We start from the raw sequence: 72,089 nt of genomic DNA on the forward strand, positions 1-72,089 counted from the left end.
AATCAATTGCTCAATCTTCTGAGCAAGCTCTCGATCTTGCATCTGTTCACCCTCTTCCTTAATTGTTAGTTTTTCTGTATCATCAACATGTATTGGCTTCGTTTCCTCTATCATCGCGCCTTTCCTTTCTTGTTCTTCTTGCTTTTGCTTCTCTTCTCTTTCTCTCCTCCTTAACTCTTGTTCTTCCTTCATATTCTTCTCTTTCTCCTGCAGCTTCAATTCTAATTCGTGCAACCTCTTCTTTTCTCTTTTCCTCCACTCTATTCTCTCCATCAGTTGCTCCCTCTTTGCTTCCACTACCAAAGATTCCTTTTCTATAATAGGATCTACCATCATTTTTCAGCTTTTCTCTTCCTCTGGATCATCAGCAATCTTCCTCTTTCCCTTGTCCTGCACTAGATTGTTGCCTTCTATTATTTTTGTTGTTGCTTCTGGAGTTGTTGATGTCTATAGAATAACCTTCCAAGTTCTTGCTATACTAACTGGCTCATTGAGTCTGGAGGCATTGTAGCAGTACCTCCAAGGATCCTCCTCTAGCCAATGAAATGTCTCATGGATCCACGGAAAGTAAACTCTCGTACAGTAGTCCTTGCAAATACCGTGGGGATCATATAGATTAAAGTCCTTGGTGCCAAACTCAAATTTCAATATGTCCTTAGCTTCAGCGTCTGCATCTTAGAAGCTTCTAATCTTTTATAATCTTATACGCAAAGGAAGAGCGGGCCATGGCACCTTCTTCTTCCTATGCAATCCTACTAACAATCCTATAGTGAGGTCGTATGAAACTTCTTGAATGATTAGTTTGTCAGTGGCATACCTTGGTAGGACATCATGAGGCTTCTCTCCACCTAACACTCTAATGAAGGTGCCACCTGGTGAGGCATACCAATCTACAATGTTTACTATCACCTCCATTGCTTCTCGGGACATGCAAGGTGGATCTTGCTCAAATATAAGCTTGTATAATGGGATGATAAAATGGTCAATTAGCCTTTCAATCACTCCTCGATAGTTACAGTCGAAAATCAACTTGCAATAGAAGTTCATGGAATTATATTATGCTTTCCATGTCTAGCTCATGCCAGGAAATGGTTTTTGTGCACATATTGCATCTAGTAAGTATGCGAACATGTAAAACCTTATTTTCTCATTCTTGGGCAGATTCTGAGCCTTAGCCACATGGGAATTCAGTTGATGAGCCAACATATCAGACTATTTGAATGGCCTCCCATCGTTCAGCAATTGGTCTAGTAAGACTGCTCACCCTTCAAGGAAGGTCCTATGCTCTCTTGACCATATATTCTACAGGAAAATATGATCAAGAACTGATAAGCCTTCCTGAGGGACTTCATCTTGTAAATATGGGTGGGTGTCTGTATAAACTTTGACAGCTCTTTCACCCAGTGCTTGAATATGTCTCATGTGTTCACATAGATATGGGTTGCATAGAAGAGTGATTCCATGCACTTCACTGACTCAGGCAAATGACTGAAAGTCCTATGCCCTGAAGATGGAAAGATTCCTCCCACTGACACTGCTCAATGTCATAGTCTGTTGATCTGTATGTGAGATAATCTAGTTGATGATGTTCGCACATGGGAAGGTGGGATACCTACATGCAACCTTGTATAACCATGACCGCTGGATGCTAGGATGAACTTGTTGTTCTTCTAAGTTTGCCTTCAAGTCCTCTGCAAAAGTGTCTTTGATTTGTTTCCATGTCGGTTTTGTTCCCTTCTCAATAAACAACTGAGTATCTGCATATACACGTAAATCAACTGATATATTCTCAATTGCTTCCCCAGTACTACTCTCAACGGTTTCCTTTGATGCAAATCTCTTGGATGCCATGTTAACTATGACTGCTAGAGAGATGCTCAAAAACTTTTGTACCTGTGGGACAGAGAGGGCACTCAGGACAAGAAAATGTTAGCTAGATTAAAAAAATCAATACAAGTTCAAGCAGAAATTCGGGCTCTTCATGGGAAGGATTACACATTTTTTACTGACAGGGGTGACTTATTGACTATGGGAACTGTGCACTGCGCAGTTCAAGAAGTCAATGTGGGAGCTTGATGACTAGAATTGTGCAATGCACAATTCAGTCTAGGCCAAGGCCCAGGAGAGACTGTGCATTGCACAGTTTCATTGGCCAAGCTGGGAGGACGGCTCCTAGAACTGCGTAGTGCACAGTTAGCACCATTCCAGGCTATGCTCTGCGTAATTCAAAAAGCCAAGCCAAAGGCTTGAGGCTCTAGATTGCACAGTGCAAGCTGTGTAAAGTGAGATCCAAGAAAAGGGACCCAGATCTTCCCAAGGGGAGTGTGAAAAATATGTGGATCTAAAATATGGTGTGAATTTTAGTGTAGATCTAACTAAGCGTTAATGCATGCATGTGAAACAAGTGCAGCAATTGATTAAACTTAAGGAAAACAAAGCATGTGAAGAGAGTTGCGCAACGAGAGTCATTGGTGCAAAAACATGAAAACTCATGTGACACTTGGGAAAGATAATATATAACTTGAAACAACACTTCTACAAGCTAAAATAAGTTAATACACCAATAGTTATGCAAAGAAACAAGTGAAACAACAATCACACAAGCTAAACAACAAAAAGCAATAGAAAAAAAGTGGCAAAAGATGACAAAAACAAAACTCACCCATAAAAGCAACGACGATCAAACTGAAGGCTCCTTGATCTCCTCAAGAATGCTAGATCTTCAAGATCGAGTGTCCACATGATCTCTATCAGCGTCAGTTAAATAGATTTTGTCAAGTTAGTGTTTATGACGTGCATGCCTAAAATCAAGGAGAAAGCAAAATTTGGTGGCAGTTTCTAAAGATAACGCAAGTGCCTCATTCAGGACACTAAAAATAGATCCCTATTTTTTAGGGATTCTTTTTTTTTTTTAGATTTTATGGGAAAATTGCCATGCATTTCTCGGAAAGATTGCATAGTTTTGGGAAGGACTGGGTAACTCTTTGGCTCATGCATTATGTAGTTTCTGAGCACAGTGAGGTCAGCACAGTTTTTGGGCTTAGTGTTGGGTTGCCCCTCCATAACTCCACTTTTCCAGCTCTCAAGGCTCATTGGTAGTTAGGACTATGCAATTCCCAATAGCAAGGTCAGTTACCCTAAAAAATTGTGTAGTTTTCGAAGGCAAGCTCAGAATTGTTAAGGGACCAAGTCAGGAGATCGGCTTATGGGTTAGAAAATAAACTAAGTGATCAAACACCAGCCAAGATGAAAAGGATAAGTCTCATTCGAACCATGGATACCTAGATTAGTGCAAGATGAGTTGTTGTGGTTTAAAACGAAGGCTCCAAAATCGAAGCACATGTAAAATTTTGGAGGGTGGTTGTAGCCGCTACAACATTGGTGATACACTGGTAGAATTACAACTCTTTCTATGGACCATGTCTCATGCAAAGCAGGTCTAACTCTTCTGAAAGTATTGTTCAGTTATTTGATTATCATAGCTTCTTCACTTAGCTTGAGTTAAAAATGTAGTCCCTACCATTCTCGTAATCAGAAGCACACATACCAAGCCAATTCAAACTGATTTGTTTTGATTGGGGATGAGAGGTATATAGATGCACAAGAAAAATAGATTGTCAAAGTTTTATTTTCATCTCTGGTGTTGCTCCGCTGCCAATTGGCCTGGACAGTACCCCGACGGAGTCACTTCAGGAACACAAGCATTGCTCCACTGCCAGTGAGCCTACACAATACCCCAACGAAGTTACTTGCTTCACCTTTCTATGCAGGAAGCCTTTCTCTTCTTTCACCTCCAATTTCATTTATTTCATTTTTTCATTTTTTGAGGAACTGTGCATAGGCACTTATTTATTTCATGAGGCGAAAGAGGGATCCCAACGTATTGAGAGAAGAAGAGGTTATCCCTTTAGAGAAGGATATTTATGTATACCTCTGACATACTTGTTAAGGTTTCCCCCCTCTCCTTACTCTACTTTACTGAGTTGACAAGGGTTAACCGAAAATAGAAAATTGATTAGAGTAAGCGGTACTAGTTAAGAGTGAAAGCATTGTGATTACACCACGATTCTATCTGAAAGGAACATATTTCCCATCAGGGTATCATCGACTAGAAGAAATGAAAGATTCGCATAAAGAGAGGGAATAGATAGATAACCAAGTGTTTATAGTTGTACAAGTTCCTCTTGGACTTCACCCTGCTTGTCTTAGAATCCAAACATGGTTTCATGTGAAAACTAACTTATGGGTGCAGAAGGAAACAAACAAAGGAAAGAAGCATGATAAAGAAAAAAAAATTAAGAAAATCAAGAAACAAACAAGAAAAGAAAAACTACTCCTACTTCTAACCTAAGCATAACATAGCGAAACTCACATAAAGTGATATTTCTAATGCAACCAGTGGTGCATCGGTTGGCCCATGTAGGCGAAAGAATGACCGACAAGAAAGATATACAAGTGAACCAACCAACAATAAAGATAAAACAATGCAAACTAGAATGTTTGAAGCTTGAATGCATCCACAGAAAAGTAAAAATGGAAAGCACATGAGAGGAGTGGAAGAGAAGAATGTACACACTTTCGAATTTGGGAAAATAGAAAACATGAAGAAAGAAGAGAACTTTCATTTTGCAACAATGCTTTCTATGCACGACTCCTCCAATGCTTGAGCAATAAGATCGAGTGATTCTGGTGGAGGATGTGAAAATGGTAAGATAGATTTATTTTCAACGTGAACAACAGAGTGATGAGGAACCTGGAAAGATTCAACACATTTCTGATCTGAACTGGAACTGAGCTCAAGGCTACGAGAACCTGACATAACCATCAGGTCAGGCTAAAGTGCCTTGAAAATTTGAGGAATTTCCAATTCATCAAAAGATGGATCATTAAAGACCAGTGGCTTAGAAAGATCAACAATGGAAAAATCATAATCGTTATTGAATGAACGAATGAAAAGATCACAATAACCACAATTAGAAACTTCAAGATGACGAACAGGGGCATCCTCATGATTTGAAGAATCATACAAAGGGGATAATGAAAAACAAGGAATTTCACCCTCTATGTTTCTGAAAAGGTAAGATGAGAGATTGGGCGGATTCGGGAAGAGAGATTTGTCCCTTCTGCATTCAAATGAAAAACTGACATACCACGTGTTTTATGAATGATTGAAAGTAGAAACATTTGAAATTTTCACAAGGTTGAGCAGAAATGACCGAATCGTAGAGGAATTCAGGATAAAGCGGAAGAGGTGCAGATAGAAGGAGTTCATCCTTCACCATAGATTCTTGTTTAGATTCCCAAACATACTCATCAAAAATGATATCGCAGGTTAGTTGTTCAACACCAGCTCCATCCAGAAATTGATCCTCGTGAACATCACATGTGAGATCCAAGACAAATGAACACCACAAACCAAAATACACAGGATCAAAGGTACCGAAGGAGGGAGCATGAGGAGATATCATTTCATAGCAACCATCAGAGTTACAGTCCAAATTTGTGTAGAAATTATTAGGAGGTTGGGCAGGAGGAGATGGTGATAGATCAAAAGGTGGATTCTCAACTTATTCCACCTCGAACTGCGGAGCTAGAGCTATTTGATGGGAAGGGGGCGTTAAGTCACTTGGGACAACAACCTTGTCCGTCTTAGATTTAGAAGCTCTAACACTGAGATATGTTGGGATATGTTCAAAATATTATAACTCATGTGGATTCCTGGAAACATGAACAAGATATTGAAATATTTCGTCCAAGTATTCCCAGTCAACTTCATCTTCAGGAAATTCAAAACAGTAGTGAAGAAATCGATCATGAAAACCTTGAAGAGATTTGTCAGGTGATTTTCAAAATTTTAAAATTTTTCTATTAAGGGCTTTACGGTCGTAAAGAACGAAAATACGGCATGATTCACTAAAAAATTGTTCGAAAGAGTGAACAAAGGTTTTGGGCAATGTGTGACACCATTGCTTTGCACGCGCTTCGAACATGAAAGTGGACAACCCATAGGAAATATCATCATACAGGACATCATGCCTATCACAAAAACCAACAAAAGCAATTGTGCGCCTAAGCAAGGTTAGTCCACCCTCGCCATTAAACTTAAATTTGGACAAGTCATTTAAAATTCTCTTCGACACTTTAAAATGTGCAGAGTTAGAAAAACATGTGGGGGTTTTTATTTGGGAAGAATTCATGAAATATGTGCAAAAATTCAAAGCATACGTCAAGGGCTCAGCTTATCATCCGGCCCTCCTTCTAGCGCTAGAAATTTTGAAGGTACTAGACCCACCAACATTCAAGGGATCACCCCGATATGAAGTCCCAAGTAGACCTCACATTGTTTGGAGTAGGAGTCCCAGAAATGGGTGGTAATGTAACCAGAGGAATGTATGATAACTTTGGGTGAGAGAAAGTGTGTGACCCTATGGAGAGTGAAGTGTGATGCATGAAGGTTCTAACACATGAAGGGGAAAAGGAAGTGCATTGTAGAGTTCCATAATTGTTTTGTTTTGACACCCTTTTTCCACCATTTTCCTCTTTTTCATAATCGTTATCAACTCAATAAAGGTATTAAATCATATATTTTGATAAGCTAATAACTTGTACATGTCTTATTTCTCATATGCAGTAATGTTCCTTATAATTATATTAAAGAGTGCATTAGCTACAAAACTAACATGATTCTGCAGCCATTTTGTAAATCTGCAGCTACCTCCATGGTTCGCGGGGTTCTAGTGCGCTAATGAAACAACTAATCATATGGGTAGTTGAGGATTGATCCCCTAATGGATCTCCTCTTATTCAATCGAGCCAATTCATCAAAAGGATCACACAGTAGCACGGTCAAAGATATAGGTCAACGCGTAGCAGCAAGGAATCCAAGCACAACACATTTTTTCGATTTGCTTTCCAAATAGCAAATCAACGAATAATGCTTATCCTATTTAAGTTTAATATTTGAATTAGGATTAAACACCATATCCATAGGCATGAAAGTCTCAACAAATTAAGCACGCATTTTATATAAATATGTATTCTCTATAAATGATAACAGGGAGGAAGTATTAAGTTAATTATTGAGGAAATTGTGAACCAGACCTTCGCTTTTGCATTAATTTGAATTTACTTTGTTGATTCGATGTGTATGTTATTGTGAATCATACCTACTAGATGCGGAGGCCCCTATAGACAATCAAGGTTTTAGTTTATTTTTATTTCGTTTCTTTGTGATTGCTTTCATTCAAATGCTTTATGTTATCACTGCATTCTAGTTTAATTACTTCATTGTTTTCGTTCTTTCATATAGACTCAGTTGTTTCGTTATCATTTCGCATTTCGTTTATAGTTACAGTCTTTCAAATAGTCTAGTCCTTCAATGCTTTTCTCTTCATTACATTCAATCTCTTCATGATTTTTTAGAGTTATAGTTTATATCACTTTGCAATTTGTAATTAGAAACTTCCTTCATGTTGTAGGGAAAAGTATCCGACTCGGATGACCCTAACCCACTCTAAGGGTGATAGTTCCTTAGCAACAACTGTAAAACAAACTACTGAAGGTTTACTTCTTTATGAAAGCAAAAGAGGATGGGGAAAGCACTAACCGTTGCCTTGCGCTTAATGTCGAATCCAAACTCTCCTCTTTGGCCGCTTGCTCCTAGCTCTTTGTCCTTCTGCTCGCCCAGCTGCAATGAGATCCTGCACAACGACAAAGAAGGAAACTACAAGAGGCATGCAATCATAACTGGTTCATGGATTAGTGTAAACCAAACATGCAATCATCACAATACATAATTGAAACAAGAGCACGTAGAAGAACCTCAATAGCTTTTATTAATGAAGAAATAAAGGTTCTGAGAGGATTACAACCATTGCAGGCTCCAACCCAGCAACACCTCCCAGCAGAAAGAATTGCTCTTCTTCACCTCTCTCAAACAATCACCCAATAACTCAAGAATGAAACCAACAGCATATCATTACTTTGCACAAAATTCCAGCCTCCTGAGCTCAATATATAGATGAATTGAGAAAGGATGAGTTAGCTTGCAACTGATGTGTAGCTGCCTTGTGTCCTCTCTCTCTTCAGTTAATCTTTAGTTGATCTTCAGTTCTTGAGTCCACTTGGTGAACCTTGCTTCCACTTGGAGAAACAAAGCCTCTGACTCATCACAAGGCGAAATACCTGATCCAAGTGTCATTTTTGGAAGATTCCAAAGCAATGACTCACTGTGCCACATGTCCAAACTCGCCCAACGCAGGTGGGCTTTGTTCTGCCTGCTTTGCAACGCAGGTACACCATGGAGCAGTTGTGTTTCAGCGCAGAAGCCTAGTGGAGCACCTGCTTTGATTTTAGGATTGCTTGTTTTTGAGTGTTTTCAGGTGGAGAACTGATCTGAGAGCTGTTGGTTTGCTGACCTTGTTCCTCTAGGGGTAGGAACATCATGTTTAGGGAACTTTGGATCCCTTGGATTATTGACAATTCATGCTTATTGCTGTAAGGCACAAAATTGTCTATAACAGATGCCCCCTAAAGTATGAGGTCGTTTATCGGGTGAAATGCTTTATTGAGAGGATCCGAAGTTCATTCAATCTGCTGAGAAGTGTCCTGTAATAAGATACAATACAATACATTATTTTTCATACATTTTTCATGATCTAGCTGAGGCGGGCATTCCCATGCTCAGCTTTATAAATACATTTTGGTACATAGAACAGACGATCGTCTGATGCTAGACTGATAATTCTCTGCCGAATTTATCCTCCTTTGAAAAGGATGATCATCTGTTGCAATGATGTACATATCAAATGTCTTTATGTCCTGAATATATATCGCAGCCCGGATGGATGAAACTAGATCCGGGGTCTTCAGTCTCTTCCGATCTTTACTCGATGTACAAGTCGATCCATGTGAGAATTTCTTGAAGTCGAACATGGAAAGACATCGCTTGATTACCGGTCAATGATGTAAACCGTTAACAAGCGCGAGAGGAATCACCGATAAGGATGATGACCCTCAAGGTACGGCAGTACAATCTACATGGTGGGAATAAAGGACTTGGTGTCGACCACCATGCAAAATCTTCTGGTCGAAGGTCATTGATGTATACCTGTCGCCGGAAGTGAGAAACTTGCCATTGAGGCATGCAAGCTTCAAAGTACTGATGGGGGTGTTCCTAGATCAACTCCTTGGATAATGAGCTGATGTCGACAAGGAGCGATCCGTCAAAGGAGGGCCTTAATGAATCCCACATCAGTGACACGGAACGGAGCTAGTGATTATGATGAGGTGAAAACAAACTGTGATGTATGATTCAGGGTGGCGGTCATGAAGTGGATGAAGGATAATGTATGGCAGTGGGTGGAACACGGTTGACTCTTTACAGAACCACATCTCTTGAACATATAACGACACTGATGTGATGGATTGGTAGCATTACCCCAATTGTGGATGGTGTGGCGAAGACCATGGTTATGAGACCGGTGAATGAAACAACCCAACCCGATGTGATACGGAGGACAAAGTGTCATGTTCAAGAGCGACTTGCTACCATTAATGCTGTGAGGTTCTCCCAATTTTTCCCCAGTCATTGCTGACCAGTACCTCTTTATTTTTGTCAAGCTTGAGGAGGATAACATATGCTTGTTCTATAACCTGCCCTTCGGGCAAGCCCATCGCTATGTTTTAACGAGCCTAGCGATAGGGAAACTCGTTCTCGTCTAAAGACAAGTTTGTCGCTATTTAATCATTTTAACGAGTCTAACGACAAAGAAAACTCGGTCCTTTTCATTTTTAGAGAGTCTGAAAAGGTACGAAAAGTTAACTCTAAAATTCCTTTTTCGTCTTCTAATCCCTTAAGTCTGAAAAAGTATAAAACAATACAGAAGGGATGAATTTTCGATTGCTTTAACGAGCCGAACAAAACAAGCGCTCGATCTTTTTGTGCAATAATCCCTCAGGTCCAAAAAGATTAAAATCTAGAGGAGGGATAGCTCTTCCGGTCGTTTAACGAGCTGGAAGGCCAAAACTCGGCAAACTTTTCATATTTTACGAGTCAGTGAAAAGAGCTCAAAGAAGACTCGTCTTTTGAGGAACGAGTGATGAACAGGGATAGCAGCAGATTCCAGGTACAGGTTGGAATTCTCCAATCACGGCAGTGTCACAAGGATGGCTAAGTGAAATCACTCTTCGCAGCTGTTCCTCAAAATGGGTAAACAAACATATGGAGGTGAACGATTGGCCAAATGAACGGATGGAGGTGGTGGCATATAAACACGACCAAGGGCTTTTAATATGGCAGTCAAAGGTGACATTTACCAAGGTTATTTACCGAGATGGGTTCGTTTTTTAACGAGCTTGAACACTGCTCAACCTTATGTTTATTTTTTAACGAGCATGAACATTGCTAAAACTACTCGATGATATGTTTGCATGCCCCCAGCATAATAACGCAAATCGAGGTGCATGCCCCCCAAGCTTCATTGCATTCAACTTTGTTGGTTGGAATGAAGGTTTACCATTGAGATCTGGAAAGGGGATCGTTTCATTTTTTAATGAGGTTGACATAGTAAAAGAACTATCCTCATTGCCCACTGTATTTACAGTACTCGATAGAAAATCGAAAACTGAAGGATGATAAAGGTTATTTTGAGTATCTTCCCCACAACCCGGGAGAAGGGAACGATGGTGGGAATCATTCCATGGTGCCCCGTCAATTACCATTGATTGGATTATTCCTTTGTCGGTTCCATGCACTCGCGACCAAGGACTTAAAGGGGTGCCATATTCTCTAGACCTATCTATCCAAACGCTTGATGAGCGTTGATTTGGGGTTGCCCCCCAGGCCAAGAAAATTGATTGCTACAATACTTCCATTGGGCTTGGGGACAAAACCTTTGCATGATCCATGCTGATATCGTTTTCTGACATCTTTTGTGCGGAATATATCATATTGTAGGTTCCTACTGTCGCCACTTCTCCCACAATGAATGTTGGCGGAAGGGTGAAAGTTCCCATTAATGTAGGATCTTTTAGTAGGCCTACTCCGATATTTAGAAACGAATGGTCGCTTCCATGGATCAGAGGAACGCTTCCTGTAACTTGTGAACCATTAGGGAGGAAATTTTGTTGGTCAATGATCGTAATCCCTCCTTGAACGGGGAATGCGATTTTCCTAAAATAGGTCGACACAACAGCTTCCATGGCATAAATCCATGGTCTTCCCAGTAGGATGTTATAGTCAAGATTGCCATCGATGACTTCAACATCTATTTCTACTGTTTTTCCCCCTAGTTCAACTTTCAAGTTACTAAGGATACCGTAAGGGGTATATGTCCTTCCGTCGAATGCTTTCAATGTTGTCAATGATCGCGACAAGGTTGGAGATCCTAAAGTTTTCCAGCAACTCATCGACATAATACACATCGATGCTCCCTCATCAATAATCGTTCTATGAACTGTTTTGTTGAGGGCTTTCACTTGGACGAGGAAAACTAATTGAGCCGGCAACTGAGGATCATACCCTTTGTGATCAAAGGATACCAAATTGGAATCTTTAGGATCCACCCCACCAATTGCTGATAACAATGCCTGCCTTTGGGATGGGCAATGCTGTAATACCTCAAGAGTCGACATAGCAGATGGCGATTGCGCCAAATCTTCCACTATATTATAATGTTGTGCCGCTCTGGCACGAGGATTAAATGTCGACTTGTGTATTACTCCCTTTGGCGGTTTTATTGTTAATTCATGTGTGATGGGGGGTACAACTTCTGCCGAAGTTGTTGTCGAACTGCTAGGTTGATCTTTACCTTTATCATTCGACACCTGTGGATTCCCGTAATCTTTGTTCCTTGTTGAAATCAAAGCATCATTATGTTGCTTCGATATCGATAACATAAGCACTTGTGACGGTGAAGCATTTCCACTACCAACCAGATTTTTTCCTCGATCGGGAAACGGATCAGTTAACACAGCTGGAGTTTGCGAACTCTTTAAGAATCTTTTTAGATCAGCTTTGTATGGACATTCTCTTGTCCAGTGATCCTCATCACATATCTGACACCCATAAGGTGGTTTCCTATCTCGAGGAGGGCTTGAAGAAGTTTTTCGAGGAGATGACTCTCCTTGTTTCTTCTTCTTCCCTTTGTTTTGATTTTTCTTGCTTCTTGGTTGATTGGTTTCTTTGCCCTTAGCTGTCGATACGGCATTTACTTCCGAAGCAAGAACTTCTTCATGCGCATTTTGATTCGAATCCTTACGGGCCTTCTTTTGATTGGTCCTTTTCGGGTTCGTGTTTTCCGTGCCAATCACGCCATCGCCGGCATGAGAGTCATTATTTGATTTAGGAGGAGGAGGGATTGAAAACTCTGGTCTAGGGGCGTCTGGTATTTTGTCGTAGAGCGTGCCGGACTGAGTATATACTAAGTCCAAATATTGTGCACGAGCTATAACTTGCTCTTCTGTTACGACTCCTCCCTTTGCCACATCTTCCGTTATGGCCGGAAGTAACGACTTTATAAACCACTCAGCTAAAAGCTGATCAGGAACGTACGTTTTAACCATTCTTCGTCGACGTCGCCACTCATGTATATGATCTGATATATGAGTTGCGGTTGTCTATTTGAAGTTATTCAATATCTCTGTTCCCGTTTCATACCTTATTGGTAATTGAAAGTGGGTCAAGAATGTCGTGGCAAGGGAGCCAAAATTGTCGAATGAAGCTCTAGGCAATTCTATATACCATTTTGCCGCTAGACCTGTCAATGTCCTCTGAAAGAGGCGAAGCCTTATCGAATCGTCATTTAAAGTGTTCGACGAACACCATAGATGAAATGTCATCACATGATTCGACGGGTCTTCACCTGGATTTCCATTGAATTTAGGAATGTCGGATGGAAGTTTGTGCGGAATCACTGGCCACCAAGGGGCGTAAGCAAATGGATCATTGGTTAACCGATGTAAATCAGGCAACTCTAAAGTCGCCACGAATGGTAACTGCTGATTCAAGTTAGGTGAAGCGTAACCAGGATACGATGGAATCGCCTGAACAGTTGGTCTTTGCATACCAGCATAATGGAGTTGATGTTGGTATGATTGATACGGTTGATGGACTTGACCATTATAAAGTGGTTGATTTTGACCATTTTGAATATATGGTTGTCCAGTGTTCGCAAATATTTGCTGTTCAGAACCTTGGTACACTTGTTGGAATTGCGGCTGTTGGTATTGCATTATCCACGGTTGCGACACCATGGGTTGTTGCGCTACACTAACCATTGGACCAAGATGTGGGGTAGTCGTACCCAACTGTACTTGTGTTGTCCCACCAGTAGGTGATTGTGGTTGGGTCGCAGGGTCAAGTGGCTGTTGCATGAGAACCTGAGCAATCTGAGGTTGACACACAATAGGCATTGTTTGAACTTGCGACACGGTCACAATAGCCGGTGTAGTTGGGATGTTTGTCACAGGTACACACTGTTGCATAGAATATACAACTCTCGGTGGCTGGGATAGCACAGGTACCCAACTACTCGTTGCAATTCCGCCATAACTTGAATAAGGTTGAGAGCTCCCGTATGTTTACTGCCCCCCATACGGTAGCAACCTAGAACTCAAGTCAACTACTTGCCTTGGAGGACTGGATGGCCTAATTAGATTCCCAAAAGGGTCAATTTGATGAGCCTCACCATGAGAGTTACCAGACATTACTCCGGAACAAACAGGAACAGACCATACTGTCGAGATAGTCTCTTGATGGACTCCTTCTAGCGACTGCGAGCTAGTTGGGACAGATGGTATGCCGGCGAACATTGTTGGATTTGCAGCAGGTAATTCTGCCGTCGCCGTGTCATTCGACACAGTCCTAGATGTCGACGGTTGTTCAGTCATTTTTAGTCTATCCAATTGATCACCTAGTGATTCTACAGGAACTTCCACTGGTGATGGACAAACTTCTGTTGTAGCAGGAAATAGAGTGACCCCTACTCCAAATTGAATTGGAGTGGATACTTGTGGTTCCTCTATAATTTCCTCTATCGCAATCAGACCAGGTGGAAAAGGAAGACCGTCAGGTCCGTAAAAGATTTCCGGTGCCGAAGAAGGGGTTGTATCGACCGCGACGGATGTTTGAGGAACAAAACTCTCTGGACCGGTTACAGATGGAACTGGTTCAGTCATACGAGTATTTGCCCCCAGACTAGGATCAGTATTACTGTCCCTCTGTGGCGATTGAACTTCTTCTATTGAGGCAGGGTTTCCAGAAATGTTTGGAGTGACCAGAATCTCAGATGTTGTTGGAACGCTTGTTCTAACTTTTAAAGGAGATTTTGAACTGGTTTGACGAGCTCGCTTTGTCCGGATTGTTTTCGATTCCGGAGACAAAGACGGTTGACTCGCAAGCCTCCGAGAACGACGGATATTCAATTGACTTTCTTCCACGATTGCGGATTACTCGATCAACTAAAATATAAAGGGGAAAATTTGTGTTTCCGATTTGAATGAATTTTATTAGATGCTTTTAAACATAACTTTGCTTTTTCATGTTTTAAGAGTCGAGAAAAAGCTAAAGATGACTCTAGTCGCCTTCGATGTATTAACGAGCCCGAAGTGACAAATGCTCGGTTGGACCTTTTCAGTTATAGAGTTTGAAAAGGGCCAAAAGAAACTGCTCTGGAGATCTAGGCAGAGGGTGTGCCAAACCTTTCGCGAAACCACAGAATACGTTTTACGGTACGGGTGGTCGATCTTCGTGAATGCTGTGTTCACTGCATCGCGATCAATAGGGCGGCTGACACGGCTTCCTATGGATAAAGGGTAATTGCCTATAGGGGTCTCCCAATATATACTCGACGGTACGTGGGAGCACAAGTCCGTATTAGTGCCACCGACTCTCAGGAGGAATCACCCACCTTCGTAGAGATCGACAGTCACTATGTTTAACGACGCCGGAACACGTCTCTACCTAGACCTCTAGATGTTTGCGTTATGTTTCAAATGCGTTGTTAGGTTCATTCAGTATATTTTAAGTTGATCTTTTTAAAGTTTGTCTTTCAAGGTTCACCACGAGATGTATATGACAAATTCCTAAATGCAGCCTAAGATGAGAAGCAAGCTTTTTCAAATCTTTTTGACTGATGAAAATCTTAACTACTGAGGGAGAAGAGAGGCAAATTCTTTTCACATAGTTCATACAGCACAATCTAATGCACTTTCTCCTAAATCATCATGCAAACTTTTTCAAATGCAAAATGCACAATGCATGTATTTTCTTTTCCCTTTCTTAATGTGGATGGATACAAAAAGAAAGTGGTTATATAACTTTGATTTCGATTTAAAGCAAAAGCAAACAAGCTTGTCCACAATCAAAAGACACCTTAAGATTCACTTGCTTAATCACTGGAAATACATGAAATCAAACCATACGAACGAAAGTAAAACGACTAACCAGCTATGGACAGCAAACAAGCTAACTCTTTAGACCAGCAAAACGCCTAACACAGGTTCAGATCTAAGAGGCCAAAAGCATGACTAGTTTACTCTTCGTTATGGGAAATTGTAAATGAGTAAGAAATACAAAGAACAAGTACAATTTCGTTATATAACAGAGGTGGAATGATGGCAAGTAATATTGGTTTCAGAACAGGTGCAAGACTGGTAACTGGCAGCCAAATCAATAGTGAAAACAGGCAAGAGAAAGGAGGAAACCCCAAATGCACTAGGCAAATTTGGGCCAACGCAGGCTCTGCACAGCCAAACTGGCTCTCAGCGCAGGTAGCCCCTTCGGGACCTGCGTTGCAAAGCAGGTAGCCTGTGTACTACCTGCTTTGGAAAATGAGAATTGCGTTTTCACAGTTTCCGGGTCATAATTTTCTCAAAAATGCACGGTTTTTGCTCAAATCAGAAGCAATCAGTCAAGCACACTCAAAGGGATGATTAAGAAGGTGCAAAGCTATCACTAAGAGCTTACAAGGATCCTTGTAGATCAGCTCTTCAAATCATGAATTTGCTCAGAAAATGAGCAAGAGTAGCTGCCCTCTACTTCGCTTTTGATATAGTCAAAAGCTTTTCGATTTGGTACTCTTTTGTTCAAGAAATGAATAGCAAAATACTACAAACACAATCAAACGGATACGATCCCCAGCGGAGTCGCCAGTTTGTTGTAGGGAAAAGTATCCGACTCGGATGACCCTAACCCACTCTAAGGGTGACAGTTCCTTAGCAACAACTGTAAAACAAACTACTGAAGGTTTACTTCTTTATGAAAGCAAAAGAGGATGGGGAAAGCACTAACCGTTGCCTTGCGCTTAATGTCGAATCCAAACTCTCCTCTTTGGCCGCTTGCTCCTAGCTCTTTGTCCTTCTGCTCGCCCAGCTGCAATGAGATCCTGCACAACGACAAAGAAGGAAACTACAAGAGGCATGCAATCATAACTGGTTCATGGATTAGTGTAAACCAAACATGCAATCATCACAATACATAATTGAAACAAGAGCACGTAGAAGAACCTCAATAGCTTTTATTAATGAAGAAATAAAGGTTCTGAGAGGATTACAACCATTGCAGGCTCCAACCCAGCAACACCTCCCAGCAGAAAGAATTGCTCTTCTTCACCTCTCTCAAACAATCACCCAATAACTCAAGAATGAAACCAACAACATATCATTACTTTGCACAAAATTCCAGCCTCCTGAGCTCAATATATAGATGAATTGAGAAAGGATGAGTCAGCTTGCAACTGATGTGTAGCTGCCTTGTGTCTTCTCTCTCTTCAGTTAATCTTTAGTTGATCTTCAGTTCTTGAGTCCACTTGGTGAACCTTGCTTCCACTTGGAGAAACAAAGCCTCTGACTCATCACAAGGCGAAATACCTGATCCAAGTGTCATTTTTGGAAGATTCCAAAGCAATGACTCACTGTGCCACATGTCCAAACTCGCCCAACGCAGGTGGGCTTTGTTCTGCCTGCTTTGCAACGCAGGTACACCATGGAGCAGTTGTGTTTCAGCGCAGAAGCCTAGTGGAGCACCTGCTTTGATTTCAGGATTGCTTGTTTTTGAGTGTTTTCAGGTGGAGAACTGATCTGAGAGCTGTTGATTTGCTGACCTTGTTCCTCTAGGGGTAGAAACATCATGTTTAGGGAACTTTGGATCCCTTGGATTATTGACAATTCATGCTTATTGCTGTAAGGCACAAAATTGTCTATAACACTTCATGTTCTTTAAACTCATAATTGTATATATTTCATCGACAAGCTTTTAGATTTTAATACTTTGCTTTCATAGCAGCAAAGTGTTTATATAGATTCATAAATTTAGGATGAATAACATAAGACATTTTTAATGATATTAATTAGATACGATTTGATAGATTGATCTAACGCTAGCTTAACTCCCATTCATTATAACAATAGCTTAACTTTCAAGTATTGATTTGTAATAACTCTAATGAAAATCTAGATAAACAACAAAAATCTCAAAACAAACATAACAATCATCTCACTAAATGAAAGAATAGGCTTCTAGCATATATAGTGCACCTACACTTCGCAAGTTTACCAACTCTAGTAGATAATTAATGCTTGCAATTTAAGAACATATCTCAAAACAAACATAACAATCATCTCACTAAATGAAAGAATAGGCTTCTAGCATATATAGTGCACCTACACTTCGCAAGTTTACCAACTCTAGTAGATAATTAATGCTTGCAATTTAAGAACATTAAATTGACCAAACATTTTGGTGTCGTTGTCAGGGAAGTGTAAATACAAGCCTTAAAAAACAAAATGGAATAAAAACATAACATGCATAGGGAAAGAGACTCTAGAGGTAGGTTTGTAGGTCGAGGAAGAAGTTTAATTCCTACATCATCACTCACTCCACCATGACCTCGTAGTTCCACACCACCCACACAAACTCGAATTCCATCCATAGCAGGCCAATATAGACTTCCTAAACTCTTAAGATCCGAAATCCAATCTAAAGGTTCACCAACCTCATCAACGGAGGCTGTGATAGAAGAAGATCCTACATCTACAACAACTGGAATATTTTTTCTATCTCCAACTGGAGAACAACTTCTAGCTCAAGAGTTAGAAGTTCCTTCTGAGGAAGAAGAAGAAAAAATTTACTTGAAACCAATGATAGAGGAACCAGAAGAACTAGAATAGAAACTAGATAACCATGTTGAAGAACTAGGTATCTCTTCTAAGGAATCCATCATGGTGGAAGAAGGAGAAGGATAAGTACAAAATGTCAATGGTGAACAACATAGGATTGGATGAGGAGGAGGAGGAAATGGAGGAGGTGGAAGAGAGGGTGGTAGAGGTAGAGGAAATAGAGGAGATCCAGAACCTTTTGGATTCCCTATCCTTGATGAGGATACAACATTAACAATGAAGAACATATCACCCTCTATTGTCCCCATTTTTCATGGAATAAGAAGTGAATACCCAAATACATTTTTCTTTGAATTTGAGGTATTATGTAGGTCATATGACTATCTGCATGATGCCCAAAAACTAAAATTGTTCCCTGCCACCTTAAAGGATGCAGCATTAAAATGGCTTATGAGTCTAGAAACAAATTCTATAAGGACATGGGCACAAATGAAAGATGCATTCTTAGAGAAATATAAGGATTATTGTATGCCTCGTAGTATCAAAGACGTAGTCTTCAAAATGGTACAAAAAGAAGATGAGAATCTTGAAGACTTTGTCGAGGGATTTGTTTATAATATCAAAAGGGAAAAAATGAACAATCTGGATGAGGAAACTTTGAAATCTCTCTTACTCAAATCCATTAAAGATGAATGGATAGATCTTATCAATCTAATGGAAAAAGGAGATATTTCTCAGTTACCCTTTGCAGATATATGTGATCTATGTGTACATATTTAAAGAGGTAAAGCAAGAACAAGAAAAAGTTCAAGGGATCCTCTTTTATCAAGAGTAAATAAATCTGCAGTCGGGACAGTAAGTAAGGCAGAATTAGGTAGTTTGCTTGATAACTTTAAAACAGATATTTTAGGGAGTTTGAATGAGAAAATTGACACCCTTAAAATACAAAACAAGCAGAAAGCTTAAAATGCTGCATTATCCATATTTTGTCCTAGGTGTAGAAAGAAACATGCTCTAAGAGAATGTCCTTTAGATTTAAAAAGCATAGAAACATTTGTTATATGTGCAAAAAATCACGATATGAAAGAATGTCCCTCTATACCAGGTCTTAAGGCTGTGTTTAGAGAAGAAGGAATGCCACAGAAGGTAGACCCCCTTTACTTTATTTCCAAAATACCATGGAAAAATCCTCAAACAAATCAAACTCAAGGTTTTAATCCTCATCAATTTACACAATCTTCACAAAATACTTGGAATCCACCTATGCCATGGAAGCCTTGGGCTCAACCACCACAATCTTGGAATCAAGGATGAAAAAATCCTTATGGAAGATATTCTCAATATCAACAATATCCGCCACCTTATCTAAATTTTCCATGACAATACTTCCCTCAAACCAACCGTTACCTCAAGCTCAAGATCAAAATGCAAATCCACAACTTTCTTTACCAATCGCACTAAAACCAAATCAATTACCCATTCAACCACTTCCAGATCCAAACAATAATACTTCACAACCTATTTACAACTTAGAATGACAAAATCCTCAAACTTATATGATAACTCCATTAGATATGAATAGTGTTCAATTAAGGTCTGGTAGAGTATTAGAAAGGAAGAAACCATCTGTTGTTATTCAGGAAGCAGAAAAGAATTCTCAAAAAGATAATAATAACTCTGAAGAAGAAATTTCCCTTCCTTGGAAAGAAAATATTGAAACAGAAAAGAGTCCCACACATTCTAATAATACTCCTATTATAGAACAACCTTCAGTATCTATCACAAGACCACCTTTTCCTGAAAGGTTCAAAATTGATAAAGGAGTAGAAAAGAAAATCATATTGCCTGATTATGATATGCTAGATGAATTGAAAAATGTTTGTATAAAAATTCCTTTATTACAAGCAATAAAAGAAATACCAATTTTTGCAAAAACAATTAAGGAATTGAGTACTTAAGGATTAGGAAGAAAAAGAAAGAAATAAAAAGAATTCAATTAGTCAGGAAAATTGCAAATATTATGATGGGGAAGACAACTATTCAGAAATATTTAGATCCAGGAAGCCCCATTGTAAGAACACACATCAATGGAATTGAAATACCAAACACTCTAATTTATCTAGGAGAAACCATAAACATAATGAGCAAACAAACTATGGATAAATTAAAGCTTCCTGAACTTCAATACACACCAACATTGTTACAATTAGTAGACAGATCTGTAATTAAACCCGATGGTGTGTTAGAAGATATATATCTATCCTTATATTCTTGGGAATATCCTGTTGATTTCATGGTTTTAACCCCCAATAATAATTTAGGAGGACATCCATTAATTTTAGGAAGACCATGGTTAGCTATAGCCGATGCCTTTATCAGTTGTAGATTAGGAGACATGTTTATCTCAGATGGAAGCTCAACAAAGAAATTTACATTGTACCCACTTGCAAAAACAATGATAGAAGTAGAAAATGAAGAATGGATCAATGAAGATAACGATATACAACCAGTTTTCACTATTACACAAATAAATGAGGAGGATCAAATTTTAAATTCAATAGAAAATCATGAACTCTCTTTATATTGTGATGCTAGTCAAAATTTTCAAGAACAATGTAATATCGAATATCTATCATCTAGACAAATGTCTTTACATTCTATGGAAAAGTTTGGAAATCCTCTAATAGAAATTTTTCCAGGAAAAACCTTGAACATCAATGAAAACCCGGAAGAATTACAGAAAAACAAACTTGTAGAAATATTACAAAAACACTCTTCTGCATATGCATGGGAATATACTGATATGAAAGGAATTGATCCTAAAACCTGCATGCATCATATCTATATTGAAGAAAATGCTAGACCAGTTCAACAACCACAAAGAAGAATGAATCCAAACTTAAAAGAAATTGTTAAAGAAGAATTGCATAAATTGTTAAATGTAAATTTCATCTATCCAATAAAATAAATTGTTAAAGAAGAATTGCAGAAATTGTTAAATGTAAATTTCATCTATCCAATATCAGACGGTCAATGGGTTTCACCCCTAGTAATGTTCCAAAGAAAAATGGAAAATGGAGAGTATGCATTGATTACAGGGAATTGAATAAAGCAACTTTGAAATATCACTTTCCACTTCCTTTCATAGATCAAGTTTTAGATACATTAGCAAGGAATAAATATTTCTCATTTTTGGATGGTTTTAGTGGGTATAATTAGATTCAAGTAGCACCTGAAGATCAAGACAAAACCACATTCACCTATCCATGGGGAACTTATGCTTACCGAGTACTTCCTTTTCGATTATGCAATGCTCCAGCAACATTCCAAAGGACAGTACTAGGAATTTTCTTTGATCTTATTCATGATTGTGTAAAAGTATATATGGATGACTTCACAGTTTATGGAAATTCTTTTGAAGAATCACTTGAAAATTTAGAAAAATTTCTCATAAGATGTAAAGAAGCAAATCTTTCATTAAGTCATGAAAAGCGTTTTATGATGTTTAATGAAGGAATTGTTTTAGGTCCACATATTTCAGGAAATGGAATTAAGGTAGAAGTTATTTCCAAAATATCAATCCTTAGTTGTCAACAAGATGTTAGGATTTTTCTTGGTTTTACTATATATTATAGAGGATTCATAGAAAACTTCACAAAGATTGCATCTCCACTCTTCAAATTACTCACCAAATATTGTGAATTTAGTTGGAACTCTCATTGTCAGAAGGCTTTTGAAACTTTGAAAAAGAAGATCTTTGAAGCACCTATCTTAAAAGGACCTAATTGGAAATTTCCTTTTCATATATCAATTGATGCTTCAGATACAGCCCTAGGAGTTGTGTTAGGACAAAAAGACCTTACTCCTTATGCCATTTACTATACCAGTAAAAAATTAACTCCTGCGGAGCTAAATTATACGGTAACCGAGAAGGAGTTTTTAGTTGTCATTCATGCCATTAATAAATTTAGACATTACATTACTGGCTATGAAACTTTCGTTCATACGGATCATTCTTCCATTAGATATTTAATGAATAAACCAATTACTAATGGTAGAGTAAAAAGATGGTTATTATTGTTACAAGAATTCAATGTCACCATTCTGGACCGACCTGGAAAACAAAACACAATTGTTGACTTTTTATCTAGAATTCAAAATCATAACAATGATATACCTGTAGAGGATAAGTTTCTTGATGAATATATTTTTGCAGTGTCTACTAAATCACCTTAGTTTGCAGATATTGCCAATTATTTAGTTCCAGGAAAGTTACCCTCTTATTTGTTTCCTAGAGAAAATAGAAGAATAATCCAATCAAGTGCATCTTATTCATGGATAAATGAAGAATTATACAAGACATGACCAGATCTCATCATCCGAAGATGTGTAAGAGAATATGAAATAACTAAAATACTTAAAGCATGTCATGATGAACCATGTGGGGGTCATTTTGCTGACAAAAGAACTGCTTATAAAATCCTTCTCTTTGGATATTATTGGCCTTTCCTTTTTAAGGATGCCAAGGAATATGTTAAGAGGTGTGATAGTTGTCAAAAAATGGGGAAACTTTTTCCTTCAGATGAAATGCCACTACAGCCTCAGGTACTCATTGAACCTTTTGAAAAATGGGCTTTGTATTTTGTTGGACCAATTAATCCATCTTCAAAACAAAAATATATATATATATTCTTGTATGCATTGATTATGTTACTAAATGGGTAGAAGCTAAAGCACTTTCTTTTGCTACTGAAAATGTTGTAGTTTCATTTTTTTTTTTAGTATATTTTTACTCATTTTGGTGTCCCAAGAGAAATTGTAACAGATCAAGGAAAGCAATTTACATCCAATGTAATGCAAAAGATAGTGGAAGAATATAAAATCAAGCATCGGAGGTCTACTCCATACCATCCACAAGTAAATGGATAAGTAGAGTCTGCCAACAAAGTGATTGAAGCAATCCTTACCAAGACAATTCACTTGCACAGAAGGGAATGGGCTGAAAAGATTCCAGAAGCTTTATGGGCCTACTGTACCACATGGAGAAACACTACAAGACATACTCCCTATGAACTTTTTTATGGGAAGCAAGTCCTATTTCCAATTGAGTTCCAGATTCAAACCTACAAGACAGCAGTCAAGTTAGGATTTGACTTATCAGAAGCACAAAAACAAATAATGGGACAACTCAATGAGCTTAATGAAATAAGGCAAGATGTTATCCAAAAGACTAGTTTAGTCCAGCAACAGAGATCCAGATGGCATGATAAGTACATCAAAGAAAGAAAATTTCAGCCATGAGACTGGGCATTACTCTTTGATTCAAAGTTCAAAAATTTCCAAGGAAAATTTCAAACTCACTCGCTTGGGCCTTATGAGATTGAAAATGTTTTTGATAATGGAGCAATCAGAATTATGATTATTGATGAAGAAAAAGTTCCTCTCCTAGTGAATGGGCATCGAATCAAGATCTATCACAAGCCAATGACAAAAGAGGAATTTGTAAATATTTTCCAAGACAACTCTGATTTGAAGTTGGTTAAGAAGAACTCTTCTCCTTCTCCACCTTCGAATTTTCTTTTTCATATGTGTGTGTGTGTGTGTGTGTGTAATAATAATAATAAATATGTATAAACATGAAAACCAACAACTATTAGCATGTTTCCGCAGAAAATTCAAGATGAAAACCAAGAATTCTTGGCATCTTAAATTTTCTTTGTATTCCATTTTCTAAAATCCCATTTTCTTTTATCCCTCTCTTTTTCAAAAATAAATAGCTATAGAATCATTGATTTTCTGCAGCTCTGATGACTTTCTGCAGCCTATGTGACAAACAACTCTGATCATGTAATTGAAGGAGTGATTGGCTCCCTCCACTGCAAGGTACCTGAAGACAGCATAAAAAGCAAACAAAGGTTAGCAAGAAAATAACTCAAAGGTATGCATTGCTTTAATTTAATAATAGGGATCAAAACATTACATATATGAATTATAAGACATAGTACTACCAAAAATCAAAATCATTATTGCAAAGAGTTGGTTGTGTCATGTCAAGTCTTGCATAAACCATCATTCACTTACAGTCATCATCGCTCATATCCCGATTCATTGAATCGACCGACCAAAACATAACCATTAATAATTTTAACGGTTAGATTCTGCTTCATTCCATATGCTTTCATTGTTCCATCACTCACACTCTCGGCCTCTCCGCTCTAAAAACCCTACCAATCTATCCAACCCTATCAAGCCATCCTACCCTATCAAACAAAATAGTTGTGAAACAAAGCTTCTTGGCCATGAGTTTGATAGTCAGAATAGATCCAGCAAGCAAGAAATTCTTGGAGGGATATCCTCAAATGAAATAATTACTGTTGAAAGCACAGTGGTTCAAATTTGTAGAAAAATTCTATGGCTTCCATAAATAAGTGACTAAATATTTCGACAGGGCCTTTGATGGAGTCGAAGTGGAGATAGGGGACATCAAATTCACAGTGACAGATTCATTTATAGCCGAAGCCATTGGACTATCACGGATTAGAGAGAAATGGTTCAAGAATAGAGGAATAGAAACAGAGGATTGGAAGGTTTTTCTGAAGAAACCAAGCATGGACACCACCATTTTCAAGAAGGGCATCCCAAGCACAACACTGAAAAGTAAGTGGAGAAACCTACTTCTAATAATTCAAAAATTTGTTACCTGTGAAGGAAGGTTTGGGTGTATGTTCTTCTATCATATTTGGTTGCTAATGAATTTCCTTGAAGAAAATGAAATAAACCTTCCATATTTCTTATTGAATAGTCTTAGGAAGATGTCAGGAAATGTATAGAGGAGAATTCAGTATATAGATAATACAGTGTATCATCATGGTCTAGTCAAAATACTAGTTGAACTTGATCTCCAAAACATAGGTGATAATTGTGAGAGATTTTTAGTTATAAATCACTTTCAGGAAGAAACTCATGGGCAGCCGAATAGTAGTAGACCTAAAATGGAAAGGAAAAGAAAAATTGATAAGACACAAGAACAAGAGCCACAACAGCCACAGAACCTATCAGAAGATGGCATCCCACTTGCTAAAGTTTTAGAGAAAATAAACAAAAGAAATGTTAGAAGAAAGAAAGCCACAAAATAAACAAAGGTTCCATCACAAGCAGAGAAGCCTAAAATAGAAAGGAAGAAAATTCAAAAGACCCCTATCATAGCCTTAAGAAGGAGTACCAGACTTAGCTCAGCAAAAGGACTACCCTCAAAAAGCACATAGCATGTCAGTATAGAAATAGAAGAAAACTCAGAAGTCGAAGAAGAAAATTCAAGAGTTTCATCTCCAAGGGTTTCGTCACCAAGGGTTTCACCACCAAGAGTTTCATCACCAGCTGTCGATCGCCTCCACAAAGTCCAAGACAAATAACACCAGATATTGATTCGATGCAACAGGAGATGATTATATTGAGTCCTTGGAGAAAAGGGACGCAGAAAGAACATCAATTCCAATTCAAGAGGAAGACAAAAATCAGTTTAGTGAGCCACAAGAACCTCTAGTAGTTGATATATTGAAACAAGAAATCTTTGAACTAGAGACATTAAACAGGTATATCAAAAATGAAAATCAAGCCTTGAAAGCACAAAATGAAATTCAAATAGCTAAGAGTGATAGTCTCCTCTGACATCTAAGTCTATGGTTTAATAAGAACAAGAAACTGAAGAAGAAAAACAAGGCTTTACAGAAACAGGTTATAAATTTGAAATACAAGATCCTCGTCAGGAAACCAAGGATGGAAATTACTGGAAAGGAAGTGAAAAAGATGAAGTTGGATATATTGGCAAAAGTATGCAAGCAAATGCAGTAGTTCAAAATATCAATTTTGTAGTTTGTATGACATACAAAATCTTCAGTGTGGGGGAATGTAGAGTTCCATAACTGTTTTGTTTTGACACCCTTTTTCCACCATTTTCCTCTTTTTCATCATCACTATCAACTCAATAAAGGCAGTAAATCATAGATTTTGATAAGGTAATAACTCTTACATGTCTTATTTCTCATATGCGTTAATGTTCCTTATTGTTATATTAAAGAGTGCATTAGCTATAGAATTAACATGATTCTGCAGCCATTTTGTAAATCTGTAGCTACCTCCATGGTTCATGGGGTTCTAGTGTGCTAATGAAACAACTAAGCATATGGGTAGTTGAGGATTGATCCCCTCATGGATCTCCTCCTATTCGCTCGAGCCAGTTCATCAAAAGGATCGCACAGCAGCACAGTCAAAGATACAGGTCAACACATAGCAGCAAGGAGTCCAAGCACAACACATTTTCTCGATTTGCTTTCCAAATAGAAAATCGACGAATAACGCTTTTCCTGTTTAAGTTTCATATTTGAATTAGGATTAAACATCAGATCCGTAGGCATGAAAGTCTCAACAGATTGAGCATGCATTTTATATAAATATGTATTCTCTGTAAACGATAACAAGGAGGAAGTATTAAGTTAATTGCTGAAGAAATTGTGAACCAGACCTTCGCTTTTGCATTAATTTGAAGTTACTTTGCTGATTTGATGCATATGTGATTGTGAATCATACCTACTAGATGTGGAGGGCCCCTGCAGATAGTCAAGGTTTTAGTTTATTTTTATTTCATTGCTTTGTAATTGCTTTCATTCAAATGCTTTCTGTTATCACTACATTCTAGTTTAATTACTTCATTGTTTTCGTTATTTTGTATAAACTCAGTTATCTCGTTATCATTTTGCATTTCATTTATAGTTACAGTCTTTCAAATAGTCTAGTCCTTCAATGCTTTTTGCTTCATTACATTCAGTCTCTTCATGTATTTTTAGAGTTAGAGTTTATATCACTCTGTAATTTGTAATTAGAAACTTCCTTCATGTTCTTTAAACTCATAATTGTATATATTTCATAGACAATCTTTTGGATTTTAATATTCTGTTTTCATAGCAGCAAAGTGTTTATATAGATTCATAAATTTAGGATGAATAACATAAGACATTTTTAGATGATAATCAATTAGATATAATTTGATAGATTGATCTAACAATAGCTTAACTCTCATTCATTCTAACAATAGCTTAACTTTCAAGTATTGATTTGTAGAAATCTAACTCTAATGAAAATCTAGATAAACAACAAAAATATCAAAACAAACATAACCATCATCTTACTAAATGAAAGAATAGGCTTCTAGCATATATAGTGCACCTGCACTTCACAAGTTTACCAACTATGGTCGATAATTTATGCTTGCAATTTAAGAACATTAAATTGACCAAACATGTGTCGCTTAGAATCCTGTAATAGTACGCAGCTTGAAAGGAATACACGAGTGAAATGACATCAAAAGCTAAAATGTTGAATAGTCCACAAATTAAAGTGATGAGTTATTCCAAAAACACGCAGTCAACACGATTCATACAAATGCATACAAAGTAGTTCATAAGCATATGCGTAAGTTAAATAACATACATTTCCAATACAACAATAATAGTCCTACCATATTAAAAACATATGCATGAAAGTGTGGTGGCTCTGATATTATTATTATAAGTGAAAGTTCCATCCATACATACACCATTGACAACCACTAGCCCCAATAGTGGAACATTACAGTCAAGAACACCTACTCCTCCAAAGAAGTATACTCGCTCTACGTTATGGAGAATCCAAGGCTCTTCACAATACTCCCAAGCCTTCTCTAAGCCTAAGCCTAGCCAAAATATTGGCTCCCAAAAGCCCGTTCTATGAGTTATGAGGTTATATTTATAACAAAGGGTGGGGTGACCCTTGAAATTCCCCTTTGTGACTCTTTGACTTCCCTCATGACTCTTCAACTTCTTCACTAAATGACACATTACATTACATGATGACTTTTCATATTCCAATATTGACACTTGGAATTTCACTTACAATATAATTACAAATAATATTACATTTTCCACATGTACCCATATAAGACAAAATAGGCTAGAGACAACCTAACAAGACACAACACTATGATTCTGGAGTTTGGGGAAAGTCCAGCTCAACAACCTCCACTTGTTGCTTCTTGGTCACATATCGGTGCCAAGCTTGGTACTGTGTGATGGTGTCCCCAAACTGCTTGATGATGTCTTTCTGAAAGCAGACTCTAGCCTCCATGGCATCTGGGTATATGGTCTTTGAACCTCTATCCAACTCATTTTGAATCATGAGCAACATTGTCTTGACCTTGACAGGACCATCAATGCACTTTTGCATGTTGTGTTCATTGAGCTCCAATTCTTCCCTGGTGGCATCTCATCTTAGCTACTCCAAGTACTCATTGATATCTAGCCGAACTTGGTTCTTGGGTTTAGCATCGGTGAGGGAACCAATTGATGGGATCTAGTTTTTTCTCACCAGTACAGCCAACCTACTATACAACCACACATATGAGGCATGTGTGTTATCGATGAATGAGGCTAGCTGCTCATTGTTCTGAATCAACATTTGGACCTTCACTTTCTCTAGTTTTACATGTGGCCTCATCTTCTTTGCTAAGTCGAGTGGGGCCCCTTTGTACCGCATTATCCACTCTTATACATGGACGATGGCAACATGTATGTTCTTGAGAGTTTGAACAAACTCTTTGCTCTGTTGCTATAAGCCATGCAAAAGGACAACTGCTTTATGCATGGTGACAAATTCATCATAGAGCTTCCGCATGGTATCACCAAGTGTTGATATTTCAGCAAGTATTGGTGTCCTCATCTCCCCCAATGAGGAAACTATATTATGCGCTAATGCTCAGAGTTGTTCTTCCTCTTGGATGGCAGCCTACAAGTTATTTGCTAGTTGTTCATTCTCAGACACCAGGTACTAAAAATTTGAGCTTGTTGCTCCTGCATAGGCGAAGATGGCTTGGGCTATGGCAGTTGGATGCTCCCTGGTGTCTGACACTATCACCCTTTCCTTGATGAATGTAGGTGATGTGTGATCGTCCGGAAAGTGCTTCCTCTGTGCTTGTACAATCCGCTTCTGGAATTCATCAAATGATATATTGTACATGTTTTCATTCTGTATTTTTGAGGTTGAGGGAGTTAATACGGAGGACAACATCAAAACCACTTTGGAAGCTAGGATCTAGCCCTGCCAGCTTTAGACAGGGATCTATCTGTAAAATTTAACTATGTTTTATGTGAATTTTAGGCTAGTTATTACTGTACTAATTGCTTTTTATTGGATTGTTTGGTTGATTAAATTGTTATAATTCCATTGGGCTATGGATTCAAAATATTAACTGGATCTGCATCAAATTTTGAAAGATATTCACAGGGCAAGCTAGGTTTCACTAGATGGATCTTTCATAATTTTAAATGGATTATGAAACTGAAGAAATGTAAGATTCAATAGAAACTAAGGAGCAATGAAGAATTCCTTAATTTGTCTTCAGCAGAAAACATATAAATTACTAACAGCCAGAATAGGGCGTTCTGTATAACATGTCCTATTCGTCACAGTTTCTGTTATGTAATTAAGCTTTTCAGAAATGATAGAGAAAAGAGACAATGATTAAAAACATGAACATAAGAAAAACATCACCAATTCATACACCACATGAATCTTGTGAAGAATGTCCTTGTATTATTGATGCTTCCAGTAACTTGAAAATTACAATTTAAAGAGGAAAATATATTCAACAATCAACCTGTAATACTCCAAACAGTGAAGTATTTCTAAAAATAACTACAAAATGATTTAAAAAATCGTTGTCTCAACTAACAGTGTATTATTAACATTATCCTAAACAATAAAATCGATATTTTGCAGAATCATAGGCAAGGTGGACAGCTGCATGAAGAGGTGGCTCTGTTTTGGAGGATTCAGTTGCTGAATTAGCCTATAACTGTGTTGCGCTGGCTGATGTGCTAGTTGATATTCTCACTGAATTCGAGTTGCTTTTTAGTCCAATAGATCACATAGTTTCTCCCACCTTTTTTCATATGGAATGGTTAACTTGATTACCCTTCCGTAAATCTCATCAACCTCAGTATACTTTGCAAATGTTGGATTTACTGTGAAGATATGTTTTACCTCATGTTGGATAAAAAAGTCATTTTCCATTGTCTCTAAGAATGCTCTAGCTGTCATGCTACCTTTTATACCACTGAATTTAATATTGCTTATGGCCACTTCCTTTGTCTTTAAAAAAAAATCTTCTTGAGTAATCAGTTTTTCATTAATCACATATATGCTGGGCAATCCTTTATGATTTAATGCTGCAATCCTGTTGAACAATATGTTCACTCCAAACTCTAGTGTTTCACATTTCTCCTCCAATTGATTAATGAGATTTCTCTAGTCAAAACCTTCTTGAATTCCAATATGGTGGCAGTCTTGTCACTAGTTCCTAACTCTTCAAGACTTTCATACTTATTCTTTGAATTTAGGAATTTGATGATGTTGGAAGCTTTTGTAGGCATGTCTCCCAGCTTTACCCTTACTTCAACAATGGCTTCAGTGGCCTTTTGTATCAGTTCTTTCAGTTAAAAAATGATTTGGATCCATGGCCAAATCTCATTCATGGAGTCCAAAATACCCATCCAAATGGTTTTCTTGGCTTGGGCCAAGGTTTGACCAATTGTTTTATCCTTCTCCACCTTCTGTAACCTCTCTAGCAACCTTTGTGACTTTTGTACTTCAACCAAATGAGAAGATTTAGTTCTAGTTTTCTATTCTTGCAGAGCTTTGAGCTGCCCCTACAACTTATTAATTTCTTCTGACTGGATTAACATATTTTCCAGTGTCTTTGTCACCTTTTCAACACTTGTAGCTTGAGTTGAGGAGGTCACTACAGTTTTTGTTCCTGTAGTTTGGATTTGAGTGATGGGTATAGCATCCAAGGGGACTATGGCTACCCTTTGAATCTCTTCTTTCTCTTTGATCATTTTCTCTATTTCTACCTCCATTTATCTAATTTGAACATTCTGCTCTATGATTAACTTCATCATGTCAGCCTTCTGTGTCTCATTTTCTTCAATATCTTTAGTCAAGGGATCCTCTGTGGCTGGCAGTTTTAGCTGCTTTCTCAATGCTACAATGTCAAGATTTTTCTTCTTGATGATATTCACTGCAACATTTATATCTTTAGGATCATATCCTATCTTGACTACCAAATCTTCCCAAGATTTGATCCTATTGTCCTTCACCAAAGAGGATACCTTCTCCATTTTTAACTGGGCCTGAATGTTTGCATATGAAATTTGTAGCTTTAACAATGACATGACAGTATTAGTTAAGGTAGAGGAAATCATCTCATCAGTCTGTTTATGCATCTCCATTTGCTCAATGGGATGGATATATTTGGTTCTGAATTCAAATGTTGTGCTCTTTTAATCTTCTGGTGTCTTAGGATGTGGAATTTGGGCCTCAAGGAAGGCCACCTGCATCTTTCCTTGTTCTGTATCAAAAACTAACAAAAGCTTGCTATGTGAATTGGAAGTCTACTTCCAAAACTGAGTGTAGGTGATGTTCTTAAGAATTTCATTCTTAAGTTTGACCTCCTAGTACTTGTCAAAAACACTTTTTTTCCTTTTCTCCTTGGACATCTTGCGAAGCTAGCTCTGTTTCTCTTTGACTGTGTGATATTGAAGGTCCAGTAGGAGATGTAACAAACTTGCTGCTTGTAGATGGTGTTTCTCCAATTATGATGATAGCTTGATCTTCTACCTCCTTTTCTACATCTATCCTAGGAGTCATCTTGACTCTTTTCCTGTAAATGATTCTGAACTCCTTGGCCTCACTACCTATTGTTGATGATGATCCCTCCCCTCTGTATTTTACTTATTTTCTCTTGAGGAATGAGAATCTGTAAATTTAAAGTAGAAAGCAATTTCTCTTTAGCTTCTTGTAATGTATTCTCTGCCCATTCTGACTAGTTCACATATTTCTCTATCTCAGGCCTTGGGGTATGGATATATGGAGTAGTTTTTTTTTTCTACTCTCAGCTTAGAAATGATACACGAAGAGTTAGAAGACCATGTGAAACTCAGGCTGAATTTCTATCTTTAAGGATTTTATCTGCTTCTTCTCCTGTTGACCTGGTGTTGCATATGAAAGGGCCCACCTATGTCTTTATTCAAAATTGGGAATTCTTCTTTTCCACCACAAAATGAATATCATCTTAATTTAGCATTTGTCTGATATATTCAAGGGAAAAAATCCTCATCGGGAGGTATTTTGGGATATTGTATGGTGTTAACTCGCATCCATAAACTCTGATTTCAATGTAATTTTGGTATAAATACGAGTCTCCAGTCCTAGCCTCATCTATCAAATGTAGAATCCTCTTGATGTCTTCACTGATTTTGGGTTGTGCTGAGTTGTTTAGGATATTCATGGCTGGGTGAACAAACTCTTCAATGAACTGCTTATAGGAGAATTATTATTGTTCTTTCATCACTAAAGAAGTCCAAAATATTACAGACTATTGGTTTCCCTCTTCATCTAGATTCTACATGGAAAAATTGAACCTGTCTTCTTGGTAATATAGAAACATATAAACTAAAATTGAAGTGTACTTAAACACTTGTTCTATTCGAAATTTAAGAAATTTCTCATGAATGTTATCAGCGAGTAATTGATTGAAATTAAACAAAATAGATGGTTTGCTATCTGTGGAAAATATGGAAAGGAACCCTAGAATGGGTTCACCTACCCATTGATCAGAATAATAACCCAAAATAGATGAAATTATGGTTATGATCAGAATGATCCAAATAGAAAATGGCATCAACCCATGGTATTCATCCACCCAGGGAATTTACCCATGGTATTATAAGTGGCATCCACCCATGGTATTTATCCACCAATGGTATTGTAAGTGACATCCACCCATGGTATTTGCCCATGGTATTATGAGATCCACCCATGATATTCATTCACCAATGGAATTGACCCATGGTATTGTAATTGAAAAATACTATAAGTAACAACTTGTGCTTCACTGATTTAGAGGCTTCAAAGAAGCCTTGCTTTATGGGTGCGATCATACCAGCGTTAATGCACTGGATCCCATCAAAACTAATGTATCTTACAAGATTGTAACCAAAATTCTAGCCAACAGGCTCAAAAAACTTCTTCCTCACTTAATCTCTGAGAACCAGGGAGGTTTTGTCCCGAGCAGGCAAATAACAGACAACGTCATTTTGATCCAAGAAGCTATCCACAGCAGCTTCAACAGAAGAGAAAGAGGAATGATAATCAAACTCGACATGGAAAATGCTTTTGATAGAGTCGACCATCCCTTTTTAATAGCAGTTCTCAAAAAATTCGGGATTTCAAAAAACTTCATAAGCATTATCAATGGGTGCATCTCCAACCCTTGGACCGCTCCCTTGATTAATGGTCGCCCCAGCAAATATTTTAGAAGCTCTAGGGGGTTGAGACAAGGCTGTCCTCTCTCCCCCTTCTTATACATCATAATTGCAGAGACTTTGAGCATTCACCTAGAAAACCTCCGCAGGCAAAAAGAGATCACTGGAATACGTATAGAAAGAGGGACCAAAGAGATCAATCATTCGCTCTTCGCGGATGACACCCTACTCATTGGGGGAGCTTCAAGCTTAATGGCAAAAAGATTCAAGAAAGTGTTGGATGCATTTCTAGCAGTCTCAGGAGGGAAGTTGAACAACAGAAAATGCAAGATCTATACCTGGAATGTCCCTCTCCAAATCCGGCAAAGAATATCCTTGATACTGGACATTCCAGTGCAAAGGAACTGGAGTTTCTTCTCTTATTTAGGTCTGCCATTAGCTAAAGAAACAGTCAAGGCTGAGATTTGGGTCAAACACATAGAAAAGATGAGAGGCCTCCTGCAGAGTTGGGGAGTGTCTTGGCTAAACTTGGCAGGCAGATCGATTCTTATTAAGGCCATCCTCTCTGCTCTTCCAATTTATCAATATGCGGTCACTATGGCCCCGGCCAGCATCCATAAACACATGGAACTCATCTTGCGAAGTTTCCTCTGGCAGGGAGGAAAACAGGAGACCAAGAAATTTAGCCTTGTCAAATGGGATCAGGTAACCCTACCATATGAAAAGGGAGGGCTATCCATCAAAATTCCGAGCCTCTCCAATCGGGCTTTGGGTTTTAAGTTGATCTGGAGAATCCTTACTGGCAAAGGATCGTGGTGGGTGGAGGTCATAAAAAGGAAATATCTCAGAGGCCCGAACTCTAATCTTCTTTCTGAACCAATAGCCGAAAGACCCTGCACCCCGGTGTGGAAACTCATTAAAAAAGTGCTCCCCCAATTCAGAGAAAACACATCCAAACTCCCTGGAAATGGTAAGGATATTAACATTTGGTCAGACAGAATTATGGGCTCTAAGCCGAGAAATCTACTCCAAGCTCTCCGACCTCTGCAGATCTGGATGGAGGAAAGAAACTTAACCACCTTGTTTGATATATCAATATGGAATCATAACAATTGGCAAGACTGGAAGGACCTTCAAATCCCCAACGATCTTAGAGATCTCTGGTCCAATCTCAAGTCCTCTCTCTCTGGTTCTGCGCCCACTAATATAGGGGTTGAAGACAGGTATATCTGGGATCCCAGTGGAGGAAAATTCACGGTAAAAGAGGGGTACAAAGCATTACAGGCCACTACCCAAACAGCAAACTGGAACCTTTCCACAACTGTCTGGAAATCAGAGTGTCTCCCAAAGATCAAACACTTCAATTGGACTCTTCTTAAAGGTAAGACCCTTACTGCTGAGAATCTAAGGAAAAGAGGAATTTTGGGCCCATCAATATGTTGCTTCTGTCGAGCCGAGGAGGAAAGCATTCAGCATATTTTCTTACTCTGTCCCTTTGCCCAAAGCTGCTGGAAGCAGGTGATAAGCCCCATGGAAATTGGCGAAAATTTTGACCAGATCTCCTCTCTTCAGAAAAATTGGGGGAAATGTTATCCCTTCCCCAAGAAAGGCAAACATAATATCAGCAGATTGTGGAAATGCATTCCAGCCACCCTATGCTGGCAAATTTGGCTAGCCAGGAATAACTACGTCTTCAACAATAAAAAGCCCAATCCAGCCAGTATCCTAGCTAAAACAACAGCCATCATCTCTGAAACAATAAGCACAAATCTCATCGCCCTCCCAGATCAGTCAAGCTGGCATCAAGAAGAGATGGATTGGTACAATAAATTTAGCCTCAGTTACACCAACAATTACCATTCCCAAACAAAAGCACACAAGAAAAGGATGCACTGGAAACTCAGAGGATCCAAGGAAGAAGTTAATCAGTGGATCTTAGATCAGAAGCGCCCTACTCTGCATTTCGATGGCGCTTCTAAGAACAACCCAGGGAAAGCTGGAGCAGGGGGTATCATAAAAGATCATCTTGGGAAAACTATCGTAAGCTATGAATGGGGTCTGGGGAAAGTTTCTAACAACGTGGCTGAAGCGTATAGCCTCCTTCTAGGCACCACCATTCTGAATAGGCTGGGAATCAGAAATCCAATCATTTTGGGGGACTCGGCCATCATTATAGCAGCCTTGGTCTCGGGAGCAGAATTTAATAAAGCAGCCCTTAGCAATATAAAGCTCAGGATACAGGATAATCTCATAAATATGGGAGACACGACGTTCAAGCATGTTTTAAGAGATAACAACACCGAAGCGGACTTTTACGCCTCTAAGGCCACCAGCAGACAGAGTGGACAAATCAGAGAAAATGAGCACATCTACGTCAAAGCAATCCCATAGCAGACTAAGCTGTTCGCCAAATTCTTTGAACAGCAACATCAGTACGCTTCTGAAACCAAGTCACTTCAGTCATCATTCATATCTAGACTTTTTCTGCCTCAATCTTGACAAGCTGATCTCAATCCGCCCCCTCGAGAATTGTGTTTCATCTCTCTCCCAGTCTGCACTCCGGCTCGCACTAGAGACCCGATCACACCAAGTTTCACGTGATTCCACCTCTCGGAATTCAGGTTTGTGTCCCTTCACAATCCTTATAGACTGCATCACTGATTCTATGTATGATTTAGAGCCTGCCCAAATCCATGAGCATATCCCGTACCACCTGCTTGCTCAGCCTACCTTGATGTGTTATATATTCCTCACTCCCCTCGCTCATCCCAGATCTCTTTCGCCCTCACAGAAGCAAAGCAGAGGAGCAGTGTTTGGTTCTCTGCTCCCGGAAGCCCGCAGCAATAGTAGTAGACAGCAGCCCTGTTCCCCTAAGTTTCAAATCTTTCCCCTCCTTGTCCATCTCAGATTCACACCTCCTCTTCAGCAGCAAAGGAAAGAAACAGCTCCTGGCATCCAGCCTCAGGAGTTTGGCAGCAACAGTGGTCGATTCCAGCACATTTCTTCAGCGAGATCATCATCTGCAATCCTCAAAGGTATATTCAGCATTTCGCATCTTTGGTTGCTTTATCATAACCAGTCCTGTATTTTGGTTCTTTTCACAGATTGGCCGATCTCTCCTAGCGCCGACTCCCGCCTTCATCCCCTCTGCTCTCCCATTTCTCGTTTTCCTCTCTCTCTCAGAGCTCCTTCTCTTCGTTCCTCCTCTCTTAACATCACCTCTGAGATGGCCTCAAATCCGGAAAATGATGAACATGCCGAGAATCCCTTGGACAGAGTAATCACGAACAGCTCTTGTACGCTCTGTAAGGCTCATTGCTTTATGATAGCCCGGTTTGTGAAACATTTCAACGAGCTCAAAGAAGATTTTCAGGCTGACTGTAGATCTAAGAGAAAGAAATTGGAAAAACAGAAAGTGGAAATTGAAGAATTAAAGGAAAAATGTAAACACATGGAGGAGGCAATCGCCCACATCAAAACGCTCACTCAAAGTATGCAAGCAGAGAATTCTACCAGAGCCAGCGCAAAGCAAGAACTGCAGTATGATGATTCGGTCAACCAGCATGAGTAATTTGTCTAATGTCTTGTAAATTTTGTCTATTAGCAGGCTCATATGTAAGGCAATATAGCCGTTTCCTTTTCAATCTGTATTTCAACTCAAGCAACAAGGAGCCAGGGTCTGCGAACCCATTTTGGAATCCTCCTTCTTCTCTTTCTCTTCTCTTCCCAGATGTAACAGGACTTGGTCCCATCAGTTTTTATAATATATGAGTATCCGATCATGTTAAAAAAAAAAAAAAAAAAAAAAAAAAATTACTATAAGTAACAAGTCACATTTTGTAAAAGCACAGTTTGTCCGCCACAATGTAGCTTTTACAGTTATTCTTCATTTTAATAAAAAAATTCTTTGTGGTTTGTTTATTGGGCATTCTCCTCTTTTTCTTCTGGCATTTCAATTTTTCTAATCTTGGGGGCCTCCTCCCAAGATCCGGATCATTGGTATCAGAGTAGGTTACGACTCCATGAGAATGATGATTTGATGCATATTTCAGCTTCAAAATTTTTCATAAATCTTCAACAATATTCATGCATGTGCTACGACCTCCACAGAGAACTTTCTTGGGCAAAGAGGGAAGAATTTTTCTTTTTCATTTTTTTACAAAACTATTTTTTTTGGGCAGCGAGTTTGCAGATCATATTTGACACATTTGGTGCAAAATTTAAAAAAAAAATAATAGATCTAGATTCCTTGTGAAAAAATACTAAAATTAAAAAAAAAAATCATCTGAATCAAAGTCCAGATGAGGGAGATATCGTTGATTTAAAATCATCTATGTTATAGATTTTTTTTCTGACGACAACTGGTGGACGGTGACTTTCCTATCATTTTTTTTTCAGTTTTTGTGTATAATTTCAGAACAATGATTACAAATCTAAGCTCCTCTCAAAAAATCACACAATTTCAAAAAAAATGAGTCAAATTGGAGTTCGGATGTGGGAGATATCGTTGATTTAAAATCACCTATTTTTTCAGAACTTTTGTGACGGCAGAAAAGTTGCAACGCGATTCTAAGATTCTAGAGTGTCCAGATAAGGATTTCCAACACATGGGAAGATGTAAAATGTTCCTTCTATTCCAAAAACATGTTATAATAAATATTTTGAGTTATATTGACTGAGTTATGTCCTTTTTAATTCTGGAGCGGTGTTCGGAGCAGGTTCCCTTTGGAGACGTGCCCTCCCACCCTAGGCTATGTAGGCACCTTCTACTTCATCAACAATCAACATCATGGTTATGGGTCAACTGCACAAAATCCTTGTCATCGAAGTCCATTTTCTAGGCCGTACACTGTTAGTATCACAGCTGGTCACAAGCATTACAGGGTATCTATATCCTCGGATCTTCATTTGTCATGGTTATGGGTCATCCACAAACCCACACTTCATCGAAGTCCATTTTCTAGGTCGCACACTATCAATATCATAGTTGGCCACAAGCATTACAGGGTATCTCTATCCTTGGATCTTCATTCATCATGGTTATGGGTCATCCACAAACCCATAGTTCATCGAAGTCCATTTGCTAGGCCACACACTCTCAGTATCACAGTTGGTCACAAGCATTACAGGGTATCTCTATCCTCGGATCTTCGTTCATCATGGTTATGGGTTAAACACATAAAGCCCTTCTCTTCAGTGGCTCTTCATATTCAACAAAGGCTTCGCAGGAGGGAACTTCACGCAATGGGTACCATTGCTTCTTAAGGAGGGAGGAATGATCCGAATAGAAATGGAATCAACCCATGGTATTCATCCACCCATGGTATTGTAAGTGGCATCCACCCATGGTATTGTAAGTGACATCCACCCATGGTATTCATTTACCCATGGTATTTTCCCATGGTATTGTGACATCCACCCATGGTATTCATTCACCCATGGAATTGACCTGTGGTATTGTAACTGAAAAATACTTTAAGTAACAATCACATTTTGTAAAATGACAATTTGTTTGCCACAATGTAGCTTTTACAGTTATTCTCCATTTTAATAAAAGAATTCTTTGTGGTTTTTTTATTGGGCATTCTCCACTTTTCCTTCTGGCATTTCAATTTTTCTAATCTTGGGGGCCTCTCCCCCAAAATCCATTTCAATTTTTCAGATCTTGGGGGCCTCCTCCCAAGATCTGGATCAGTGGTATCAGAGCAGGTTACGACTCCATCAGAATGAGAGTTTGATGCATATTTCAATTTCAAAATTTTTCATAAATCTTCAACAATATTCATGCACGTTCTACAACCTCCACAGAGAACTTTCTTGGGCAAAGAGGGAAGAATTTTTCTTTTTCATTTTTTTGCAGGAATATTTTTTTTGGGCGACGAGTTTGCAGATCAGAACTAACACGTTTGGTGCAAAATTTAAAAAAAACAAACAACAGATCTAGATTCCTTACGAAAAAATACCAAAATTCAAACAAAAAAAATCGGTCGAATTGGAGTCTAGATGAGGGAGATATCGCTACAGCTATGTTGTAGGTTTTTTTTTTTTCTGAAGACAACTGGTGGATGACGACTTTCCTATCATTTTTTCATCTTTTGTGCAGAATTTTAGAACAATGATTGCATATTTGATCTCCTCTCAAAAAATCACCCAATTTCAAAAAAAAGGGTCAAATCAGAGTTCAAATGTGGGAGATATTGTTGATTTAAAATCAGCTATTTTTTCATAACTTTTGTGATGGCGGAAAGGTTGCAGCACGAATCTGAGATTCTAGAGTGTCTAGATAAGGATTTCTTACACACAGAAAGATGTAAAATGGTCTTTCTATTTCCAAAAACATGTTATAATAAATATTCTGAGTTATATTGACTGAGTTATGTCCATTTTAATTTTGGAGCAGCATTCGGAGCAGGTTCCCTTTGGAGACGTTCCCTCCCACCCCGCTTTAGTAGGCACCTGCTTCACATTCATCAGTTTCATCATAGCAGCATTTGGCTTGGGTTCTTTGGAGACGTGCCCTCCCACCCCAGGCTATGTAGGCACCTGCTACTTCATCAACAATCAACATCATGGTTATGGGTCAACTGCACAAAATCCTTGTCATCGAAGTCCATTTTCTAGGCCGCACACTATTAGTATCACAGTTGGTCACAAGCATTAAAGGGTATCTCTATCCTTGGAACTTCGCTTGTCCTAGTTATGGGTCATCCACAAACCCACACTTCATCGAAGTCCATTTTCTAGGCCGCACATTGTCAGTATCACAGTTGGCCACAAGCATTACAGGGTATCTCTATCCTCAGATATTCATTCATCATGGTTATGGGTCATCCACAAACCCACAGTTCATCGAAGTCCATTTGCTCGGTCGCACACTGTCAGTATCACAGTTGTGTTATAGACATTTTTGTGCCTTACAGCATGAAGCATGAAATGTCCATAATCTAAGGGATCCAAAGTCCCTAAACATGTTGTTCCTACCCCTAGAGGAACAAGGTCAGCAAACCACAGCACTGAATAATAGTTCTCCACCTGAAAATACTCAAAAACAAGGCAATTCTGGATCATGTCAACTGCTCCACTGAGCATCTGCGCTGAATGTCAAGTGCTCCACTGTCTACCTGCGTTGAATGTCAACTGCAAAGAAGGCTACCTGCGTTGGGCGAGTTTGGACATGTGGCACAGTCATTCCTCAAGGTGTCAATGCCCAGGAAGCTTCCAAAATGACACTTGGATCAAGGAATTCGACTGGTGATGAGTAAGAGGGTCTAGATCTCCAAGTGGAAGCAAGAACCTCCAAGTGGATTCAAGAACTGAAGAATAACTGAAGTGAGAGAGGACACTAGTCAGCTCTCAAGCTGACTCATCCTTTCTCCAAAACCCTATATATAGATCTCTCTCATGAGGTCTAGGGAGGCTAGAATCTTGTGAATGTAAAGAATTGTTGTTGGTTTGAGTTTAGAACTATTGGGTGATTTGCTTTGAAGGAGGTGAAGAGGAGATTTCTTTCTGCTGGGAAGGTGATGCTGGATTGGGCCTCTTATGGTTGTATCACTTCCTGAACTTTACTTCTTCCATTAATAAAGCATTTGAGGTTCTTCTATATACATGTGTCTCAATGATGTATTGTTATACTTGTGTATTTGATTTATTCTAATCCTTAAATCAATTATGAATGTATGCTTCTTGTAGTTTCCCTTTCTTGCCATTTTGCAGGAACTTGGTGTAGCTGGGCCAGTGAAAGAGCAAGGAGCTGGGAGCAAGCAGCAAGGAGAGAAGATTGGATCAACCATTAGCGAAAGACATCGGTTAGTGGATTTCTTTCTCCCCTATTTTACTTTCATAAAGAAGAAATCTTAGATAGCTTTGCTTTGATTGTTGCTGAGGTACTATCACCCTTAGAGTGGGATAGGGTCATTCCGTATTGGATACTTTTCCCAACAACAAATTGGCGACTCCGCTGGGGACAAGCAAAAGACATCTGACAAAAATCCACACACAGCACAGACCGGGCCTAAATCGCCATGTGTCATATGTAGAGGAGACCACTTCCATAGAGATTGTCCCTGTATTCCCCGGATACTAAGGGACTGGTCCCCTCGTTTGCACAATTCGGGAGCATCAACCTCTGATAGCCATGTTGAATGCTTACCGTCAACCAGCGAAAGTGAAGGTTCAAGACAAAGAGGGGGACCAAGATCCCCCTGCAGACTGTGTGAAGGTGATCACGCCATCCACCGTTGTCCCTTCTTAGACGAAGCGAAGAGAGTTTTGGAAGATCGTTCGGTTTCACCGTTGAGACTTCCTCCTGGATACAAAAAACTCGTGCCAAGTCCTTCGTTGGTTGAGAATACAGCTGGCCTGCTCAAGTGGTCAGCTGAAGCGTCAGTCATTGAAAATGAACCTACTGAATCCAGACCAGACGAAAGTCCAAAGGTCGAAACGGCAGTTGACCCGGTTCTCCCTTCAGAGGTTTCATCCTCAAATGACACCGTCACTGAAGATTCATCTTCAAATGACACCCTCACTGAAGAGAATAAGGATGACACCATCCAGATTCTTTTCATCAACATAGACTCTGACGAGCGTCAGGGCAATGCGCCCATTCCTTTTTCGCAGGAAGGAACATCGTCAAGGTCGTATCCGGCCGTGTATTCGGTCCCACCACCAAGCAACCTGGTTGTGTCCTTTGATTGGAACCAACTAGGCAGACCCCGGTTGCCAGCCAGTATACCATTCAGAATCATAGTCCAAATTTACAGAATGGTAATGGCTGGCACTATCATTGATGAAGGGGCATCTGTGAGTATCCTTTCCTCTGTTGCTTGGAAAGCACTGGGTTCCCCGGCGCTTTTGCCTGAGATAAGAAATCTCTCGGGTTTCGATAAAGGAACCAATCGACCATTAGGGATCCTCCCCAATGTGCCTGTTACATTGAAAGGGAAGACCGTTCAAATGAACGTGATGGTCATTCAAGGACCCTTGGATTATAACCTACTCCTTGGACGAGACTATATATATTGCATGGGAGCTATAGTCTCCTCACTCTTTAGAGTAATTTGTTTTCCACACGAAGGAAGAATGGTCAAGCTCGTAGACCAACTTTCATTTCCGGGATCACGCATCGCAAATAGTCACATACCAACCCTGAATGGTCTATTCAATCAAGAAATGTCTCCACCCCCAGTCCTTCTTCCCGATGAGTGCGAGTGATTCGGAAAGATGGGACTGGAACCCAGGGGGCATGCATCCTGGTCTGCTTCGGGCAGAGAAAACCCTGGGTATAAGGTAGAATTTCCGCGAGAGAATATGACTAGTCCGTACCCCGTCCGTGGATGGAAGAGGGGTTGTTCTGGAATAGGATTCTTTTGTCAAGGTTACGTGTTTGACAAGAGTCATTCACCCTTGTCTATTTCGGTAGACAGTGCCGAGGAAATGTTTTGTTTGAAAGATTAACGAGACAATCTTTGGGTAACCAGAAAGAGGTAAGCCTCCCTCAATAACACCAATGTTTTGTCTTTGAGTAGTGTTCTTCTCTTGTCGCAAGTAGCTGCTCTCTTGTCGCAAGTAGCTGTTCTCTTGCGATCTTGCAAAAGATCTGTTAAAAGTTGGGCTGACGAGAAGACAAGTATCGCATAAGACCCGTTAAAAATAACGAGAAGACAAGTATCGTTAACATTAGACTAGCAAGACGACAAGTAGCTGTGAGCACCCAAAGAAAAGCAGAAGTGGGAAGGAGGAGGGGCAGCCTTGAAATTGTATTTTATACCTGGGGGCATGCAAACCTTTTGGAGTGCAAGCTAAGAGCGGTTATTTATCTATTTTTTGGGTTAGTCGTTTCCGAACTTGCATAAAGAAAGGATATGGAGTAAATCTTAGTGAAGATGAAACTCCTTAAAAAATAGAGATCTCACAGGGGACATTTCTTATCTTATAACTGGTATATCGAGCAGTTTTAGCATAAAGTTCATGCTCGTTAAAAAATAAACGCAAGATCCGAGCAGTTTTAACGCGGTCTTCATGCTCGTTAAAAAATAAATAAAAGCAGTGAGCAATGTTTCCTCCAGAGTTTAAGCTCATTTTTAAATAAAAAATGAACCCATCTCAGTAAATAACCACTGTGATCGTAAATTTATCAGCCATAAAAAGCCTTGGTCGTGTTTTGCACCTGCCACCTCCACCGTCATTTGGCCGATCGTTCACCTCCATATGATTGTTTACCCATTTTGAGGAACAGCTGCGAAGAGTGATTTCACCTAGCCATCCTTGTGACACTGCTGTGATTGGAAAATTCCAACCTGTACCTGGAATCAGTTGCTATCCATGTTTATCACTCGTTCCTCAAAAGACGAGTCTTCTTTGAGCTCTTTTCAACTGACTCGTAAAATATGAAAAGTTTGCCGAGTTTTGGCCTTCCAGCTCGTTAAAAGTACCGGAAGAGCTATCCCTCCTCTAGATTTTTATCTTTTTGGACCTGAGGGATTATTGCACAAAAAGGTCGAGCGCTTGTTTTATTCGGCTCGTTAAAGTTATCGAAAACTCATCCCTTCTGTATTGTTTTATACTTTTTCGGACTTAAGGGATTAGATGACGAAAAAGGAATTTTGGAGTTAACTTTATGTATCTTTTCAGACTCTCTAAAAATGAAAAGGACTGAGTTTTCCTTGTCGTTAGACTCGTTAAAATGATTAAATAGCGACAAACTTGTCTTTAGACGAGAACGAGTTTCCCTATCGCTAGGCTCGTTAAAACATAGCGATGGGCTTGCCCGAAGGGCAAGTTATAGAACAAGCATATGTTATCCTCCTCAAGCTTGACAAAAATAAAGAGGTACTGGTCAGAAATGACTGGGGAAAAATTGGGAGAACCTCAAAGCTGTAATGGTAGCAAGTCGCTCTTGAACATGACACTTTTCCTCCGTATCACATCGGGTTGGGTTGTTTCATTCACCGGTCTCATCACCATGGTCTCGCCAAACCATCCACATTTGGGGTAATGCTACCGATCCATCGCATCAGTGTCATTATATGTTCAAGAGATGTTGTTCAGAAAGAGTCAACCGTGTCCCATCCACTGCCATACATTATCCTTCATCCATCCATGATCGCCACCCTGAATCATATGTCACAGATTGTTTTCACCTCCATTAAAATCATTAGCTCCATTCCGTGTCACTGATGTGGGATTCATTAAGGCCCTCCTTTGACGGATCGCTTCTTGTCGACTTCAGCTCATTATCCAAGAAGTTGATCTAGGAACACCCCCCCCAGTACTTTGAAGCTTGCATGCCTCAATGGCAAGTTTCTCACTTCCGGCGACAGGTATACATCAATGACCTTCGACCAGAAGATTTTGCGTGGTGTTCGACGCCAAGTCCTATATTCACACCATGTGAATTGTACTGCAGTACCTTGAGGGTCATTATCATTATCGGTGATTCCTCTCGTGCTTGTTAACGGTTTACATCATTGACCGGTAATCAAGCGATGTCTTTCCATGTTCGACTTCAGCGCAATTCTCACATGGATCGACTTGTACTTAGAGTGAAGATCGAACGAGTTTGAAGACCCCGGATCTAGTTTCATCCATCCGGGCTGCGATAAATATTCAGGAAATATAAAGACATTTGACATGTACATCATTTCAGCAGATGATCATCCTACTCAAAGGATGATAATTTCAGCAGAGAATTATCAGTCTACCATCAGACGATTGTCTGTTCTATGTACAGAAAAATGTATTTATAAAGCTGAGCATGGGAATGCCCGCCTCAGCTAGATCATGAAAGCAGAATGAAAAATAATGTATTGTATTGTATTTTATTACAGGTCACCTCTCAGCGATTGAATGAACTTCGGATCCTCCTGATAAAGCATTTCACCCGATAAACGACCTCATACTTTAGGGGGCAACTGTTATAGACATTTTTGTGCCTTACAGCATGAAGCATGAAATGTCCATAATCTAAGGGATCCAAAGTCCCTAAACATGTTGTTCCTACCCCTAGAGGAACAAGGTCAGCAAACCACAGCACTGAATAACAGTTCTCCACCTGAAAATACTCAAAAACAAGGCAATTCTGGATCATGTCAACTGCTCCACTGAGCATCTGCGCTGAATGTCAAGTGCTCCACTGTCTACCTGCGTTGAATGTCAATTGCAAAGAAGGCTACCTGCGCTGGGCGAGTTTGGACATGTGGCACAGTCATTCCTCAAGGTGTCAATGCCCAGGAAGCTTCCAAAATGACACTTGGATCAAGGAATTCGACTGGTGATGAGTAAGAGGGTCTAGATCTCCAAGTGGAAGCAAGAACCTCCAAGTGGATTCAAGAACTGAAGAATAACTGAAGTGAGAGAGGACACTAGTCAGCTCTCAAGCTGACTCATCCTTTCTCCAAAACCCTATATATAGATCTCTCTCATGAGGTCTAGGGAGGCTGGAATCTTGTGAATGTAAAGAATTGTTGTTGGTTTGAGTTTAGAACTATTGGGTGATTTGCTTTGAAGGAGGTGAAGAGGAGATTTCTTTCTGCTGGGAAGGTGATGCTGGATTGGGCCTCTTATGGTTGTATCACTTCCTGAACTTTACTTCTTCCATTAATAAAGCATTTGAGGTTCTTCTATATACATGTGTCTCAATGATGTATTGTTATACTTGTGTATTTGATTTATTCTAATCCTTAAATCAATTATGAATGTATGCTTCTTGTAGTTTCCCTTTCTTGCCATTTTGCAGGAACTTGGTGTAGCTGGGCCAGTGAAAGAGCAAGGAGCTGGGAGCAAGCAGCAAGGAGAGAAGATTGGATCAACCATTAGCGAAAGACATCGGTTAGTGGATTTCTTTCTCCCCTATTTTACTTTCATAAAGAAGAAATCTTAGATAGCTTTGCTTTGATTGTTGCTGAGGTACTATCACCCTTAGAGTGGGATAGGGTCATTCCGTATTGGATACTTTTCCCAACAACAAGTTGGTCACAAGCATTACAGGGTATCTCTATCCTCGGATATTCATTCATCATGGTTATGGGTTAACCACATAAAACCCTTCTCTTAAGCGGCTCTTCATATTCAACAAGGGCTTCACAGGAAGGAACTTCACACAATGGGGACCATTGCTTGTTAAGGAGGGAGGAATGATCCGAATAGAAAATGGCATCAACCCATGGTATTCATCCACCCATGGAATTTACCCATGGTATTGTAAGTGGCATCCACCCATAGTATTTATCCACCCATGGTATTGTAAGTGACATCCACGCATGGTATTCATTCACCAATGGAATTGACCTGTGGTATTGTAACTGAAAAATACTATAAATAACAAGTCACATTTTGTAAAAGGACAGTTTGTCTGCCACAATGTAGCTTTTATAGTTATTCTTTATTTTTTTTTTAAATGTGGTTTGTTTATTGGGCATTCTCCTCTTTTTCTTCTTGCATTTCAATTTTTCTAATCTTGGGGGCCTCTCCCCCAAAATCCATTTCAATTTTTCAGATCTTGGGGGCCTCCTCCCAAGATCCAGATCACATATAAACTAAAATTGAAGTGTACTTAAACACTTGTTCTGTTGGAAATTTAAGGAACCACTCATGAATGTTATCACCCAGGAATTGACTGAAATTAAACAAAATAGATGGTTTGCTATCTGTGGAAAATATGGAAAGGAACCCTAGAATGGGTTCACCTACCCACTGATCAGAATAATAACCCAAAATGTATGAAATTATGGTTATGATCTATTTAGCTTGATCAGGGAAGATTGAGGAAGGGTATGGAGGATTCTTCTTTGGCAATTGGGCATTTTCTGGCAAGAAGATATCAAAAATCTTGACTCTTCTGGCAAAATCAAGCTTCTGATAGAGTTTTGTGATGGCTTCTAAGGAAAATGAGGTATTGTTTTCCACGGGGGGAGCTAGCATCATGTGGTTAATAGATTGGGCAACAATTGAAAAAAGGATTTCACAAGATGGGGTCATAATGGCTCTTTGGTTGGGAACATAGCAGGCTTGGCATTTTCTAGTGAATTCAGGGCATGGAAGGTCAGAGGAAAAATATAGTGAGGACGTTATGAACCAGCTCACAAAAAGATAGAAAAGACAGACCAATGACTTCAAAATCAGCCTCTTCGAGGAGGCAACCTCCTTTACATTACACAAATGAACAATTCTTGGATGATACAAATGACTAAACATCCTTTCTATATATAGGAGTCTAAGGGGACATAATATAATCAAATTCGACATAACAATAATAATCTAAGGAAACAAAAATAACAATAGTGGGCTTCTATGGGGCACACTATTAACAATATGGGGACAATAGGGGCACAATATTAACAATAAGGGCTACAATGACAATAGTAATGGGGGAATCACTACTATTATAGGGACCTAGCATGCCCCTCTCTTTCAAAAAAGTGGTGTCCTCAATGCTTGAGTAGTTCTGGATTCTTCTGTATAAAATTCTCATCCTCCCATGTGGAATCTTCAGCAGGTAAGTTCTTCCACTTAATGAGATACTCCAAAATTGATCGATTTCGTAGCTGTCAAGTTCTTGTTTTTGTGGTTGCTTCAGGTTCCAATATGATTTTTCCTTCCTCGTCAAGTTTGGGAAATAATGTTTGAACTGGGAGCTTGCCACCTATAGCCTTCTTTAAACATGAAACACAAAAAATTAGGTGCACTCGGGAAGCTGCAGGAAGCTCCAATTTGTATGTCATAGTACCAATCTTTTGCAACACCTTGTATGGACCATAATACTTTGGTGATAATGTATTATCCTTCTTAGGTTACTTGAGGGACATTTGTTTATATGGTTGTAGCCGTAGGAATACCCAGTCATCTACATCAAAACTTCTTTCATTGTAATGTTGATTTGCCTGTTGTTTCATTCTATTCTGCGCCAAAGTGAGGTTATCCTTTAAGTGTTGGAGAACTTGTTGTTGATGCTTGAAGTGATCTTCCACTGCTTGAAACTTAGAATTGTCTTTTAAATATGATGTGATGGATGGTGGATGATATCCATAAAGTTCCATAAATGGGGTCATTTTTGTTGCAGTATGGAAGGAAGTGTTATACCACCATTCAGCCAGAGGTAACCATTTGACCCATTGTGTCTGTTTATCCAAGACAAAGCAACGAAGATATCTTTCCAAACATTTGTTTACTATCTTAGTTTGTCCATCAGATTGAGGATGATAATATGAGCTATGAGCTAACTGAGTACCGATACAAGAAATAATTTTGTCCAAAAATTTCCAGTTAAAATGGGACATCTGTCGCTTACAATAATCTTTCGGTTTCCATGTATCTTTTGAATTGTTTCCATAAATGTAGTAGAAATTGTAATGGCTTTAAATGGATGAGATAATGCACAAAAGTGTACATACTTGGTAAGTATATCAACTACCACCATGATGACACCCTTTCCTTCAGACTTGGGTAACCCTGTGATAAGATCCATTGAAACCTTCTCCCAACATTGGCTTGGAAAGGATAAAGGTAGTAATAGACCTGGGGTCTTAATTATTTCAACTTTATTTTGTTGGCAAACCAAACATTCCGCCACAAACTTTTGAATATCTTATTTAAGGCCATCCCAAAAAAATTCCTTCTTAACCATGTGGTAAGTTTTTAAAAATCCTGAGTGCCCTCCTAAGGGAGAAGTGTGCAATTCCATAAGAATATTTTCTTTGAGTTGGGAATTTACATAGGTATAAGCGATCTTTGTACCATAACGAATCATTTTTCCAGCTAAATGTATTAGATGTACTGGGATCTTGTTGTATCTTTTGAATGAGTGCCCACACTTCTTCGTCATTCTTACATTCATCCCTTGCTTCATTTATCCAATTTGGTTGGATAATAGAAATGGTGCAAAGAAATGCTTCCACATCTTCATCCTTTCTTGAGAGTGCATCTGCCAAAACATTTTTCTTCCCTTTTTTGTAGATGATTTCAAAGTCATAACCCAACATCTTTGTGACCCATTTTTGCTTCTCTTCTGAACATAATCTTTGTTCTAAAAAGTATTTAAGACTATCATGATCCATTTTTACCTTGAAGTGTCTTCCCATTAGGTAGGGTTGCCATTTCTTAAGTGCATGTAGTATTGCCAACATTTCCTTCTCATAAATAGCTTTGTGTAAATACTTTCCTTTGATTGGATGATTTTCGAAAGAAATGGGTCTTTCTTATTGCAATAAAACAACACCAATTCCATTTCCTAAGGCATCACATTCCATAATAAAGGTTTTTCTGAAGTCTGGTGTAGCTAAGACCAGCGCTTGGCACATTGCCTCTTTAAGATGTTCAAAGGCCTTTGTTTCTTCTAGAGTCCATGAAAATGCATCTTTCTTCAATAATGTTATTAGAGGTGCTGCTATTCTCCCATAATTCTTAACAAACTTGCGATAATACCCTGTCAACCTGATAAATCATCACATATGCTTTATGGATGTGGGGATTTTCCGTTCCTTAATGGCTTTAATTTTTCTAGGGTCTACCTTAACACCTTCATGAGATACAATATGACCCAGATATTCCACCTCTTGTACTCCAAAGAAACATTTGGAGCTTTTTGCATATAATTGTTTCTCCTCCAATAGTTTGAGCACCCTGTCAACATGTTGAACATGATCCTTCCAAGACTTGTTGTAGATTAGTAAATCATCAAAAAATACTAACACAAATATTCTAAGGAAGGGTTTGAAAATGGAATTCATCAAAACTTGAAATGTAGAAGGTGCATTGGTAAGGCCAAACAAGGATAATTTTAGGGGCGAATGTTCGCCCTTTGGCGAAATTAAGGGGTTTTAAATTTTTAGTGGACGAATATTTTGTATCATAGTACATTTTTACAAATCACCTCAAATAGCCCACCTTATTTTAAGGGAGAGGGTAAAAAAGGTAAATTTAGCCCTTGAAATTAGGACTTACAACCTTCCATTCGCCCATTTTTAAGAATAGGTTTTATTTAAGTGAATCCATTCGCCCATTTTCAAGAATAGGTTTTATTTAAGTGAATCCTATGGGCCAAATACCATATTTATAAAAGAGGTATGGTAAATTAATAAAAATATAAATAAATGAGAGGTATGGTAAATAAATAAAACATTTTTTATATTTACTCCATAAGTCACCTTATATACATGTAAGGGTGTAGACAAATAAAAATATAAGTAAAGTGGAGGTATGGTAAATAAATAAAACGTCTTTTTATACTTACTCAAAAGGTATGGTAAATAAATAAAAATATAAATAAACTAGACGTATCATAGCTAAATAAAGCCTCTTTTTATATTTAGTCCATAACCCTCGTTCTATTTATGAAGGCTCAAGAAAGAGGTTTTATTTAAGTGAATCCTATGGGCCAAATACCATATTTGTAAAAGAGGCATGGTAAATTAATAAAAATATAAATAAACGAGAGGTATGGTAAACAAATAATTTTTTTTTTATATTTACTCCATAAGTCACCTTATATTTACGAACACTCAAAAAATGGGTTATATTTAGGTGAAACCTATGGCCAAAATACTATGGGACAAATACCATGGACTAGATTGTTATTAATACCATGCAAAAAACCATTATTAACCCTAATATTAGAATTAATAAAAATAAAAATGGCACATGGTATTGACCCATGGTATTCACCAAAATGGCACATGGTATTGACCCATGGTATTCACCTGGAATGTAGCCTATTTAAATGGGGGAATTAAACCAGCATGTAGCCTATGCTAAGATTCACTAGGACTTTACAAAGTTTTATTATTTAGTGAAAGACTCGCCAAGATCTTACAAGATTTTATAATTGAGTAAAATATTCGCCATGCCTAGTGAGAGATTCGCCAAAAAATTATATATACATATTATATTATTGATAAAATCGCCTTCTATTTTTCCTATATACCATGGAGATTCGCCCATTTATTATATTTATAAATTTAGGGGGGGTTCTTAAAATTTTCCCTAAGGCCAAAAGACATGACCAAAATTCATAATGACCCTCGTGAGTTCTAAATGTTGTTTTCAGAATGTCTTCAGTCTTCACTGATATCCTGAATGAATATACAACTTGGTGAATTAAATTGATCCATGCAATTCATCCAATAATTCATCAATGACAGGAATGGGAAATTTATCTTTAACAGTGATCTTGTTGAGCTCCCTATAATATGGACACATGCATCATGATCCATCCTTCTTGTGCACCAATACTACTAGAGTAGAGAAAGAACTTTGAATAGGTTTAGTTATACCATCCTCTAGCATTTCTACAACCACATGTTCAATTTCACTCTTTTGGGCATAGGGATATCTGTAAGGCCTGATGTTTGGAGGAACACTTCCTGGGATCAAATGAATAGCATGATCATGATCACGAATAGGTGGGGGGCCTTTGGGAGTCTCAAATACCTTGGAATGGTTGTCCAATACTTTTTGTAGATCTGGAAAAATAGATGATTTTGATGTGGGAATCTCTAGCGAACATAATTGTGCAATTACGCCTCGTTGTTCTTTCTTTACAAGCTTTGTCATTCCGTTAGAGCTGATTAAATTTCCCAGTTTCCCCGCGATACCCCTATATTCAACTTCCTTTCCTTTCAAACAAAATCTCATGAAAATTTCTTGAAAATTAAAAGCTATTGTACCCAAGAATTGTAGCCATTGGACTCCTAGTACAACATCAGCACCACCCAGTGGAATGGAAAGCATTGGGATATTCAATACGTATTCTCCCATGGGTAGCTTGATATTATGGCACTTTCCAGAGCAATTTATGGTTCCTCCACTTGCAACCATTACTTGAAACTCTAGTGCTGGATATAAGAAGCAATTCAATTCCTTGGCTATCTTACAATGAATAAAATTATGGGTACTGCTCTAATTAATCAACACTATTACCTTTTTCTTCTTGATATGTCCTTCTATCTTTAGTTTGAGGAGTGGTAATTACATCCAATGCATTACAAGATATGGTCTAATTCATTTCTTATTTATATAGGGTTTTTTCCTGGTGTATATCCTCTTCTTTTGACGTTTCTTGTTCCTTTTATTCCTCCTCTTCACAATCTATGTAAAATAATTTCTTCTCAGCACACTTATGACCCTTAGTGTATTTGTTATCACAACTGTAACAAAGCCCTTTTGCTATTTTTTCTTCCAATTGTTGTGGTGTCAACCTTGTAGGTTGTGAAAGGCTAGGGTCAACAACACTTCCATCTTTATAGGTGTGAGTGGTAGGCTTCCGAGTTGCCATAATTTTGCTTTCCATTTTTCTTGCCACCTAAATGCCTTCTCCAATGAATCAGGTTCCCAAAGGTGAACCTCATGTTGGATGTTATCCTTTAAAGTCCCTATGAACACATCAATCCTATGCTCCTCTGGAATATATTTTACCATTATATTCAATTTTCGGAAGTCCTCAATGTGCTCCATCATTGAACCCTTTTGTTTGAGATTTATCAATTGGCTAAAAAAAGTGTTGTTTTTTGTATCATCATAATGTGCTATCATTTCTTCCATAAAAATTGCCCAAGTGACAATTTGTTTATGAGAGAAAATCCATCGATACCATACAAACTGATTTGGTTCCAAATATAAAGTTGCAATGAGTACCTTTTGTATCTTTTTCACATTATAGAGATCGAAATATTTCTCCATCTGTTGTATCCATGTTACGGGATCCTTGCCACAAAAATTCCTCATATCGATCTTTGGAACATGGTGGGTCTTCAATCCAATGTTAGAGTCTATGAAATCATGATTAACATTTTTTTTGTTCTCATGATGAGTTTTCCTTACTACCCTTTCACCATAAGTAAACATTTCTTATAGCAACTTTGTCAAATTTGTCTTCAAATCTTCCATTTTTCCTTCGATCTTAGCTTCTACGCCATTCATATTAGCTTCCACACCTTTATTTAAACCATCTATATTAGATTCCACACCATCCATCTTAGCTGCCACTCCTTTCTTTAAACCATCCATCTTAGCTTCTGTTACTTTTTGTGAGAGTGAAATTTGTTGCACTTGGTCTCGTAATTTTGATATATCATGTTGCATTTCTTCCTCTTATTCATGAGTCATGCTAGAGCTTTCAGGTTGCTTACAAGGTGTTTCCATTTCTTTCTTCGAGGCATCAATTAATGATAATTATGCTTCACTATTCCCTTCGAATTCCTTCAAACTAATTTTTCAAACCAAACTTATGCAAAATTTAAAAAAAACTACACACATTTTGTCACTTTGTAGGCACTCGATATTGAATCTGATGTATCTCTGAAATTTTGGATCTCCAATGTCTGAAAGTGCAAACTATGGTAACCCTCTGATTCCTCTTTCCAACACCACTATTCTGATCAAAATTAGATTCTCCAAGAAAGATTTATGCCCAATCTCCCAAGATGACCTAATTATACATTTTTTTTCAGTATAACGAACTTGTACGAAGTGCCATGTGTCATTGTTCAACCTTCGGACCTGAAAACGATGCAAATAATACTATAATATGTCCTATTTTTGTAACTTCTTACAAAATTTCAATCTGATACTCAGAGAGAAAGTTATGGTGATTTTCCTAAAGTCACCTCTTTGGGATGTAATTTGGTAACCTGCAAAAAAACCATAACTTCCTTATATCATATCTCCCAAAATATAGAGAGACAATGTCTGAAATTCTGACCCCAAGGATTATCGAGATGACAGCTCAAATGGGTTTTTTTTTAGCTTCTGAAACATCGCATAAAAAAGGTTATAGCTAAAATTCCACGATGACCTGTTTGGAGCAGCGAAACCCTAGAATCCAAAGATCTAATACCAAATGTTATGAACCAGCTCACAAAAAGATAGAAAAGATAAAACAACGACTTCAAAAACAGCCTCTTCGAGGGGGAAACCTCCCTTACATTACAAAAATGAACAATTCTTGGATGATACAAATGACTAAACCTCTTTTTTATAACAGTCTGAGGGGTCATATATAATCAAAGCTGACATAGAAATAATAATATAAGGGCACAACAATAACAATAGTGGGCTTCTATGGGGCACACTAATTACAATATGGGGACAATAGGTGCGCAATAATAACAATAAGGGCTACAATGAAAATAGTAATGGGGGAATCACTAGTATTATAGGGACCTAACAGAGGAAGATTGGACTCATAGAATCCAATTTCATCTCTTTTATCAGCATGTTTATCCTCCAGCCAACAGTAAAGCTCCAACAATTCACATTTGCATTGTGTCTCACTAATCCTGTCATCCCTATCAGCAAATGGAATATGGTCTAAGTCTATAGATGGAGGGATTAATGGATTAATGGGTTTCTCCTGGTTCTTTCTCTTTGGAGGCATAATTAGATCAGTGAACGATTAATGGTGATGGAAGGAAAAGCTTATCGAGAACAATTTTTAGGTTGTAAGCCATCAAGGGAGGGGAGACAAAATGCTAACAATTTGATCTGTTTCAGCAAATCTTTTGAAATTGGTTGCTTTGCAGAGAAAAACTGGGAATTATAGAAAATAAGCAAGTGAAAGGGACAATGAAGATGGTTCAGGGTTTTTTAAGGAAGGATTGGCAAGTTCCATTGGAGGTTGGTGTGGGACCATTGAAGTCGAATGGTTACCTGGGAAGGAAAAATTGAATGTTCAATGGTAATTTTCCAGGAAGACATTTAATTGGACAATGGTAAGGAGACGTGGCGCCACAGGAGTGGCGGAGGTGTCGGGTAGGGACAATGGTAAAGGGATGAGGGGGAAGTGGTTTTCGGAGGGGGTAGGAGGTATAGGCTGGGGGGGTGTGAAATGTGGAGAGGAAGCCACATAGTGATGGGGCTCGGCAGATAACACTGCCTTTTCGGACCCCCCCCCCCCCCCAACGGTAAAGCTAGGATAGAGAGGTGGGAATGAAAATAAATGGGTGTCGTCGATCCTAAAGAGTGAAGAATCCTGATTCATTTGATTGCAGCCCCTTTAACCATAAACGACAATAAATTTTTGTCCATATGCACCTTTTGATATTTTCTTTTGAAACTTAAGATAATACTTTGGATATGAAACATGTCATGAATATACATTATCCCATCGTGCCTTTCTTTTACAATGTCACTGAGACTTAGGATAAAGGGAAAAATAAATACATCTATAAACCAAACTATTTTTGCCTACCCTTTAACTAAGCTAACATTTTATTTTTCTAAAAGGATGCATTTAGACTAGCTAACCCATAATTATTTTCTTTTATGAAAAATCAAAAACTACTTAAATCCTATTACTTATATCTCCTATTGATTCAGATTAAAAAGTTCAACCAATGTCATTTTCTACCTAACTACTGATTTACCAAGATTAAACTATTTGGAAATTCTTTATGCTCTAATCTAATTTACAGAAATGAAAACACATTTAACCATGATTATACTGTATGATTAAAAAAATAACTAGTCATTGTGGCATTTTAAACATGTTGCACACAACCTTTATTTAGCAATCATGAAGAGAAATATCTATCAGTAGTGGCATTTAAATTTGCAACACTTTCAGTATTATTTTCTTTTTGTTTTTCTTTCTTTGATGGGGTTCTATATTTTATTCTTTTTTCAATGTTTTTTTGTTTTCCCTTCTTTCTTTTTTTATACCCTCTTTTCATTTTTATTCTATTTTCTTTTGGAAACCATTTGCAGATTGACAATTGTTTACAATATGATGTTTCTGAGATAAAATACTCAGTCACCTTGAGATCCTATAAATTATAGGACCCTAACAGTACACATCGATGACCAGATCATCATCAAGGAGAACAACATCTCCTTGGTCGCTCAGGGCTGGATCTACTACTGGAGGTGATGGAGACTGGGAGATGACCTATGGTGCTTTCGACATAAGGTCAGCGTCTTCCCACTGTGACTCTTGTTCCAACTCCATGTCTATCACTTCAATCAATTGCTCAATCTGTTGAGCAAGCTCCTGATCCTGCATTTTTTCACCCTCTTCCTTAGTTGTTGGTTGTTCCTGATCATCAACCTGTATCGGCGTTGTTTACTCTATCATCATGCCTTGCCTTTATTCTTCTTATTGCTTCTTCTTCTCTTCTCTTTCTCTCTTCCTCAACTCCTTTTCTTCTTTCAGATTCTTCCTTATCTCCTACGGCTTCAGTTATGCTTCTAGTAACCTCTACTTTTCTCTTTTCCTCTACTCTGCTCTCTTCATCTATTACTCCCTCTTTTCTTTTGCTGCCAAAGATTCCTTTGTTATAATAGGATCTCCCATCATTTTCCAACGTTTCTCTCCCTCTGGATCATCAGCAATCTTCCTCTTTCCCTTGTCCTGGATTGGATTGTTGCATTCTGCTACCATTGTTGTTGCTTCCGGAGGTGCTAATGTCTGTAGAACAACCTTCCAAGTTATTTCTATCCTAACTCGTTCATTGAGTCTAGAGGCATTGTAGCAGTACCTCCAAGGATCCTCCTTTGGCCAATGAAATGTCTCATGGATCCACGGAAAGTAAACTCTCGTACAGTGGTCCTTGAAAATATCGCGGTGACCATATGGATTCAAGTCCTTTATGCCAAACTCAAATTTCATTATGTCCTTAGCTTCAGCATCTGCATCTTTCAAGATCTTAATCTCGTATAATCTGATCCGCAAAGGAAGAGTGGGCCATGGCGCTTTCTTATTCCTATGCAGTCCTACTGACAACCCTGTAGCAAGGTGGTATGAAACTTCTTACATGATTAGTTTTTCAGTGGCATACCTTAGTAGGACATGCAGAGGCTTCTCTCCACCAAACACTCTGATGAAGGTGCCACATGGTGAGGCATATCAATCTGCAATGTTTACTATCGCCTCCATTGCTTCTCGGGACATGCAAGGTGGATCTTTCTTAAATATAAGAGTGTATAACTAGATGATAAAATGGTCAATTAGCCTTGCCATCACTCATTGATAGCTGCAGTCGGAAAGCAACCTGCAATAGATGTTCACGATAGTATGTTGTGGTGTCCATGTCTAGCTCATGCTAGGGAACTGTTGTTGTGCATAGATTGCATCCAGTAAGTATGCGGACATGTAAAACCTTGCTTACTCATTCTTAGGCGGATTCTAAGCCTTAGCCACATGGGACTTTAATTGATAAGCCAACAGATCTGACTAGTTGAATGACCTCCCATCATTCACCAACTGGTCCAGTAAAATTACCCTCCCTTCAAGGAAGGTCTCTATGCTCTCTTCACCATATATTCTGCAAGCAAAGATGATCAAGAACTGATAAGCCTTCCTGACGGAATTCGTCTTGTAAACATGGGTGGGTGTCTATCTAAACTTCGACGGCTCTTTCGCCCAGTGCTTGAGAATGTCTCTTGTGTTTACATAGCTATGGGTGGCATAGAAGAGTGAGTCCATGTGCTTCATTGACTTAGGCAAGTGTACATCTGCTGAGAGTCCTATTCCTTGAAAGGTGGAAAGCTTCCTCCCACTGGCACTGGTCAATGTCATAGTCTATTCATATGTATGTGAGATAATATACCTGATGATGCTCACACATGGGAAGGCGGGATACCTGCATTCAACCTTGTATAACCCTAACTACTAGATGCTAAGATAAAATTTTTGGTATTCTAAGATTGCCTTGAAGTCCTCTGCAAAAGTTTCTTTGATATTTTGCCATGTTGATGTTGTTCCCTTCTCAATAAACAACTAAGTATCTGCATATACTAGTAAATCAATTGATATCTGCTCAACTACTTCCATATTACTACTCCTGACATTTTCCTTTGGTGCAACTCCCTTGGATACCATGTTAACTGTGACTGCTAAAGAGATGCTCAACAACTATTGTACCTATGGGATAGAGAGGACACTCATGGAAATCAAATATCACCTAAAAGCAAAACAACTTGAAGACAAGTTCAAGTGGGAAGCTGAGCTCTTGATGGGAAGGATTGCACATTTTTTACTGACAGGGGTGATTGACTGACTATGGGAACTGCGCACTGCGCAGTCCTAGCAGTCAGTGTGGGAGCTTGATGACTGGAACTGTGAAATGCGTAGTTCAGTCTGGGCCAAGGTCTGGAAGAGACTGCGAATTACGCAGTCTCAGTGGCCAAGCTGGGAGGCTGGCTCCTGGAACTATGTAGTGCGCAGTTGGATCCATCCTAGGCTATGCTCTGCATAATTCCAGAAGCCAAGCTAGAGGCTTAAGGCTCTAGATTGTGCAGTGCAAGATGAGCAAAGTGAGATCCAAGCAAGAGGACCCAGATCTGCCCAAGGGGAGTGTGAAAAATAAGCAGATCTGAAAGATGGTGTGAATTTGAGTGCATATCTGACTAAGTGTTGATGCATGCATGTGAAACAAGTGCAACAACTAATTAAACTAAAGAAAAATGAAGCATGTGAAGAGAATCACCACAACAGCGACCGTCGGTGCAAAAAAATGAAAACTCATGCAACACTTGGGAAAGGTAGTTTATAACTTGAAACAACACTTCCACAAGCTAAAACAAGTTAAAACGCCAGCAATCGTGCAAAGAAACAAGTGAAACAACACTCACACAAGCTAAACAACAAAAAGCGACAGAAAAAGAGGCAAAAGACAACAAAAGCAAAACTCACCCTAAAAAGTGACGACGATCACACCAAAGGCTCCTTCATCTCCTCGGGAATGCTAGAGCTCCAAGATTGAGTGTGAAAATTAGCTCTAGAAACGCCAATTAAATAGATTTGGTCAAGTTAGGGTTTATGATGTGCATGCCCAAAATCAAGGAGAAAGCAACACTTGGCAGTAGTTTCTAAAAATAACACAAGTGAGTTTTTTTTTTTTTTTTCTTTGGGAAGGACTGGGTAACTCTCCAACTCATGCACTGCACAATTTCTGAGCACGGTGAGGTCTGCACAGTTTCTGGGCTAAGTGTTATGATGCTCCTCCATAACTACACATTTCCAGAGCTCAAGGCTCACTAGCATTTAGGACTTCCCAATTCCCAACAATAAGGCCAATTACCCTCAAGAATTGCACATTTTTCTTAGGCAATCCCATAACTATTAAGGGACCAAGTTAGGAGATCAACTTGTGGGTTAGAAAATAAAATAAGTGAGCCAACACAAGCAAAGATGAAAAGGATAAGTCTCAATTGAAGCATGGATACCTAGATCAGTGCAAGATGAGTTGTTATGCTTTAGAAGGAAGGCTCCAAACTCGAAGCACAAGAAAATATTTGGAGGGTGGTTGTAAGCACTACAATAGAATTATTGTATTGGAAGGTGAGGAGATGAATTGGATCTTATACAGGATTGCAGTTGGGTTTTCATCTTGGACTTGGCCTCCCTATACAGGATCCAAGCCCTTTAGAGGATCACGATGGAATTTGAAGGGTAAGCGTTGAGAGCCATGGGCCTCCATCCATGCAAAGAATTGATTGCCACACCATGGGATTCTTTAGCACCACCATTTTCTTACTCTTGCCTCAGTTTTTTAGAGATGATGATGCACTTGGACCATGTTTCCCCAGCCGAATACAAATTGCACCCAATACTTGGCAATTGTTCCAAGGCTTAGATGAGTTTATGTCTTTCCTATGGAGACATAGGAGGGCATGTGTCATCTTCTAGCCATCATTAATGGAGCATCAACTTGATCTTGTGCCACTTGGAGACCCATGAGGCCCATTTGGATCCCACAAAAACCAGATAGGGGTTTGGAGATGTTTTGCAGCATATGGAGGGAATCCCCCTCTTCATCATCATTTTTGAGGCCCTGTCTCTAATTTTTAGCACATTAAGCCTCAACGTTACCCCTTTAGGATTCCACACATGCATGACTCTAGATTTTCATGGGCTTGAGAGGGTAATTCGATTTTATTTTTGAGCTATCATGGTTGGCTTGTAACCATGGGTGGGTTACTTGACATTTTGGGCATTGGAGGGGCTTTATTTTTCATAATTTGAAATCTTAGCTATTGTATAAATAGGAGATACCTAGTCTCTTCCTAGCATCAACACTTGGGATTTTTTATACCTTTATTAGATATTTTTGGACCTGCAATTGTAGATGCTTTTTGGAGATTCTGGATGAATTTTGATGTTTGGATAATTTCACTATCTTTCTTAGAGCTTCTCTTTGGCATTGTTATGGATGTATATGTTCTTCATTATCTTGTAAGTGCTCTTTATTGATGAATTTCTGATTTTGTTAATGCCTAATGCATGGAATATCATCTCATGGTTATTAATGTGCCCTAATTGATGAAATATTGTCTAAAAACTGTAACTAGCAGGAAATTTTACAGGTATTACTCATAGATAGTGAATGAATGAATGTTATTAGGGGATTTGTGTCTGGGAATGTGATGATATGTAATGTAATCAAAAAAAATTCCAGTAGATGAATACGTAGATACAATATCAATATTTGAGGGTTTCTGACAGAATATTGCCAATTGATTTGAAGGACAACAAGTTGTGAATCCAGGTTGACAACCAATTCCCGTATGTCAAGAGCAATGGCCTCTGACAATAATTCGATAACTGCATTGTATTCAACAATGTTATTAGTTGTACGACATAAACAGATACCTTGAAGATCAATCAACTCACCATGAGGGTCATAAATGGCCCATGCCATGGATGATAGACTCTGGGTACTACAGAAAGCACCATCAGTGAAACCGACGTGAGGAGTCACAGACATCTGCAAAGAAGGTAAAAACATAGTAAACAAGAAAGTTGTTTGAAAACTAACACACCAAACCACACTGCACAAAAATGGATGACACACTAATGTACACAAGTGACCATGCAAGATAACCTAAGCATAGTACGTTTTGAGAGAGTCCATGCTCCAACTCGAGTAATCAATCAACACAGATGACCACCGGAGTTTTACCATTGATATGATGAGTAAGCATCGACTAGGCCAAATAATAGAGTAGAACTCATATAAGACTTTTCCCCCATGCCCCCTGTTTGGACTTCAAAATGTCATACAAGCATCACTCATTACCATACATTTTTCACCTATGCTTCCATTATATCACCCATTATTCACCACCATGTCACTTCATTTTCCCTATTATTCACCATTAATGGGTCTCATTTATATTTTCCAAATATTATTTATTTTTAAGCATTTTTAAGAGAACTTCTTGATTAAATATTAGAAAATAATATATTTTACTTTATATATGGAAAGTGGTTGTTTTTGTGACATGTGTAGGTGCCAAGGAAGCTTCCAAGACACCTTTATGTGGGCTTGAAGGATCAAATTCGAATTTGAAGAGATAAACCTCATGGAGAAGATTATGATCTCATGGAGAAGATCAAGGACAAAAGGGGGTTATGTGTCTAGATGGTTGAGAGATTTATGGAACTAAATGAGAGATTAGTGGATGATCATTATGAGTTTGTTACTCATCCCATTGTATAAATAGGAGTACAATCTCCTCCATTTGTAATCTTAGAATCTTAGAATCTTGAAGTTTTTGTAATCTTAGAATTTTGGAGTATGTAATCTTAGAAGCTTAGAGTTGTAATCTTAGAGTTGGTTTGTAATGGAGATTTTGGAATAAAGGATCATACTTCAATTTTGCTTCTACATTTGAGTCTCCATTGAAGTGGTGTGCTTGTGGAGTTATGGAGGGCCCCCATGGCCTCACTTGCATGCTTATTTGCTTATTTTAGGTATAATTTATTTTATGTTTTTGTTTGATTTCAGTTTTCAAGTTCTTATTAGATGTTCTAATGTTGGAAGAGATCTTATAGAATATGTTCTTGTAAGAGAACCATAGATCTCAAACAATTGTTAGATCTAGGTTTGATTAGTTATTGAAAGAGGTCTTAATGAATATGTTCTTGTAAGGGGACTTTAAGATCTTGGACAAATTAGGAATCCTTCTAAATCTATATATTTTAGATAAGCACTTCTAAGTTTACCTTCCCGGGTTGACATTAAAGTAAGCTCTAATTGACATCATCAATTGGAACCAAACACCCCCTGAGCGAGGGACGGTTACAAGTCAAAGGACAACCCCATTGCAATAATGGGCAATCGCTAAAAACTTGGGGAGGGAGAAAAATCCTGAATCCATGAAGGGATAAAGGTGCCCTCAATTGAAAGATCTTTACAATGACAGGCAAATCCATCATGTCAATAGGCAGTGGAGAAGAAAATGCGTCAAGACACATAGACATGACCGTTGGGCTAGGCAAGAACGAGGAACGATGATGAGTATCGTTCCAAGGCGGTTCCTCCAGAGACATTACTGCCATGATACTCTCGTCAGCAAGAAAAGTCTCAGCTAAGGGATCAAGGAATTCTGAAGCACCAAGCCATGGGGATTGAGAATACGTAGCGAGAGATGTCCTCGAAACAAGAGAATCAGAGGATACTGAACTTAAGGCCAAAAATATTTCCACATAATTGATTTCGGCAGGACTAAGTGGTATAACCTTTCCCCAGGTATCAACAAGATCCAGTGAAGGTATGACCCAAGGATCAGATTTGACCGAGATCATGTTGACAGAGGCCAAGGTAGAATCTTTAAAAGGTCCTGCCCCCACACTCTCATCAGAAGCACCAGTGTGTTTAACATACGGAACATTGCCATCTGAGGAGGAAGAGGCAAAGAAAGACAGTTGGTCGATTGTGATGATCTTCCCTTGATGGGGAAAATGAATCACGTGGAATAGTGAGGAGGCTACAGCATGCATTGCATGGGTCCAGCTCCGTCCGAGCAGAAGATTATAATTGAGATTAGCATCAACAATATCCACCTCGAAGTGTACTATCTTTCCCTCCAAAGTAATGGCAAGGTTGGGTAAGACACCGAATGGTCACGAATCTCGCCCGTCGAAAGCTTCCAAAGTGTTAGGGTATCGGTTCAAAGTAGGAGAACCAATTTCCTTCCAACAAGTGACTAACATGATGCAGGTAGAAGCACCTTCATCGATGACAGTCCTATCAATGGTTTTCTCATTGATGATTACTTGAATGAGAAAGGCAATCGTGGAACGTGGTTCTCTAGATCAAAACATATCAGATTGGAATCGGTAGGATCAATACCTCCGATAGCTGATAGCAGTGATTTCCACTGAGACGGACAGCTTTGGAGTACCTCAAGAGCAGACATAGCTAACGACGCCTGAGCCAAATCCTCAACAATATTATAGTGCTAAGCGGCACGAGCGTTGGGATTGTACGAGGACTTCCTTAGCACACCTCGAGAAGGAGGTCGAATGGCGGAATCAGGGGTAGGGCGCTCGATATGAAGAGGGCCAAAACTCAGGGCAGGAGAATAAGGGGTGGACTTTCTCTTTCCCGGCTCTCGGAGCAGGAGTTTGATAATCTTTTGATCTAGTATCCATATTAATAGGAGTACTCATCATGAACACTTGAGATCCTGAGGAAGCAGATGATTGAGACTGGTCTACCATTTGAGTCTATTGAGATGGAAATGGCTCTTTTAGGACAGTTGGGGTCCCTTTAAGCAAACGACTAACTTCGGATCATCGGGGACAATCCTTAGTATAATGATCCTCCTCACAAATGAGGCACAGATACTTAGGCTTCCGTTCTGAAGAATCACCAGCAAACGACTTAGGAGGACCCAGTTTTGGGGCATCAACTTTACCCTTGCCTTTGCCTTTCTTCTTAACTTTCTAGGATTTTTCCGCTGTGGTAGACTGAAAAGCGTGGACCTCTAAGGTTTTACCAAGGCCAGGTGGATTCTGGGAGGAAATATTGGAAGCATTGTTCGAGACCGACTTATGTTTGGAAGAATATTTCGCAAGGGTCTGGGACTCTGAACTAATTACTCCATCAACAGGAGGTGTAGCCTGTGACTTCGATGTTGTTGGATCGGACAATGGCCACAGAGCATCGGTTAATAACTCATACAGAGTGCCAAACTAAGAATAAATGAGATATAAGTATTGGGCACGAGAAATGGCTTGCTCTTTGGTAATGCATCCACCCATAGCTATATCGCGAGCAATTAGAACGACGAATGACTTGGTAAACCATTCGGTTAGCAACTGATCAGCAATCTCAAATTTGATTAGGCGACATCTATGTCTCCATTCATGGATGTGATCGAAGATGTGCGTCGCAATATCTTGCTTGAGCGATGTAAGCAAATAGGTGCCAGTTTCATAGCGAACCGACAACTGGAAATGCGTGAGGAAATCCATGGCTAAAGAGTTGAAGTCATGGTAAGTACTTCGAGGGAGCTCAATGTACCACTTGGCTGCAACACCTGTAAGGGTTCGTTGGAAAAGATGAAGACGAATAGAATCATCAACGTAGGAATTTGAAGAGCACCAGAGGTGATATGTCATCACATGGGCTTGAGTATATTCTTTTGCTTTCCCATTGAACTTCGGGAAATCACCCGGGAACTTGGACGAAACCGGAGGCCAGTGTGGCGAAAGAAGAATTGGATCATTCATGAGTCGAGACACATTTGGCAACTCTAGTGTGGCTAAGAATGGCAATTGAGTATTGAAAGGCATTAGAGGTCGATAAGCAGGTCCAATCATAGGAGCCCATCCCTGCTGGTAAGGATTTTGTCCCCATAGTGGATGGTTTTGGCCATATGGAATTTGATTTTGCCCCCATTGTAGGTTACCTTGGTCGTAGGGAGGATTTTGACCTTGAAATCCTTGAAACTGTCCAGCCATAGGTTGCTAATAAGCAACAAATGGGTTAAAATGTTGTTGAGCTTGTTGACCTTTGACATATGGATATTGCACCTGTTGTCCTTGAACATATGAATTTTCAACCTGTTGCCCCTGAACAAGAGGATTTTGCACTTGTGTCCTTAGACATGGGGATTTTGGACCTGCTGCACTTGGACAAAAGGATTCAGAACCTGTTGCCCTTGGAAATTAGGATTTTGGGCCTGCTGCTGTAGGACTTGACCTGGACCTTGCCCCTGCAAGGGTTGACCCAGTTGATATGTATATAAGGGTTGTTGTTGCCCAGGTTGGTTCTGTTTCTGTAAGGGTTGACCTTGCTGCTGCAAAGACTATACCTATGGTTGCAGAGGTTGGCCTTACGAAGACATAGGCTGGGAGGTTTGCGCAGCATACTGCATTTGCAACTGCATGGTTTGCTCCAACTGTTGCGAGGGTTTCCCCTGCGGTTGTTGCAGTTGTCTTTGTTGCAGCATCATCTGCCCCTGCTGCCGCGCGGATGGCCCTTTCTGCAATGAATGTTTCCCTTGTTGCTGTAGAGGTTGTCCTTGCTGCTGCAAGGGTACTTCAAAAGTTCCCGGATTAAGACCTTAGAAATTGTCGAGATGTATCTGGCCATAGCCACCCAGAAAAGTGGATGGACCAAGCTAAACATATTGTCCAAGTTGAAGGACGTAAGGCGGATTGACCATTCCTTGAGAACCATATGGAACATAAGGAGCTTGGTACGGGAAATTTCTTGACCCAGACGGACCAACGGGATTTTGGACCTGTTGGTACTGGACATTGCTTGATCCAGCAGGACCAACAGGGTTTTGGATAACACCAGAAGAAGGCTAGTTCATCCCAACCATGTGAGCCTGTGAGCTACTCACATTGGTTGTGCTTGACATCATAGAAACACTCAGATTCTGCCCCCCAAGTGGTGGTACAGCTTGTCCACTTACTGGAGGGGTCGAAGAACTGACAGCAACGTGCCTCGAGAGTAGCAGTTGAACCGGACGGGTGACTTGGATGGACAAGACAAGAGGGTTCAGAATGGTGGGTTGCACCAGGACTGAGGTAGATACAAAAATCATCACCTGTTGGGAGGTCGAGTTCTAAATGAATGGACCTGTAGTAGGCATGGCGCTAGACACCCAAACAAGGTTGTGATAAAGTTGTGAGGCACTAGGTGTACCTGAGACCAACTATGCTAAAGTCACATAATTAGGTGGAAAATCCTGATACACACTGGTGGGGATGCTCCCCGTGTAGGGGAAACCTTTAGGAGGAAATTGATGTTCTTCCTATTCGACAGTGTGTGGAGTAGAAACTTCCGATTGATCCGAGGTGTAACTGGAGCTTCGCCTTGTGACGACAAATGACCGAAGATGTACAAGGGGATAATTCCAAAGGAACACTCGGCTAATCGTATGGAATATACGAATGCTATGGTGATATCACAACAAGGTCGAATAGAGGATTCGAAGGATATATAACCAATCCATGTTGATCTTCAGTAGTCGGCGAACTCTCAGGAGTCTGGACGGGATTTTCCGAAGATTTCGAGCCAATATTAGAAGGTGACCCAGTATCTGAAGTAGGTGGAGGATGAGATGACAAATGTTGAATGCTCAAAATGATTCCGAGTTAAACACCTTGGTCCTTGAGTGACTATGGTAATTCTAGAAAAGGGCTCCTCAGACAATCTTTCAGACGGAGGAGAGGAAGAGGAACTAGGTGAACCAGATGGTTCAGCCACGATGACCTCGTCTTAGTTAACAGGAAAAGAGAGATAAATTTCAAGGATTTAAAATGTACTTTAAGGACAACTCACGATTTGGTCTAGAAAAGACTAACAGTATGTTATAAGATCGTGGGCAACAATTTTTTAAGACGCATAAATAAACTGGTGCTCTTTCATGTTTTAAGAGTTGAGAAAGAAGCAAAGATGACTCTATCACTTTCGATTGGAAATGAGTTCAAAAGGACAAGCGCTCGAATGATATTTTAAGTTTAATGAGTCAAAAATACCAAATGATTACTCCGTATGATATAGGTAAAAAGGTATACCAGGCAACCGTGAACTGTAGAATACCTCCCCGCGAACCGAGAAGTACGGGCAGGAAATCTCCCCGAATGTTGTGTTCGGTGTATCACGTTTGCAAGGCGGCCGACTCGGCTTCCTATGGATAAAGGATTGCAGCCTAGAGGGGTCTCCCTTCATATACTCAACGGTACGGGGAGCACAAATCCGTACTACCACTATCTAGTGTCGAAGCTAACAACCGCTGCTAGGATTAAAGACGTTGGAACACGTCTTTAGCCTAGACCTTCTAGATGTGATCATTAGGTTTCAAACGCACCTTAGGTTAATTGAGTTCATTTTAAAGTTTATCTTGAATTATGTCTCGATTTTCAGGCCTTAGCGATGTGACTCGAAAATTCCTAAATGCAGCTAAATGAGATAAGACCTTTTCAATTCGATGAATTGTCTACACAAGAGAGGGTAGAAAACACAATCAAATGCAAACAACCAAGCAACTGAAAGCAAAATGATTTTTCACTACTTCACTTTTCCAATTCTTAGTTTCATAAGAAGTACACTCCAAATAGTCCTTTCAAAAGTAAAGAGAATTCTTTTTCCTTTTCAAATGCAAATGCAATCCTAGTCTTCAATGATGCTAATTAACGTAACATATTGACACAACAAACTAGAATTATGTACTTTTCATGAAATGTCAAAATGAATTCCTCATAAAACACTTCAATGAAAGAGTTTCGAGACAATCGATTCTCAAGAAAATGAAAAACACAAAAAGAGAATCTCTTTCAACTAATGATGCAATGACCCTACCAAAAAACAAGACAAACAATGTGATCTATGCCAGAAAAGAGACGTTTAGACAAGTAAACGAAACTTTTCAAACTTGTGTAATGGAGACCCAAAGCAATAAGAGGACTATAAACAAAATGCGAGTAAACTTACCAACAACTTGACTGACTAGGTTCACAATCAACTGAACGGATGACAACCTAGATGCCCTAGGGTTACAAACCATCCACAGACTCAAGAAGTCAAGTAAAAAGAAGGCAAGTCAACAAGCAAATAAAAAAAGTGAAATGCAGCTTTCCAGTCAGGGAGAAGACAGCCTAAACACATTAGAAGGTAGAAATCAATAGAGAAAGACACACTGGGCAAGATCTGGGGTGAACCCTAATCTTCACTTGCAGGCATCGACGTGACTGCCTAACTGAAAACAAGCGCCAGAAGGGGGGTCGGCGCGACTGTTTCTAAGCATATCACATTGATTTGCGTGACTTTTAGTGAAATAAGTGTTAGCGAGGATGTAACGAAAAAAAAAAAAAAATTCAAAGGTTGAGACCAGACTTGCTACTGTGAATTTCAGACCCAGAGTAGTAAGCAAAGTAAAGCAGATAGAACTAAAGGGAAATGGAAAAACTAGAAAAGTTCACACAAAACCATGAAATTTCAAGCAAGCAAACTTAAGGATTGGATCCCCTGCGGAGTCGCCAATTTGTGGTGAAGTAAAATTCTAAGTGCGGACACAAACAATTCCTCTAGCCCGAGAGCGGGTCTAGCCACAAACAAGACATTCTATGGAATATTTCCTTAGGTTAGAACCAATTAAGAGGGACTACCTCTTAGTACACTTATCCCGTTTGGTGATGACCTTGCTTGCTCACTCCAGCTATCTCTCGTTTCCTTCTTCGAGTACCTGAAACAAGTAAACAACAACTATGATAATAGACAAATTGTATTCAACCTACTTAACAGGTCAAGAAACATTAAGCCATAAACATGTGAGATGACATATTATGTAGGAAATCAATCAATAGTTGCATATATATTAAATCAAGAAGAGATTACAACCATTGTCTTGACGTTTTTGTTCTCCTTCGACAAATCCGGGTTCCCACACACTTCCATTAGCATTCCATGATGGCCTCAACAATGGTAGTTTTAAGGCTCTTCCCTTTAGTCTTCACACTAAACCAAATTCACACTTCTCCCTCACACACAACTAGAGAGCTACAACTATGAATAACTTGTTGATTACTCCACAATCAAAACTTCAACCAGAGCCTAATTAGAACTAAGAGCTAACACTAGCTTGTGCTTGGGAAAAAGGGAGGTTTATATAGCATGGATGGAAGGGAAATGGTTCCTCTTCTCATGGGAGAAGGCCTTATCTCTTGAGGTAGTTCCATCCTAACAGGGAAGGGAGCCCAAATTGACATCCTTGACTCCATCCGGCCTAACCATTTACCAGACTTCTGTTACGAAGCTTCTAGAGCTGGAAGCTTCAACTCCTTATTTAAAAAACTCTCCAAAAGAGGATCGACACGACTGGAACAAGGCTCAATCGCTCTGATCGGCACTAGGGACAATTATGATCCCTGCATATCAGTGCGAGGAGGACATGGGCCATTAGTGCTGGTCTTGTAAACTGGGAAAAACAGAAGATTTTTAGGAAATTATGCAAAAGGGAATTTTTCTGCTCATGAAGAGGGACACAATGGGAGTTTCTTCATGAAGGGAAAGCATGTAGGGTTCACTATAGAGGTCCTCTAGGATCATGGAATAGGGAGTATAGGGACAGTGAAAAAATGCTATGTAACAACCTTGACCTTTGATGAACTCATATATTATATCAACCCTAGGTCTCATGGAGTCATTTTTCAAAGGGATTTTTCATGGAAGGCCTTATGATGCAGGAGAATTAGACCGAACTCGAGATGAAGAAATGGAGCAGAGCTTGACAAAGTGGTAGACTAGCCACATGTTAAGCTGGAAAATTGATTTTGTTTCTTTTGTTAGAATTCTAAACGTTTAATTTAGATATAGGAATTGGAGTATTCTTGAATAAGTCAAAGAGTTAGAGTTTAGCAGTTATTTTCCAGCTCACCTAGTTATCTATTCAACATCCCTCATTCGAGAGGGAAGGGGAAACGAACCATCTAATGAAGTTAGAAAATAAAAGAGGCATTGACTGGGATGAGGAGAAACTCTTCTCCTGACTCCAAGTATGTAAGTTCGAAGTGAATGACAAGGAAATTTTGCATCTGTGTGTACTAGTCATAAAATTTGTGTTATTCTTCTTTGGTTTCCAATCAAATTGTGTGTGCATTTAATTAAGTTTCAAAAGAATTCGTTGTGACCATTTGTGAAATATCTCATGTTGTCAAACTCAACTTGGAGTTGTGATTAAAATGTATGTATTCCACTTACAGTGACCCTTCAAACTATTTCGCAGTGCCTTTGTGTTTTTGCAGACAATGACACATCCTTTTGATTGGAATGCAGACCATTACTTGAGTGAGAGTGTAATCATTCACAAGGAGAGGTGAGAGGAGAACATTCCCTGGGTTGGGAGACGAGTTAGACCATGGAGAATTGAGTTTGCAGAGAACAAGTCACTTCACCTTCCCTAAAGGTCAAAAATATAATTTTTGGGAGCGCTATGAATCATTTCATAGCGCCTACAAGTTTTTAAAAGAGCGCTAAGAAATCATTTCATAGCGCCTACATCCAAATAAATTGCACTGTGCGTTGGCATCCAGTTTGCATTTTGGTGTGCACATTGCCATCAATTTGTGGTATCAGATCCATGTTTGACATTGTTGTTGTTGTCTATGACATAGGGAGATGGCTATGTGAGAAATAAGAGCACGAGGTTGAGGAGGGAGACCCATAGCTAATGCAGAACTCCAAGAAGAGATATACAGGTTTCAAGCTTGTTTAGAGGCCACGAAGGCAAGTAGGCAGTGAGACCCTGAGGCGGGATATGGCAGCGGATCGAAGGAGGAAACTAGAGAAAAAAGAGCAGCACGTGTGGATGAAGCTCTTGAATTTAAATTATTGAAGTAAGTGTTAAGCTCAAGTTCAAGACCAAAACCTTAATTTTCTACCTATGATGGCAACCTGATCGTTGAGAATTTGATGGATTGGATCCGTGAATTAGGCAAGTATTTTTTAGTATGAGGAGATTGAAGAAGACAAGTAGGTAAAAAATTTTGTAACTAGGTTGAAAGCCCATGTTGCATTATGGTGGGACAATGTGCAGGCTAAAAGGAGAAAACAAGGGAAACCATTGATAAAGAGTTGGGACAATATGGTAGCGAATATGAAGGGATTTTTTTTTCCAAAACACTATCAACTATCCCTCTACAGGAAGGTGCATAACCTCAAGAAAAGGTTGCTGACATTCAAAGATTATATCGAGGAGTTTTACAAGGTGAATTTGAGGGCATGAAATGTAGAAGAAACCCTGAATAAAACAACAAGGTACATCAATGGTTTGAAGCTAGAGATTCAAGATGAAATCAATATGCTTTCTCCCAGGATGATGGAAGAAGCATATCAGTTTTCCTTGAAGGAAAAAGACAAGATAACAAGGAAGCATAATCCAAGCAGAGATTGTGGTTTTGCTAGAGGAAAAGGATAAACAATTGGAAGGGGGGGGGGGATTTCAACTCAAAATAATGATGCAAGTAACCCAATGTAGCAAGGAAAACAAGATAAACAAGGTGACTCCAGAGGAGGAAGACCTTACCAGAGAGGTAGAGGTAGAGGAATAGGTAGAGAGATTGTTTATCAGTGTTATAAATGTGGGAAATTGGGTCAAATATCTTTTGAGTATCCTGATGATGAGAAAGGAGGACACAGAGATGCATATGTAGCTCAACCAGAAGTAGTAGAAGCACATGCACATGTGGCAAAAAATGCACCAGAGATGGGAGAAGCGTTAATGATGAACAAAGTCTTATTGAAACCAGCCAAGGAGACTCTTGAACTAGTACAAAGAAGAGCCTTGATTAGGACTATTTGCAAGGCTGGAGGAAAATGTTGCAAAGTGGTGATTTACGGTGGAAACACTGATAATCTAGTTTCCACATAAATGGTGGAAAAAATCGGA

The sequence above is a fragment of the Pinus tabuliformis genome, chromosome 4_1, assembly GCF_031772625.1.
Source record: "Pinus tabuliformis cultivar Carrire ecotype Pingquan chromosome 4_1, CPIR1, whole genome shotgun sequence".
Taxonomy (NCBI): domain Eukaryota; kingdom Viridiplantae; phylum Streptophyta; class Pinopsida; order Pinales; family Pinaceae; genus Pinus; species Pinus tabuliformis.